Raw genomic sequence first — 72,089 nt, 5'->3', positions numbered from 1 at the left:
ACACACATAGAAGGTAACTTGGATTAACGCTTATGATCCTGGAAATCCCACAGGGACGGAAACTATGCGGGTTTTTCTTTGAAAACGCGGGCGAAGCCGCGGGTGTTAAGCTAGCAGGATATAATATCTAGACATACAATATGTAGTATACAACGACGGCACTAATATACAATATGGTAATAACTAATAATGTTTTAAAACAACGTATTTAAAATAAAATTTATTTATTTTGTATTAATTCAATATTAAATTGAAAATAAAATTGTGTCAGATATTATTGCTTCCTAGTTGATGTCACATATTTATGCTTTTAGTGTGGAATCAACGCAAAATACAGAAATATAAAATTGTGTCAGATATTATTGCCACCTAGTCGGTGTCACATATTTATGCTTTGTGTGAGGAATCGATGCAAAATACAGAAATATGAAATTGTGTCAGATATTATTACTTCCTAGTTGATGTCACATATTTATGCTTTTTGTGAGGAATCGATGCAAAATATATAAATATGAAATTGTGTCAGATATTATTGCTTCCTAGTTGATGTCACATATTTATGCTTTTTGTGAGGAATCGATGCAAAATACAGAAATATGAAATTGTGTCAGATATTATTGCTTCCTAGTTGATGTCACATATTTATGCTTTTTGTGAGGAAACTATGCAAAATATAGAAATATGAAATTGTGTCAGATATTATTGCCACCTAGTTGATGTCACATATTTTTGATTTGTATGAGGAATCTATGCAAAATACAGAAATATGAAATTGTGTCAGATATTATTGCTTCCTAGTTGATGTCACATATTTATGCTTTTTGTGAGGAAACTATGCAAAATATAGAAATATATGAAATTGTGTCAGATATTATTGCCACCTAGTTGATGTCACATATTTTTGATTTGTATGAGGAATCTATGCAAAATACAGAAATATGAAATTGTGTCAGATATTATTGCTTCCTAGTTGATGTCACATATTTATGCTTTTTGTGAGGAAACTATGCAAAATATAGAAATATGAAATTGTGTCAGATATTATTGCCACCTAGTTGATGTCACATATTTTTGATTTGTATGAGAAATCTATGCAAAATACAGAAATATGAAATTGTGTCAGATATTATTGCTTCCTAGTTGATGTCACATATTTTTGATTTGTATGAGGAATCTATGCAAAATACAGAAATATGAAATTGTGTCAGATATTATTGCTTCCTAGTTGATGTCACATATTTATGCTTTTTGTGAGGAAACTATGCAAAATATAGAAATATATGAAATTGTGTCAGATATTATTGCCACCTAGTTGATGTCACATATTTTTGATTTGTATGAGGAATCTATGCAAAATACAGAAATATGAAATTGTGTCAGATATTATTGCTTCCTAGTTGATGTCACATATTTATGCTTTTTGTGAGGAAACTATGCAAAATATAGAAATATATGAAATTGTGTCAGATATTATTGCCACCTAGTTGATGTCACATATTTTTGATTTGTATGAGGAATCTATGCAAAATACAGAAATATGAAATTGTGTCAGATATTATTACTTCCTAGTTGATGTCACATATTTATGCTTTTTGTGAGGAATCGATGCAAAATATATAAATATGAAATTGTGTCAGATATTATTGCTTCCTAGTTGATGTCACATATTTATGCTTTTTGTGAGGAATCGATGCAAAATATATAAATATGAAATTGTGTCAGATATTATTGCTTCCTAGTTGATGTCACATATTTATGCTTTTTGTGAGGAATCGATGCAAAATACAGAAATATGAAATTGTGTCAGATATTATTGCTTCCTAGTTGATGTCACATATTTATGCTTTTTGTGAGGAAACTATGCAAAATATAGAAATATGAAATTGTGTCAGATATTATTGCCACCTAGTTGATGTCACATATTTTTGATTTGTATGAGGAATCTATGCAAAATACAGAAATATGAAATTGTGTCAGATATTATTGCTTCCTAGTTGATGTCACATATTTATGCTTTTTGTGAGGAAACTATGCAAAATATAGAAATATATGAAATTGTGTCAGATATTATTGCCACCTAGTTGATGTCACATATTTTTGATTTGTATGAGGAATCTATGCAAAATACAGAAATATGAAATTGTGTCAGATATTATTGCTTCCTAGTTGATGTCACATATTTATGCTTTTTGTGAGGAAACTATGCAAAATATAGAAATATGAAATTGTGTCAGATATTATTGCCACCTAGTTGATGTCACATATTTTTGATTTGTATGAGAAATCTATGCAAAATACAGAAATATGAAATTGTGTCAGATATTATTGCTTCCTAGTTGATGTCACATATTTATGCCGTGAGAGGTTGTCACAATTATTTGCTGTAAAATTTTCGTCACATAATTTTGATGCCACTTTATTATGCTGCCTACTAATGTCAGATATTTTTGCTGTATACGGGCAGATAGATATTATTGAATTAGTTCTAGTGACAGATATTTTTGCACATCGCCCCCTAGGCATATATTATTGCTCGTGACTGTACTTAAAATATAGGGAAGTACTACTACGACTACGACTCTGGTCTTTCATATATATGTATTTTAATTTTATATTTTATACAAATCGATCTTAATCTAAAAGCGTAACAGCGCTTTTTACGATAAACAGAGCAAACATACTTTCGCATCAGAATACATACCTACAATAGTTATATATATATAGGTACATATTTTAAATTCAAAGATATAAATTAAAATACTACTTTGACCAATGAAAACAATCGCCTAGAATCTAGATCTTTGTGTTCGTATACCTCGCCAAGTCTAATTAATTATTATTTTTACCACGTTGATTAAGGTAATAGAAGTATCCTATTTGAATTAATATTCTAAGAAGTACTATCGCCTAAGTACATGAGAATAGCAGAACGTACAGGATATAGGTAGTATGTTGAGGATGGTTGAGGAAATACGTTTTATGGACGCATGTGAAATAAAAATTCAACCCTGAGGTTGGTATATTAACCTTATCGCTTACGACTTTGACAGTGGATCGATACGGTATCGATAATCAAAAAAATAACATAGTTTTATTTTATTGTAAATTAGCTTTCCGCCCGCGTTTTCAAAGAAAAACCCGCATAGTTCCCGTTCCCGTGGGATTTCCGGGATTAATCCCATCTTATGTGTTAATCCAAGTTACCCTCTATAGGTGTGCTTAATTTCATTGTAATTGGTTCTGTAGTATTTGCGTGAAAGAGTAACAAACACACATATACACACCCTCACAAACTTTCGCATTTATAATATTATAATTATACTAGCGGTCCGCCCCGGCTTCGCCCGTGGTACCTACATGTTTAAACTATCCTATCTCTCAAGTTGGATCGAACTGCACATGGCATGCGCATTTCATTATAATCGGTTAAGTGGTTTAGGAGTCCATTGAGGACAAACATTGTGACACGAGATTTATATATACATAATAGGTAGTAGGATATTCAGGACAGATATTATCATTTCCAAATTTCAGTACACTGTTCTTGGTATGATTAGGTAGGACTAGTAGGAAAGCTAAATTTGATAAATAAAAATAATGTTGATAACAGAATAAAATTTATTTATATTCACAAAACATTATATTATATACATAACATCTTTCTATTATACAATATATACAAAGGTCAAACTTGTTAAAACACTGCCCATTTATATAATATAAACAAAATAATCTTTCCATCAATGCGATTCATAACCTGAAGGTACTAAATAATTCATTACTCTTGTTGCAGTGGGCCAAGTCACTGTTTTCTGCTTAATATCTAGTTTGAAGTTTCTTTCCTTATACATAAGTGCATTTTTCACAACCAATCTATTGAATTCATGTACATGAGGATGGTTTGTATACTCATCTATGGCCATCCACTTGCAATCTTTAACTTCTCTGTGTGATTGTACAATATCTTCTGAAATAGCTTTCATCATCATCAGGATATAAATATCTGAGTTACCATACATCATATTGTGAGAATGCCTGAATGTAATTATTGATTCAAAACTACAGTCCACTCCAGTTTCCTCTTTTACTTCTCGCACACCAGCATCTTTGATGTCTTCTCCTAAAAATATTTATTATTTAATTATTATTTAAGTAGTGTAGGAATTAACTTGGTATCGAAAAATATGATTTTTCTTACAAATATATTTCCTCCATGAGCATAAACTTCAATTACATATTCCCATTTATATTCCACTTTCCAAAAGGGTCATGTGTTTTCTTGATTGTTTATAGTTTATACAGTTGATAAAATAATAAAAAAATTACGTACCTCTTTCTACATAGCCACCTGGCAACTTCCAGTGTGGGTAATTATAATGTTTCTCTGATATTGCCAATAGCTGTTGTTTATCATTTAACACCAAGGCACCCACACCCAGGTTTGTATGGCTTGCTGGTGGTAAATTTGGAGTAGAGTCCAACGGAAGCCACTTATACATCATCACAAAGTCATCTCTAGCATGATGAAAATGAAAACCTCTCTAAGGATACCAAACTTTATAAAAATGAAAATGTAACAAGCACTAAATAAAACATAGCTAATCTTATTTTAAAGAAAAAATTACCTTAGCTAATAGGGGAACATACTCGGAACTCTGGATTCGAATTTTAAACCATATGCACCTTTTCCCCTCTTCATGCCATTGCTTTAGAGAATCTATAACATTATAAGAAGTATAATATGTATATTTAAAACTTATTTTTTTATTGACTCAAATCATTCTAATTATAATTTACCTTCTAATTTAATCAAAAATTCATCATTGCTGTATTTTACATCAACCGTGTCAACTGTTACACCCTTGAATCTATCAGGTTCGGCTTTGAACACATATTTAGTTGAATAGCATGTCTTCATTGAGGATATTAGCCTGCAATTATGTATTATAATAGATGATTTTATATTATGTTTCTTAATTCTAATAATTGACATATGAACAGATGTCGCAACAGAAAATTTTCATTAATAGTTCCAACCTCATATTATTTTTTCTCATCCAAGCATCTTTTACTGTACAAATAAATCTTGTAAACATAGTTATTACAGAAAGTAAACGGTTATCTAATTATACACTATATGTTCATTAGAATAAGCTTAAACTACTTTAGATAAAATCCTGATTATTAAGATGTCATAATAATAAATTCATTTTTATTTTAAATTAATAAAATTATTATATTTCCAGGCACAATTTTATCAAAACCATCAATGACAATGTCATTTGTCAAGATTCAAGTTTATAAATATTTCGTAATTGTCAATTTTGTCGTGTACATTTAAGACAAATTTAATAGCTTATACCAAGGGCGGGACATTCCGGGGCGGATGCCTGACCAACTCGACCAACTCGACCACGAGTGGCTGAGTTGGTCAGGCATCCGCCCCGGAATGGCGCGAAAGGATGCGGGTTCGAGTCCCGCCTCTTTTTCTATTCTTTATAAATTTATATTTATAAATCATTTTAATGCCATAAAACCAAAATATAAATTTCAACAAAATTCATCAACGTAACCGGGCTGTTTTCCAATTACAGAGCATAATGCGACTCAGTGGCGCACAATGCCGAATTATGCTGATGCTTAATTGGAACGTGAAACGCACCAGCAGGTTGCGCCTCAAAGCAATAAACCTATAGAGTTCTCAGAGGAATAAACCTAAACCTAGGTTTATTCCTCTGAGGGTTGCGCTAATTGGCTCGACTATTGACGCCTAAGATTGACGCAATGGGCGACCAGTGCAAACTTAGCACCCCATCTATGGAATTTTGGGTCGAAAATGACCTTGATCGTTAGGTCCCCGTTAGGTCCTTTAAGGTCCACCAATTTTTTCGTTAGGTCCCCTTTAGTTTTTTTTTAAATAATTTTTTAAATTTTAGGTATAAAAAAATTACACTTTAGCACCCCATCCATAGAATTTTGGGTCAAAAATGACCTTAATCTATAGGTCTTCGTTAGGTCCTATAAGGTCCCACAATTTTTTCGTTAGGTCCCCTTTAGTTTTTTTTTAAATATTTTTTTTTTAATTTTGGGTATAAAAAAATTACACTTTAGCACCTCATCCATATCAAAATTGGCGAATTTTATCAAAATCGTATTCTTTACCGTTAGGTCCGTATAGGTCCATCATTGAAATTGTTAAATTATTTATTTTATTAAAATCTATATATTTATAAGAAAGTCGTGTTAGTTACTCCACTTATAACTCAAGAACGGCTGAACCGATTTAGCTGAAAATTGGCAGGGAGGTAGTTTAGAGCCAGGAGAAGGATATAGGATACTAAATATGTACCACGGGCGAAGCCGGGGCACTAGTTATAAAATAATTGAAACCTGCGCATGCGCCTTAGAGCATTAAGACATGCGCACATCATACATAAACAGCGCGAAATTTAAATTGGTATCGTTTCATTTATTAAATCAATAAATAAATCTATACTAGTCACGTCTGGTTCGAAAGATGAGACTGGCTTTTTATTTCGAAAATTTATTTGGCAACACTTAACAGTTAACTGTCATTAAAACCTGAGTTGTTGATGTGTCAAAGCTTGTCAAAGTGATTTTATTTTCTGCGATTTTAGCTTAGGATTTTAGTGATTTCTAATAATTGAAAACTGAGTTGAAAACATGACGAAAACTTTAAACTATGATTAATAAATTTAAAAAGAAACAATTTGAAAGAGATGTAGTTTTCAAGGAAAAACACACAGTGTGACTTGATATTTTGATACTTTTCATCTTGATTGCATTGCACATTATATGATTTGTTTAATATTATTATTATTATTTTGCATGGATGATACCAGTAATCCAGTTATAAACTATTAAAGCAACAATATAAAATTGAACGATCTGTCCGTTCAAAATGTTTAAAGACACAAAATCAGTATCTCAACGAGATTTCTTCTATGACCGAACCATGTTATTCATGTTGAAGAGCAGTACAAAAAAAACAAGATGGAATAACTGCAGAAATGGAAGAGTTAATGATGTCAGAGATAATGATAGTGATTCTTATTCTTTATTCGCGGCTGAACGCGGCTTTTAGATTTAATATGATTATATTGATTAAACAAAATTTAATTGTATTTTATTATGTTTTTTATTACTTTCACTAGCTGTTCTTTTTTTTATCTGTATCAGATAACTGTACCAGATTACATATATATAATATTATATAGATGAAGAGTTTGTAGAGGTTGTTAATCTCTCAAAAAAACAAAGCTCGTAATAATAAATTAAAGTATCAAAACTTTATTTCCAACTATAACCTAAGTTACCATTAGGTTACCTTAATATGATGATTTTTTGAATTTGCCGCCTTTTCCAGTCTTATCTTTCGTTAGCCGGACTATCACCACAGTATCACCATATTTCCTACAGTATGGCGACGAATGTACTTGTGCAGAGAAACGGAGGGGAACTGGCGGGGGGTCGGGCGACGCGGGCCGCTTAATGCAATCACGCTGAGTTTGCATTAACTATCGCGAAAGGACGACGCAGTCGTATTTTTTGTGTAATAATTTTATTATACATAGGTACTTACATATTCTATTATGGCGCGCAAAAACTGTTCCGTTTACGGATGTAAATCTACATTGAAATCCCAGAAGGAAACAATATTTCAGAAAGATTGTATTAATAATTGTATCTGTTGAATTAAAATCAAAGCTATGTATATGTTGTCCTCATTATTTTCTAATCAGATTGTACATCCCAATGCGAATGCATTACTTCTTAAATGGTATAATATACAATTAAGAACATCCAAAAATAAAGTGTCCACGTAAATAATATTTAGCAGTGCAATATCTGTAATTATATATTTATGAACAAATGATTACATCAGATTTAATAATCGCAATTATTTTGAATGTACATATGAATAAATGATTTCATCATAATATTAATAATCACAATTGTTTTATTTCCCATTTGTTGCAACCCTAGCGTATTTTCGTGTGGCAGCGTAAGTACCTACGCTGGCGGCGGCATCGCGCGACATCAAAGGCGTTTCCTTACTGTAGGAAATAATATTGTAATACTGTGCTATCACTATCATTATTATATTATTATACATAGTATAAAACAAAGTCGCTTTCTCTGTCCCTATGTCCCTTTGTACGCTTAAATCTTTGAAACTACGCAACGGATTTTGATGCAGTTTCTTTTAATAGATAGAGTGATTCAAGAGGAAGGTTTATATGTATAATAACATCCATTAAATAGTGGAGAAGTACTGCTATTTTTGAGGTTTCTAATGTGATGTCGTAAAAAATTACCAGCCTTACTTATAAAAACTGACTGATCTGTTGCATAAACACCTCTCAGTTAAATAACTCTCAACTCCTTAAACAATGATTAAAATAATCTTAGGTACTTATAAACCTATCTCAGCAGTCTCTCAACTAAGTTACGTCAATATATGTATTTTTTTCTAGTAACATTATCGAAATAAAACCCGCTATTCACGTAAAACTTGACTAAAAATGTACTTTTTGACAAATATGAATGGTAGACTTTATTTTGTATGACGTTTAACTGACAGGATATTGATAACTTTCAAATTTCAAACATTTGTACAGATTTGAGATTTTTGATAAATTCAAATTCAGTTTTAATTTAAAATGAGTTCAATGATCAATAAACGTTCTCGTTCGACGAATTGGAGTGAGGAGGATAAGGTACGTAATGTACACAAGAAATCTAATAGAATGTACTTATTTCCTTACATGTTTTAATGCTTATTAATAAATATATATTGCTCTTTAGAAAGTGCTTCGAAAATAATTAGTGCTCGAGCGAGCACATATTATATTAGAGAATAAGGATACGTCGACTAATACAAATACAGCAAAAAAACTTGCATGGGAAGATGTTTTGTCTTGGTTATTTTAGTTTTACTTATTCTAACAGTTTCTTGTATTTAATAAATTGTTACAGTGTAATAACATTATTATTGTATTTATATTTCAGTTATAATATCATTTCACTCCATAAAAGGGACTTAAGCCAAATACAAAATCAGTGGAGGAATTTGAAGAAAGCTAAGGCTTCGGAACACAAATTTAGAACGGCAAGAAACATGACAGGCGGGGGACCTCCGCCACCAAGTCCTCCGCCTGAAGATCAAGAGCTTATAGCAGCTCTTCCTAATGAGTTTGTGGTTGATAACAATCCTTTCGATAGCGATGCAACACATGGCCAACAGGTTTATATTTTTTACATTTTCTACTGCTATTATTCCTTAATTTGGAATATCCATTAAGGGATAATAGCGCTATGCATATATAGTTTTTTATTGTGAGATTGAGTAATTATATTTTATATATTTATAGGAAGTTACTAAGGAGTCTGCTGATGATACATTGAAATTGAATGAAAATGATGAAAGCACTTCACATGCATAGGTAATCATATTATATAATAATTTGTATAATATTTTTATCAGTTATGTTATACAAAAATATCAGTATTATAAATAAAATTTATATTATTTTAAAATAATTATTATTTTTTTATTTTTAGCCTGAATTGCCAAATTTCTCCACTGAATTGCCACGTATAAATCCTACACATCATATTTTCAAAGCTAAACCAAAAAAAACGTAAGTATGTAATGTTGAAAATAGAATTTCATGAAATTTCCTGTGCTTATTGTTCAGCTGTGATTTATGTGAAATAATGTTTAATGTTTATGTTATTTTTACAGTGGGAAATCAAATTCCAATTACGAGCATCAATTATTCCTCCTTGCAAAAAAAAGCAGGGAGGAATTAATGAAGCAACAACAAGAGTTGCATCTATTAAGAATAGAGCAAGAGAGGGAGCTTCACCTATTAAGAATAGAACAAGAGAGGGAGCTTCACGAGAAGAAGCTCCAAATACTTGCATTAGAGGAGGAATATTTAAAAAAAATAAATTTTGAAAAATAATAAAATATGGTTTTTATTGATTAAAATAAGTTTCAATATAAATGGCCCTGTTTATATTTTCGTCTTCATCTTCTATATTATCAGGGATAGTTGGATCGATTAATAATTGATTTTCAAGGCCTGAAGGATCTAGAAAAATACAAAATAAAGAATTAAAATATGCTTATTTTTTATGTATTGGCATTATTAAATATACTTTGTTTACATATTAGTTTGCACAAATACCTTGATTTAAAATAGACTCATTAAAGAGTATTGCTAAATTGTGCAAAACTGCACAAGCAACAATAGTGGTCTTGATCACTTGCAGAGACCCTCGCATTGTTTCGTTGAGTATGCGGAATCTTTGCTTCCACACCCCAAAGCAACGCTCTACAGTATTCCTCGTTCGTATGTGACTCAGGTTGTACCTTTCTTCTGCCTGTGTCCTTGGTCTTAATATTGGTGTTAGAAGATGCGAAGTACAAGGATACCCGCTATCTCCAATCAGCTTCCCATGAAATTCATTCTCCTCAAACCTCCGCTTTATTGAGCTTTCTCTATATATGCGGGAATCATGTGTACTTCCTCTCCAGTGACACACAATATCGCAGATTTTAAGGTCAGAGTCACATACTACCTGTAATTATTGTCATCAATATTATTATAAATTAGAAACACATAATAGCACACATAACAATGAAAATTTATTACTTTAAATACACTATGATCAAACTAAAATGTTATTGTACAATGTTCATACTTGAGTGTTAATGGAGTAATGTCCCTTCCTATTAACATAGTACTGTCCAGCCTCTCCACTCACTTTGCGTATCTTAATATGAGTGCAATCTATTGCACCAATGATACGCTTCATCCCGCATATTATGGCCTCAAATTTCCTAATTGCTTTGGCTTCCTCGGTTGAGTTCGACGGCATATTAATATAACGCGAACTTTTAGAAGCTAACGCAATAGCAACATTTCGGGACAAACGGGAAAGTGTCTGTTGACTCATTCTGTGAATGTCAGCACAATCTTCTTGGATCTGTAATGTAATAGATCGTTATACAGGCTTTTCTATTGTATATATCCAAAACTAGAGCACAAGTCACATCTACCTCATGCCGGCCCCAATATCGAATAACTGCCATCACTTGCAGTTCCACTGGAATACCGCCCCCTCGAGTGTCCACGCGAAGGTCATCCCGAATCAAATTAATGATTTGTTGCATGTTATTCTTTCCGAATCTATACCTCGACCGTAGTGTGGCCCTGTGGCCGCTACAAAAATATATTGACACCATAGATTGACACTAATACCAGGTTATTTTAATTCTAGGTTGAAAAGTAGGTTTTTAATAAATAAGCACTCTCAGAACAATAGATTTATTTAATAAATGAAACGATACCATTTTAAATTTCGCGCTGTTTATGTATGATGTGCGCATGCCTTAATGCTCTAAGGCGCATGCGCAGGTTTTTATTATTTTATAATTTTAATAAAATAAATAATTCAACAATTTCAATGATGAGCCCATACGGACCTAACGGTAAAGAATACGATTTTGATAAAATTTGCCAATTTTGCTATGGATGGGGTGCTAAAGTGTAACTTTTTTATACCTAAAATTAAAAAAAAATTATTTAAAAAAAAACTAAAGGGGACCTAATGAAAAAATTGTGGGACCTTATAGGACCTAACGGAGACCTATCGATTGAGGTCATTTTTGACCCAAAATTCTATGGATGGGGTGCTAAAGTGCATTTTTTTTTATACCTAAAATTTAAAAAATTATTTTAAAAAAACTAAAGGGGACCTAACGAAAAAATTGTGGGACCTTAAAGGACCTAACGGGGACCTAACGATCAAGGTCATTTTCGACCCAAAATTCCATTGATGGGGTGCTAAGTTTGCACTGGTCAATGGGCGCCGCGGCCGCAAGCAAGCAAATCACAGTGACAGTATATAAGTGTTTATCTATCTACTATCTATGGCCTCAATTTGACCGTAGCTTTATAATCTGTTGATTGTCGATTGTCAAAAATGCCGTATCATCGTATCTCAATGTCAAATGTCAATTCACATTTCACAATAATTTAACACGATTCACGAGAATATACATGCAATGAATTAATTATCAATGACGTAAAATAAAAATTTTAAAAATATTTAGCGGATGGCGAATAAAATCAATTTTAAATAGTCCAAATTATTTTTAATTTTCTAATTAATAAATAATTTAATATATCAGTCAAAAGAAACAAAGGTCATAAAATAATAGCTGCACCACTTGAACTCGCGTAAAATGCTCAACTATAAAAAATAATATTACTTATCAAGTTCATGATTAAAACTAGAGATTAATGTAGAATAGTTTTTTGTTGCGCCCCACACGCGATTGCCGTTTGTGATTCACGATATAAGACGAAATATTAATTATTAAGTAAACTATGTCGAGTACAGTATTTAATGGTGTTTCGGATAGATACAAAGGTATTACTGTTACTTCACAAGAGGAACCTTGTGAGAAAAATGAATTTAAAGAAAAGCTTTTAGGTGAGTGGATAATAATTATTATAATTATACTATGTATGTAGGTAGTACCATTGTTTAAACTTAAAACCATTACTGTGCAATTTAAAACCATTTTTATAAAACTTATTCATTATTTTAAAGGCCTTAAATAATATATTATCCCAAAGGTCATCAAAAATTGTACACTTTTTACTCTTAAAATTTTAAAAAGAATTTAAGCATTGTGTTACATACTATTACTACATAGTAATAATAGCTCAATGGATTTAGGCTATTCATTACTGAAATGCACATACTAGCATAGGTTCCTTTGTACTTATAGGTAACTGATTGCCTATTCTCCAAAACCCCTTCTACAGCTCTGCAAGTTATTTTCACATAGTAAAGTAAAAAAAGATTGTTGTTAACAGATATGAGCCATAAATATGACTATTTATTGCTTCTAGGTAGCATCCTATATAACCCTGTAGTATGTTGTATGTAGGCATTTTTTTAAATATATTCTTTCTTTTATTTTTTTTTTGCGCTATTTTCCTTATTCTTCTCACATTTCCTTTCTTACCAGGTTGCCTGGCAGAGATTGCTGTGTAGCAATAAGGCCGCCTATTGTGCAAAATTTTTGTATCTCATTAATTTGTACCACATTTCCTACATTGTTTTGTACAATGAAGTGTTATAAATAAATAAATAAACCCTCAATATGTATTTTTATTATTTTACACTTGTTATAAATCAAATTTACTAGAGCAAGGTACCTAGGTATATCTTTAGTTTTGAAAATGTTGTTAAAAAAAATTAAGAGACTACATTTTCAATGGAGATTTTTTAATGAGTATTACTATTGATTAGTTGTTGATATTTATTTGTTTTAGAATCCTTAAAAAAGTGGGTAACTGAAGAAAGAAGATGTATTTGGTTCAAAGTCAATATTAAAGATGCATCTTGGGTTCCAATATTGGCTGATGTAAGTATTGTAATATTATTAAGTACCTATATATGTATATGTTATATTGTAGTTAAAAATATAATTATTTTAATTTAGTATCAATACTATTTATGCATAGCGAGACAGCGTTTAATTTTCAAATTACAACCCTTGATTTTCTTTAGAGTTTATTAAAAGCACTTGCCTACATTATTATTTATTTGTCATACTTTTGAAATATACTTGAATAAGTGTACTGTGTAGTTTAATAATATTTATAAAAAAATTCAGGAAGGGTTCAACTTCCATCATGCTAGAGGTGACTTTGTGATGATGTATAAATGGCTGCCCCTGGATAGACCTGCAAACTTACCTCCTGCTTGTCATACAAACCTCGGAGTGGGAGGGCTTGTGCTGAACAGCAAGAATGAAATGCTTGTAGTGACTGAGAAACATTTTGATTACCCTCATTGGAAGCTGCCTGGAGGCTATGTGGAAAGAGGTAAAGAAAAATCTTTGATTTTTAAAGATACTTGTCTATAATAAATAAAAATACTTGTCTATACTAATATTATAAAGAGGAAAGGTTTGTAATTATGTATGTATGTATGGTTTTCACACATAACCAACTGGACCGATTTTGATGAAATTTGGCACAGACAATCTTTAGACTCTGAAAAAAAACATAGGCTACATTTTATTGCGAAATATGTACCACGGGCGAACCCAGAGCGGACCGCTAGTTTGATATAAAAGAGATATTATTATTTGATTTATATTATGCATTTATTATATGGAAAAAACTCAAACCTAAAAATTTATTTATTTAATTAGACTTCTACCAGAAGCATTTTTGAAATGTCATAATAAACTGTTAACCATTTCCACCAGTTAGGAAAGAATTTTCTACAGAGAAGAGCTGTCAAGTAACTCTATAGTTGCTCTTTTAGATATAGTATATAATAATACTAGCTTTCCACCTGCGGCGTCGCCCACGCAGTCAAAGAAAAACCCGTATTGTTCCCGTTCCTGTGGGATTTCCGGGATAAAACCTATGAATGAATGAATGAATGAATGAATGAATGAAAACGCTTTACTGTACACCATTACAAACAGGAAAAAGACATACATATACAGAAGAGAGACATGCACAAATGGCGGCCTTATGGCTTTAGTAGCCATCTCTTCCAGGCAACCAAACACAAGATAAAAAACATAAAATCATGACATAGGGTGGTGGTAAAGCTGTATTAGATTAATAATTAAAAAACAAAACCTATCCTATGTCCTGGGGTAAAAAGTAGCCTATGTCCTTTCTCGGGTATCAAAATATCTCTATACCAATCTCTCTATACCATTTTTACTTGATTTCTCAGTGTAAAGTTATGATTGTGTAAAAACTATACCTTCCAGCATCATTCTCCTGTATTTTTCACTCTTATCTTCAACTAACAAGTTTTATTTCAAATCACTATTACCATGGAGTCACTTAAGCACACTTTGTCAGAGATGACTGTTAATTTCAACACTAAAATGGCAGAATTTGAAAGGAAGCTACTCAACAATGAAACAACTTCGGGTGAGAACACAACTGATTTTAATTTGTTTCGCACATTTGTAACTTCCTCACTCAAAACGCTACATGCACAAGTGGAGTTATTGCTGAAAATCTCGGACCAGCAGGAAACCCGCTCTCGTCGCAAGATGCTCCTCTTTCATGGTATTGCCGAAGAGAAGAAGGAGAACACCGCTGATCTTGTGGCTAAAGTTATTGTTGAGCACCTTGAACTGCCAGATGTTAATGCAGAGTCATTTAGTCATTGCCACCGCTTGGGCCATTACTCAGCTGATAGAAACAGGCCAATTGTTGTCAAATTTGACCGGGTGCCAGTCCGTGATCGGGTATGGTTCTCCAAGACTGGCCTTAAAAATACGGGAATTACTATTTCCGAATTTCTCACAAAATCTCGGCATGATACATTTATGTTGGCTCGTAAGAAATTTGGAGTTTCTAACTGTTGGACTCAAGAGGGAAATATTATTGTGAGATCTGCCGATGGTGTAAGACACCGGGTCACAAGTTCTGATGAACTCGACGTTATCGTCAGCGATCCAGCAGCTGTGCCTGCAAACACTGTATCCGGTGCTGCCCCAGCGTCTAAGGGTTCGGGTAACACCCGGCCCAAAAGAGTCGGACGAAAGTGAGCCCTTCTTTATAATATGAGTATCCATAATATTTATCTTTGTTGTAATTTTCTTCCTGTTGTAATTGTAATTTATATATTTTCTGTGTCACTTTTTTATCTGTGCGCTCGGCAAGTTAAATTACCCCCGTATTCAATTAATTATATAATTTCTACACTTCACACGTTTTTAGAGGTCACTCTTGTTTTGATTTATTATTGTGTTGACAGTTGACTTGTCGTAATATGTCTAATGTCAAATGTCAGTGAATCAATGTCAACCTCGGAGATGTCAACTTAGTTTGTAATGTTTCAGTACCTACGTTCCGTGTTATGTTTTTGCGTATTTACTTGTTTGTTGAATTTTTATTTTCTATGTAGCTGGCGGGTATAGGAAAAGTTTATATATATTTTTATATTTGATATTATTAATTATTTATATATACATATATTATATACAAATTTCTTTCATATATTAATATTTAATATATAAGCATTACATTTAGTCCACCATTTCGTTTTCGAATGATAGTGACTGTGATTCCTTCGTAAGCGCTCATAGTTGTGATGATAGTTTTCAGAGTCTTGACAGCCCACCTCTTGATATATGTTTGACTTCTACCTTTTCTGATGTTTTAAAAAATTTTAACGTTATCCACATCAACGCACAGAGTATTCCGGCACACTTTACCGATATGCATGCATCATTTAATTCTAACTCCATTCACGCTATCCTTATTTCCGAAACCTGGCTCAAGCCTTGTCTTTCCTCTACCTCTTACTCCTTACCTGGCTTCAATTTGGTACGTAACGACCGTACCGGTCGGGTGGGTGGTGGAGTTGCTATATACTTACGCTCCGACTTACCTTTCACCGTTATCAGCACATCTCCACAACCGCCACCTGCCGACGAGGCCGAACACTTGCTAATTGAAGTCATGATTTCCTGCACTAAACTTCTTTTAGGTGTTTTCTATGTCCCCTCCCTTCTTATTAACTATTTTCCGGCGTTTGAAAAAACGTTAGAGAATTTACGTCCTCTCTATGACCATGTCATTCTTATGGGAGACTTTAACACCTGTCTTCTTAAAAATGACATCCGGAGTGACAAGCTTTCAACAATCGTATCCTCCTGTAACCTCAATATCCTTCCCCTTAATCCTACTCACTTCTCTCCTGGCTGTTGTCCTTCTCTCCTAGATTTGATTATTGTTTCCTCTCCTAATCTTGTCTCTAAGCACGGTCAGTGCACTGCCGATGCCTTTTCTTACCACGACCTTGTCTTCCTTTCTTACCGTGTTCGTCCTCCCAAAAGAAAGCACAAAGTACTGTTACAGCGCAGTTTCCGTGGAATGGACGTTGAGCGTCTGTGTGATGATGCTCAAAAAATCGATTGGTCACCTGTCTCATCTGCCAATTGTATAGACTCCAAAGTTGCAGCCTTTAATTTACTACTTACTAAACTGTACGATACTCATGCGCCAATTAAAGCAGTTAAAATGAAGCATGTTCCAGCTCCTTGGTTGACAGATGAACTTAGATCTATTGTTCACAAAAAAAATCTGGCGAAAGCCAAATTTAAACTGAATAACTCGGACTCCAATCGTGAAAAATATAAAGCAATTCGCAATCGCTGCAATACGATGTGTAGAGATGCACAACGACGCCACATTCACAAATCCGTTGAGAGCGGCAACACTGCAGACACTTGGAAATTTTTAAAAACACTTGGAGTTGGTAAATCTCAGAATATCTCCTTTCCTGTAAATATTAATTTAGATCTTATTAACAAACATTTCTCCTCGTCAAAGTCTACTCTGGACTGTAACACTAAAACTGATACCATTTCTCTTCTTTCTACCATGCAAACTCCTGACTCTCCTCCGTTCATTCTTGTACCTTTCACTGCCAGTGACGTTAAGAAGAATACATTGGCCATCGCTTCGAATGCTCTCGGCTGTGATGGTATAGGCCGTGCTATGATTCTGCCCATTCTTGATATTATCCTTCCCATCCTCACACACATCCTTAATTTCTCCCTATCTTCGAGTTCTTTTCCCCAGATCTGGAAAGATGCATTCATCATTCCACTCCCTAAAAAAAACAATCCATCCAATTTCTCCGATTATCGCCCTATTTCCATCCTACCATTCCTATCTAAAGTTCTTGAAAGGCTAGTGCAACAACAGCTGTGCTCCTTTCTTAACTATAATTCCCTTCTAGATCCTTTACAATCTGGTTTTCGTACGGGCCATAGCACGGTCACTGCTCTTGTCAAAGTTACAGAGGATATTCGTATGGCAATGGACAATAAGCAGCTAACTATCCTTGCTCTCCTCGATTTTTCCAATGCCTTCAACACCGTTGACTTTGATATCCTGTTAGCTTTGCTTAGTTCTCTTAACGTATCTCCTGCGGTGGTTGGTTGGTTTCGTAGTTACTTGCAGGGTCGTCGGCAGCGCGTCCGGGTGGATGAATCCTATTCCTCATGGTGTGATGTTTCTGCTGGCGTCCCTCAAGGCGGCGTGTTGTCACCCCTCCTTTTTAGTATTTTCATTAACTCTATTTCTTCTAAACTTTCCTCTCTCTACCATCTGTACGCAGACGATCTACAAATTTACACCCATTCGTCAATGGAAAATCTTGAAGAAGCGATTACTCGCATCAACACTGACCTTCAATCCATTGTCGACTGGACTCATGCTTATGGTCTCACATTAAATCCTGGAAAGACTCAAGTTATTATTTTAGGCAGTTCTTATTTGCTTTCTAAGATTTCTTTTCCGGATTTAACTCTTATTTCGATCGATGGAGTCCCAGTTCCATATAGTACATCGGTTAAAAACCTTGGTATTTATATCGATCAAACCCTATCCTGGACCGAACACATAAAACAAGTAAGCCGTAAGGTTTTTGGCGTTACGTCATCTTTACGTCGATTGCGCAACTTTTTACCTGTTCCTACGAAAACTGTTTTGGCGCAGTCTTTGTTGCTTTCTATCCTTGATTATGGTGATGCATGCTTTCCAGACCTTAATGAGGAGCTACTTAACAAATTAGAACGACTTCAAAATTTTGCTATCAGATTCATCTTTGGCTTGCGCAAATATGATCATATCTCAGAATATCGCTCGAAACTCAATTGGCTGCCCATCCGACTTCGCCGGAATACTCACATCCTTTCCCTCCTGTACAATATCCTTTTTGATCCTAGATCCCCATCCTACCTTAAAAATAGATTCGTGTTCTTGGGCTCTTCCCATGAACTCGATCTACGCTCCTTGGACAACCTTACGCTTCGCATGCCCGCTCACAAAACTCGTTTTTACGATGCTTCCTTTACCGTGCAAGCTGTAAGGTTGTGGAACTCGCTCCCGTTAAACATCAGGAAAGCTCAATCTATCAGCTCTTTCAAGTACCTGGTCAAACAGCATTATCTTCACAACTAACGTTTAAATGTTTCATACGTTCTTATCTATCTTACTTACTTATATCCTGTTATTTTCTTTATTTTTCTTTATTCGCTATATATTATATAATATATATTATATGTATTAATATTTGTATTTATGTAACTATTTCCTACTTTTATTTGCACTTTTTATAATGCTTCGCTATGCTCCTTCTACTATCCAATTGTTCATTTTCTTCTAACTTTTCCTATATCCTAAGGTTGCCTGGAAGATATCGCTTTTTAGCGATAAGGCCGCCTATTTGTACCGCTCCAGTGTATATTATTGTTTGATTTTGTTATGTTTTGTGTGTGCAAATAAAGTGTTTTTTATTTATTTTTATTTATTTACCAAATTTCATGCAAATTGGTTCAGTAGTTAAGGCGTGATTGAGTAACAGACAGACAGAGTTACTTTCGTATTGATAATATTATTAGTATCACTACATAGTATAAAACAAAGTCGATTTCCCTGTCCCTATGTCCCTATGTCCTTATGTCCCTATGTCCCTTTGTACGCTTAAATCTTTGAAACTACGCAACGGATTTTGATGCGGTTTTTTTTAATAGATAGAGTGATTCAAGAGGAAGGTTTATATGTATAATAACATCCATTAAATAGTGGAGAAGTACTGTTATTTTTGAGGTTTCTAAAGTGATGTCGTAAAAAATTACATTTTTTCCGCTTACATTGCAAACGCAGGCTGAACACATTGAAAAGGTATTATACACATTGAAAAGGTCTATAGAAAAGTCCGCGATGGTATATGTCTATCTCTTATGGATAACCCACAATAACATTTTTTTGTCATTTACTTTTTACGAAAAATAATGGCTAATTTTCGATGCGATTTTAACCAATACAGCATTAATCCTTAACCAATTAAATACCTTGAATACATTGTTCGTTTAATATAGATCTATATGGCCCTTTACACCGTATGATTTAAGTGAATATTTTCGAAGATATTACAGATTTAAAAATAATTTGGAAAATCCAAAAGTGCACGCCTCATAATTTTTTTTTAATAAATATTAATTAATTTTATTATTTTTGTTTATTTAATAACAATTAAACCACATCGAATCAGACCCTGAAAAATGAAAGGGTTCTATTCCTGAGCATACTCAAGCGTAAGAGAAAAAAAAAGACTCGATTAGTAAAGTATTTCGGTCGCTATCGTGTTAACAAGAAAAAGGATCCGCACATACAGACACACGGACGTCCAAGACAGAACTTTTTTAAACTGTTTTTTAACTAGTTTAAATAACAAAAATGACATCAAAAATATCATGAACGTTAAAAATAGTGTTTTTTCTTAATATGTGTGTGTATGTATTATCTTACAAGTGCAATGTATGATACATAAAGACATTTTAAGTTTGAAAAATCATATGTTTTGCGCGAAGTGACAGTAGCTGTACCCACCTCAACGCTTCGCTTATGAGGCGTGCAATTGCGGGACGTAGCGTTTGCGGCGGTACCGGCCGGCCGCCAGGCTATCTATACGAAGTCGGAGCGGGCCGCTATGTTTTTATATACAACGTTCACAGTTTTTCTGTAGTGTATTTATCAGCATTGCACCCGTGCGAAGCCGGGGCGGGTCGCTAGTGGATTATATAAAATTGATAAGATTGTTCTAATACAGATATACTATCACTTATATAACACTACTGCTTAATGAATCTAATTTCTGAATAAGAAGCATATATTATATGCTTTTTATTCAGAAATTATATCATACTAGCTTTCCGCCCGCGTTTTCAAAGAAAAACCCGTTCCCGTAGGATTTCCGGGATAACCTATCCTATCCTATGTCCTTTCTCGGGTATCAAAATATCTCTATACCAAATTTCATGCAAATTGGTTCAGTAGTTAAGGCGTGATTGAGTAACAGACAGACAGACAGAGTTACTTTCGCATTTATAATATTAGTATGGATTATGATATTAAAATTTTCAGGAGAAAATATAAAAGATGCTGCGATCAGAGAAGTTAAGGAGGAGACTAATGTAGATGCAGAGTTTGATTCCATGGTGACACTACGACACACTCATAATGCAATGTTTGGCAACTCGGACATTTATGTTGTAGTAAAGTTAAAAGCTACATCAGACGAAATTACAAAATCAGATCTAGAAATCAAAGCATGTAGGTGGATGGATGTAAACGAATTTCTTAATCATCCTGATGTACATGAATTTAACAGATTCATTGTAAGACAAGCTTTAGATTTAAAAAATAGAAAGATCAAATTTGATCTTCAAATGAACACAGTTAAAATTTCTTCATTTGTACGAGATATAACATGTCTTACAGTGGAAGATATTAAAGAGAGTTAAATGCATGCAATTTAATTAATATGATGCTGTTTTAATTTTAAACACATAAAACAAATAACTGATCAAATCATAATTCATCAAACAGATATAATATTTATTATATAATACTGAACCTACAATTATTTTTATAGTAATAGTTGTATATAGCAATAGTAGAGGAGCATATGGTATTAAATGAGATTTATTATTTTATTATTATTAGAGGTGTGAATATTGCAGACATTTTTTTCTATCTTTTTAGCACACCTTCACAGTAGCACAAATCCTAAAAGCTCATTTATATCTCCTCTTCTAATAAAATTGGTTCTCCTTTCAATGTTTTTGACCTACACATTCCTAGCACAAATTATATTTATGTATGCATAATATTATATCTATAACTTTAAAATTAATTTTATTTCAGTTTATTTATTGTAACAAATATACAGGGTATTATGGTATATATACCTTAATCTGATAAGCACAATTTTTTAAATTGTAATTAATTAATAGGGGACCAGTTCACCAGTGTAAAATGTTAATTTTAAGTATATTTTTGTATGGTATGTAGGAAGCAAAATTTCTTTCAAATATTGCCAGTCACAAGAAAATTCTAGTCTTTACCATCTTGACCGCATACTTCAGAAACTATACACTAAGACTGTTTAATTCTTGTTTTTCTATATAATTTAATGAATCTGTATAAATGCCATCAATAATATTATTGTCCTACAAACTTAAATTACAACTTCATTTATGGTAAATCTAGCATTATGGTTATTGTAATTGTTTTACTTAATAATATGATATTATATATTTTTTATTCTACAAAGGTTTTATTGTTAGTATATTTTTATGTTATGTTAACCACTTCATGTTATATTGCAGTTAGAAGTTTGTATAGCTTTTATGAATTATTGGTAAAAAAATAAAATAAACAAAATATCATTGCCATCTGTTTATTTTCATACAATCCAAGAATGTTATTAATTATTATGCAAAAATAACATTATTTACTTTGTTAATATTTACAACTAAAATACAAATTTGTGTTATAATTTAAAAGTTTTGTTATTTGTTAAAAATAGCAAGGCAAATAAATACATTGCATTTCATGTGTTTTTGGAAATTTAATTTAATTACAGGGACAAACAATCAAGGAATAATTGACCACTGAGCATAATGCTAAAAAGTGAAATGATAATCAAAACTTATTATAAAGGGTCATTTCATATAAAACAGTCAACAAATATACCTTGAAATTTCATTAAAATATCACCTTGATACAAACATTTTAACACCAGTATACTTCATCTATATTACATCTGTCTTCTAAAATTTATCCCTTAATCTATATCTGGAACATTTGCTTTTTGCACCACTTTACTACTTTCGTCATCTGAACTGTCCACATCTCCTAACATAGATTTCAAAAGGCCACCTAACATAGAATTTGGATTTTTATTGCGCTGAGGACGTTCTATTCCAAACCAAATGCGTCCAATGTTATCCAAGTAACCAGAATAATTAGGGTCACGTCTTAAACTGACTGCATACCACTTTCTTAATATTTGAAACTTCATTACATGTTTTCTGAAAAGAAAAAGAACATTATTTGATATGAAATATAAGAATAACAGATAAAAAAAATGTATGCGTGTACTAGAGTACACGTAAGAAGTGAAACTTCTTTATGACCTTAAAAATGTCACGAGTATGGCGTAACGCAAAAATGTCACGCGTACGGCGTAACGCAAAAATGTCACGCGTACGGCGTAACGCAAAAATGTCACGCATACGGCGTAACGCAAAAATGTTACACTAAATTTTTGTCCAACCCCGATAAAGAAGTTTCACTTCAAAAAGATGGCGCGTAACGGAAAAATGTCACGCGTAACGAAAAAATGTTACACTAAATTTTTTCCAACCCCGATAAAGAAGTTTCACTTCAAAAATCATAAATTGGGCTGGAACATATTAATTTATATATATATATATATATATATATATATTTACATGTAAAACATGACATCTTTTAAAACGGTAAAGGTAAACATTGTGACAAAATCAACATGTTGAAGAAACAAATTTTGATATCATTTGTCATCTGCAAACCCGCGCTTGGCAATGTTGTGGATTATGGTCTGTATAAGAGGTCCATGTACCAGCGGTGGGAATTTATGATGGATATTTGGGATTATGATGACAATGTTTAAAATGAGTAATGTTTTTGAAGTGAAACTTCTTTATCGGGGTTGGACAAAAATTTAGTGTAACATTTTTGCGTTACGCCGTACGCGTGACATTTTTGCGTTACGCCATACTCGTGACATTTTTAAGGTCATAAAGAAGTTTCACTTCTTACGTGTGTACTCTAGTACACGCTTACATTTTTTTCTATTACATTACCCAAGAAATTTATATACAGCGTGTATATGTCACCTTATTTTTCCATTTTATCTTATTTGCCTATTTTTAAGGTAAGTTTTTGGAAAGCATCCAGAATATACAAAAGGAAATAGAAATACTCACTCTTCAACAGCTCTCAAGAGAAACCATAAAAAGTTCAAAAGTGGAAGTATATATGGAGGACCTTGGGCATTTATATTAGGATGCGATTTTGTGTATTCATTTAAAGCATCATCTGCCATTTGCTTGTTTCTCAAACACAGTATTTGTAAAACAGCTTGCGCTATAAACATGTCTATTTCTGAGTTCAGTCCTTTTGTTGTGTGAAGTTCTATGAGCATAGTTGCATAAGTTGCACCGTCACTAGAATGTAAAAAGTGTCTATGGGCTGATGTGTACTTCTTTTCCCGCCAGTATACCTGTGCAATTCTCTGAAAAGGTTTGTAATAATTAAACAAAATATAAGAAACAGTTCCAAAGTTTCAAATTACATTAGAAAAACTTATCTAACAAAGATTGTAATTAAAGAGTTAATAATAGTAAAATTGTATGAGGTATGCAATTTAATATAAAACAAGATCTGAAGAATAACAGGGTTACAAAAAACAAACATTGGAGATAGCAGTCCACAGTTCACTACACAAACATAGTTAAAAATAATCTTTTCAATTGAATACGGGATTTTTTTTTATAAAACTACATGTAGAAGTTCTTAATTACGCTTAAATAACCAGACCAACAGAATAGGTTCAATATTTTTATTTAAGGCTCATACCTTATGAAGCAATGGATGACCTATTTTTCCATCATCCATTGACCATTTCACAGCATTAATTAGAAATGTGTCTCTCTCTGGAACACTTGCATTGATCATTTCAAATAATTTAGCTATTTTCTCAATCCATTCTTCTGTGGGCTTGGTTTCTGATTTTGACAAAACATCTAACAAAAGAATACTCAGATCAGCTCCGCTGCCTTGCTGATCGCGTTGTAGCAGTATCAATGCTCCATTATACAGTAATTGTAACAAATCACTATATTTCTTCTGACTTAAATACCTGTGAATTCACGATTTTCATATTAGCCTACAAGATTATGAAATGAGTCACCTTTGATCAATTTTATATTGTTTTTGTACCTAAAATAGAGTGTTCTGTACATTTGGTGTGCTTCATAAAATTTCCCATCATTAACCGACGCTTCTAATTTATCCAGAACTCGTGAAACACCTCTTTCTCCACGAGCAGCCATTATCAATTATTAGTAAGAATTTAAATTATTGTAACATCACAAATATTAATTTACGCCATCAATTATCAATATTCAATACAACCACATGAAACGTAGGTATAATAAACGTCAAATTTATCCAAAAGACGTATGTCACTTGTGTCTTGTGTCACTTTAATGCTAGGCGTCCATTAGAGGCGGATCGGGCCGGGCCGCATCGCAACGGGCCGTCTCTAATGGACGCGCTGTTTGCTCCTGTGTCCACCTGTACGGGGCGCGGCGGACCGCCTAGGCGGATTTTATCTAACAGACGCTCGCCGCTTACATCCGCCTGCCTGCGTCCACTAGACGGGTCGGGGCGGGCCGGGCCGCAGCGCACCGCCGGCAGAAATCCGCCTGCGAAGCGATATCCGCCAATGCGTTGCGGCCCGCCCCGACCCGATCCGTCGCTAATGGACGATGTTTCATACAAAACATAGGCCGGCGTATTTTTGCGTTGCGATGCGGCCCGGCCCGATCCGCCTAGTGGACGCCAGCCATTACATCATTCACTAGCACAGAGCATACCTGATTTTCTAGTTTATGCTTTGTCTTTGGAAACATATTATTTCTCTGGTGCTACTAGATATTATCACATATTATTCTGTGTCTAGTGGAAAAAGGCGCAACCAAAAAATACATCTTGGCAAAAAAGAGTAGGGAAAAAATGAGGGCGACACTCCCCGTTTTCCAATTACAGCACTAGAGCGCATTATGCGGCATAATGCTTAACGTTGAATGTTCCAACTACAGCAACGCTTCGCACAATCGAGCACTAGAAAAAGTAATGCGCGTGAATTGATGCGTGCAATCGATTTATCGTTAGTAATTATTAATTGTTGGAAAAAAATTTAAAGCTTTCGTTTCATTGTAGTTTTTTCGAAATAATCAAAGTTAATTCAAATTGTGTTATAAAAATAAATATAAGTATGGATGAAGGTACAAACATTGAAAAAAATGTTAATGAAAAAATCAAAATCCAAATTACTTAAAATAACCGTAAATATTTTTCAACCAATTATTATTTATACCACTTTTTTAACACATTAATGAGGTTATTGCTAACTCTATGAATATTTTTTTTTCAACACTGAACTTGGCGCAACCTGCTGGTGCGTTTCACGTTCCAATTAAAAAAGTGAAGTCCCATGTCCCCGTAGTGGGGTAGGGGGCAGATGCATTATTCATACATCTGTTTCACTGATCGATTTTTCTTTAGGGACAAGTAGGTGATCAGCCTTCTGTGTCCTGCCAGACCGAGACATTTTTTTTTTCGTCTCCACCGGGAATCGAACCCAGGACCCCTCGGTTCTACGCTCACGCGTCAACCACTGTACCGAGGAGGCGGTCCAATTAAGCATCAGCATAATTCAGCATTGTGCGGCACTGAGTCGCATTATGCTCTGTAATTGGAAAACGGGGCCTATAAAGCGTAAAATTACTGAAAGGAGACATACAAGCAGCTTGAAGCTTGGTGGCCACATAGAACAACTTTTGTAAAATATAATTTAATGAAACGATATTATACTTAACAACTTTGAATTCTTCTTACATGCATTACATCCATATTTTTAAATTACATACCTACTAGTTACTTAATTTCAATTAGTGATGAAGTAAATTTTAGGATGAAATTAATTAAGAATAAAGGCTCAAAATATTTAATGTTCATAATTTAGCACTCGGGTGACCATTAATTTTACACAACAATAGCAGTTAGATTAAACTTAGGAAAAAAATAAGCAATACATAAAATTTAAGTTAGCTACCTGCATCTTTGTTTAAAATAAACTTTAATGTATGTATTTAATGATTTTTATGGTTTTATTATTCATATCTTATGTACCTATAAATACATATTGCATTAAAGCAATAATTCCTATTTTACTAATTAAAAAATCATTGCTTAATCCTCAATAACTATCAGATATCCTTGGAATATTACCTACGTACGTAGTAGCTACGTAGCTAAAGAGGTAATATACCTTTTTTTTTTGTAAGTGGGGAAATCTTGCAATGATACCTACCACACCCTTGTACAACGTAAAACCAAAGAGAATACAAATATGTACTATGCGTAAAATTATACCGACAAACAAGTAGGTAGGTAGGTCACGGTAAAGGTTATAAAAAAATTAGTTAACTATTATATTATAATATATTATAAACTACTTATGTTATTAAATTAATTCCTAACCAAAGGAGTTTACACTGCACTATTAGGCAAGACTAGAATAATTTTAGGAAGTTGGGTTATTTTTGTTTTGATCTATAAAACAAAATATTTTTCAACATCAAATATTTTCCGTGACAACATTTATTAAAAGAAGACATTGTCTTAAGTGCATGGGCTTAATGTGAATAAGATTTACGGTAATAATGCATTTTATAACAGCCTTGCTTGCAAATGTATTATTTATGACATGCGATGGTTATCGATTTAAGCTCTAAAGTATGAGACCTACTATGCTTTTTAAATTACATATTTTTCATTCTAATTTATGTGACACTAATCGAAAAGTGATTTTAGTCGATGAAATTGTATGATTTTACAATAAATGCAATCAAAGTGGCATTTAAATAAAAAAACTGCAGTAACTTATTATAAAACAATTATCGTTATACTATTTTATATTAATCCTTAGTAACATAGGCTATATTTATCCCGGGTCAAACCGAGCCGGGGAGAAGCGGTAAGGTTCCAATGAATAAGAAAGGTAGGTAGGTATCATACAAATATTGACATGATGCAGGCCTGTGACATCCTGTGACCTGTTATAAAATATAAATCCACTACGCAAATAATTAACTAGGTACCTACTGAATGAGAATCACCTAGGTACCCACTTAAATATTTATAAGTCGGAATAGCCATGGAGGTTTATACTACCTCAACCGAAACTCTACCTCAACCGAAACTCTATCACAAACGAAAAGATTGCTTATAAGTAAAATATTCCACAGACAACACGTTTACCTACGTTCATGGAATTAACAAGTGAAACTCAACATTAATAACTAATTGAAACCGAGGGATGAAGTTCGTAACGCCACCCTTGAACTTAGTAGGGACTTTGGCGACGTAGAAGCTAAATGATAACACTTAATTATAGATAGATTCGAATTACAGTTCGCAGTTAGGTAGGTAAGTCATCTATTTTTATTATGGCAGAAGCTATATCTATGCCTGAAATAGTTATCAAAAACTATCACAATCTTCAGCACCAAACAAAATATTTTGATACCTACCATTAATTTTTTTTCGTTGTATTACCAATTTATAGCGCCGATAACATTGTGACAGTGGCAGTAAAATGAAAAATTCAATGAAGGGCGTGGCCAGATAAATAAATAAAATACATCGGAAAATTGTATTTTGTAAATTATTCAAGCATATTCGAAGAAAAACGTAATTTAAGTCAATGTTAATTTCTTCAATAAATATAATTCAACTTGCTCTTGCTAAAATCTTTCTAACTGTTGTTGTTGTGCAGGAATATTGAATAAATTTGTATACGAAAAATAATATTATAATGAATCGAATTTCCAACTTATTAGGCGTCTAGACATGTCTAGTTTTATACATGGAAGTATTTTAACTATCAGGTTACGTTTATATTAATTAAATACAAATCTACCCTAATCACTACATAGTATAAAACAAAGTCGCTTTCTCTGTCCCTATGTCCCTTTGTACGCAACGGATTTTGATGCGGTTTTTTTTAATAGATAGAGTGATTCAAGAGGAAGGCTTATATGTATAATAACATCCATCAAATAGTGGAGAAGTACTGTTATTTTTGAGGTTTCTAATGTAATGTCGTAAAAAATTACATTTTTTCCGCTTACATTGCAAACGCAGGCTGAACCCTACGAGTTTTATCAAAATAATGTACTAAGTATTATACACATTGAAAAGGTCTACAGAAAAGTCCGCGGTGGTATATGTCTATCTCTTATGGATAACCCACAATAACTTTTTTTTGTCATTTACTTTTTACGACAAATAATGGCTAATTTTCGAAGCGATTTTAACCAATACAGCCTTAATCCTTAACCAATTAAATACCTTGAATACATTGTTCATTTAATATAGATCTATATGGCCCTATGATTTAAGTGAATATTTTCGAAGATATTACAGATTTAAAAATTGCGGGACGTAGCGTTTTCGGCGGCACCGGCCGGCAGCCCGGCTATATTATATATTTTATACTTATATATTATGTATTTTATACCCGTGCGAAGCCGCTATGTTTTTATACCTATACAACGTTCACAGTTATTTAGTATCAGCATTGCACCCGTGCGAAGCCGGGGCGGGTCGCTAGTATTTAATATAAATAATTATAGGTATATAACATAAGAAGATTTTCATTACCTACCATTTGATTTAATTACAATCTTTTTACTAGTCAAAATCTAAAAAGTACACATACAACCCATACAAATACACATAAATAGAAAAATACGATCGCTTCATTTTTAAGAGATAATAATAGCCTATTAAAATAAAAATTTCAGTTTTACGTGTAGGTGTAATAAATCAGGGAATAAAAAAAAAGAAACCCCAAGTCTTTCTGTAACAAAAAGTATTGAAATAGATACTAATATAGGTATACCAGTAGGTAAGTATACGTATCCTATCCTATCCTTCCTACTAGTAATATTATCAAATATTATATATGCGAAAGTTTGCGAGGATGGATGTGTATGTTTGTTACGGTTATAGTCACTTTCACGCAAACACTACTGAACCGATTACTATGAAATTTAGCACACATATAGAGGGTAACTTGCATTAACATATAGGATAGGTTTCATCCCGGAAATCCGAGTGGAACGGGAACTATGCGGGTTTTTCTTTGAAAACGTGGGCGAAGCTAGTCATATATAGGTATCTAAGAAACATCTTGCCAAATCAGTCTATAAACACATCATTCATACCATCAATGTTTCTTCAATGAAAAATTCCTGATTATTACATTTTTTTATAGCATTTTTAATAAATTATACAAAATGTTTATAAAGTTATTAAAGACGCGAGCGCGGTATCTGCATTTTATAGTCCGTTAGGGAATTTAGGATCCCATTAAGTTAGATATTCGATATAGGATATAAATAGTTCTGGTAATATTTTATTAGAATGTGTAACTCTTATATGTATTATAATATCGACTAAGACTAGATCATAGATGCGACTTGAACGATTACAAGTGTCGAAATCATAGTCGAAATTCAATTAAATCAAGCGTTTAGTTTATGCTTGTTTAATCTTTAAAGTGTATTGGTACCTATTACATATTTATTACATTCTATATCATTCGATAACTTATTGATATTTCTAGTTACTTCATCTAAAGAATATAAGTAGGTAAGTAAGTGTAGCACTAGGTTATAGGAACACACATAACTACTTCGGAAGTAGCATATAAATCGAAATTCTACGTTGAGAATTGCAGATAATTATAATGGAAACCGCATTGATGCCGCCTGTTGGGTTAACCGAGCTATCTTCGGCCTTCCGTATGACTATAATTACTGCCTCCATGTACCTAGGTACCCATACAGCATATAGATAGTCCAAAATATCAGGATTTGCTAATTAAATGTTGAAAAGTGGAAAATATTCAAGTTTTATTTTATAAGGATCGTAAGAACATAATCCATATTATAATATCTACCTACATAAAAGGGAAGAGAAAGTGATATTTATATATTGTATCTATTTATTTACACTTTACACATAATAGACATAAAGATATACCGAAGGAAATATAACAGATAACAGAAATATGAACAAATGTTTAAAATTAAATATTTTATTTTAAAAGATAAAAACACTGACACACAATAGATGGAAACCACGCGAATCGGAGGTACTTTATATGAAGGTGCGATTTTTCAGAAGCTTTCTGATAACACCTGGCATAGATAGATGGAACTCCAAATCGACTTTGAAGAGAAAATGTCGTTTAAGTTTCAGTAGTTTTATGGTTTAATATGGCTTTATTGTAAGATTCAAAAGGATATTCTGTAAACATTTTTCATTTTAAAGTTATAAAATCAATCAAGCTTTTTGTTATATTTATTTATTCGAAGCCGCAGTATGTTCATCTAGCCATTCAAAATGATGCTTACAAATTCATTGTATTTTGATAAGCATTTCCATATAATATTGGAGAATATTATGAAAAAATACTACAAAACTTGAAGAGATTTCCAGTAATATAAGAAGTACTACGGCGCGCCGCTCGCTTTAAGTGGATTTTTTGTGCTATTGTTTACATCTTATAGAGAGTTATTTGTTAAGATGTTATGACCTAAAAAATAGAAATGAAATGTTTTCACTACAATTTCGATAAATATAGCCTCATAGATTTATATACATAACTAAAGTACATATATCGATACTTTGGATATCATATTTAAAGCTTGCGTTTGTCTCGGCATATTCAACCTAAATAATATATATCTTTTTCTATTTATTTTTAAATATTAAGTACTTATTTATGCATAAAAATAAAAACTGTCAGTTGTTTGCCTGGTGGAGATCATTTATAAGTGACAAGGACCTCTGTTTTTAGTAAATAAATAGCTAGGTTAATACACAGACATAGATAGACTACGCAAGTACCGCGATCTGTATGAAAACCAAGCGTGTCATATTTTTTGTACTGACCTTGACGCGTTATGACGTCACGAGCGCTTTTTAGTGATGGTAATTTCATTTTACGCTAAATCGATTAGGACGCCACTCGCGCGGCGATTCTAGTATCGTCCTATCCCATCGAAGTAAATCGAAAGAAATCAGATCAAACTAGATCTATGTCTAAGAGGTAATTAAATAAATGAATCGTAATCGATTACTAAATCGATTCAAGACAGAAAAATGATAATTACCATAGACAGAGGAATGATAAAATAAATTTATAAACCTTTTAATATTCTAACAAGTAAACTAATGTGTTTTAGCTTTTTCTTACACCGTGTACTACGTACTAGAGAGGCCATCGAAAGAAAGTAATGAAACTGTCAATCAATCAATCTTTATGTCCCGTTGCATCAATCCATTTTTCTTTTATGTTCGGGTTACTTGGAAAACTGAAAAAACAAACATAGTCTAAGCAATAAGGAGTTTTCTTAAAAAACTCCCAAGATGACACTTTAACTAATGGCGTCCATGTCATAATATTTATTTTTAGTACCTTTGTATTAAAATACTTAAAAGTTCTAGGTCAAGTCGTATTAAATGACAAAAAAAATCTATGCCTTTTTTTCTGAAAAATTGCTCCTTCAAATTATCATTTTTCTGTTCGATTATAAAATCGATTAGAATCGAGAACTGTTGCATCAAATGAACATCACTAACCACAAAATTGGACAGAAAAATGAGAACAGAAAAATGAGAAGACGCTATTCATTGCTTGTTATCATACGACTCGATCTTTACCGTGCCAAGTAAAAGCCGCAATGTATTCCGAATCATTTCGTATGATTTGGTATCCGTGTTTGTCACGATCGTTTTCCACAGATATTCTTTATTTGATTTTAAAATAAATAGTGCATATTCTGATTAGAAAATTACTTACCGGTGGAAGGAAACATCTGTGCTAACTCGGCCACTCACAGCTGTGGAGTTTCTACAGTTTATAACGGCGTAATTCGGCATTTTACTTTATTCAGCTTCACGTCTTTCCTTGGCGAACTGCAAGCGCGGACTGAGTGTAGGCCAGCGTCAAGTAAGTTTCATAATCTTAGTTTGGACACGGGAACACTCGCTTAGTCTATCTTGATACATGTCTGTGGGTTAATAAAAAAGTCTATATTTTAGTTTTACATCCAACAGAAACGTTGGTATATACTTCTAAACTTTGAATTCATATGAAATATTAATGAACTCTGTCTATTACCTAGGTTATATAATATATTTGCATTCACGTAAAGTCAGCACAATTTGAAGTTTTATGATAATGTCCATTTTAACCCAGTGGATGGCGGTCGGTTCTTTCAGGGTTCATATTGGCTGCATCAAACTTTAATGTAGAATATAAAAAAAGTACAAATAAATAAAAATAAATAAATCTTCACTAATTTATACATTAGTAAATGTATACCTACATACATATACTTGTCATAAAATGTACGAAAATTGTTGTATTTTATATTGGTACGATACATCATATACAGAGAATGTCGTACTTATAATATTTCACTGCATTCACGCTTGACAATCTCTAATGTATGTTATTCGGAAGATGTGCCAAGGTATTTTTAGTGCAACGATAAATTTTTACCTCTCGCTTAATACACTCAAAAGTGATTGAACCGTCTGATCGCTGCTACTATTTATATTGAAAATGGCTAAAAGATTTGGCATGCTTCCAAAACTTATAGGGTGTAACTTGGTTGACGGGAACCGGTGAATTGACTATAGACCCCGGGCTACTCTTAAGCTTATTCAATTGAAAATAAACTACAAAGTTTAAGCTTGCAAACAAATATTCAAGACGATATTTTAAATTTCATCTCACAACTTTTATTTAAAATAAAACTGACGTCACAAAAACCCGGACACTGCGATATATTTTTAGGTAAAGTATTTCTATGTATCATATTTAAATGCAGTTATGAATGGTAGAATTCCATTCGTGACATTTATTTTTTTATTTAAATTATTTCATTGCACTACACTTTACAATGAAAATGAAGGAAAAACTTGAAAAAATAAACAAAGGTACAATAGACGGCCTTATCGCTTGCCAGCCATCTTTTCCAGGTCACCTCAGGCAAAAGATAAATAAATTATAGTTTAAAAAACTATAAATTTTCTACTTCTTACTTGCTTGCTATTAAAGAGTTTGCTATAAGTTCTTAAAACTTCAATTTATTTTGTTTTAAGAGCATAAAGTAAATAAAGAGCATAATTTTATGAATAATTCAATACAGCAGTTTTTAGGATATATCACATCCTTAAAACTCAAACTATGTAATTATAAGAAATTATTGTAATGCAAATTTTGAAATTGAGGATATAAACATTAACATCTAATTACGTATTTCATTAAAATAATGAAATCAGTCGATAATGGCGTTCCTAACGCCTACTTATGAATACTCGTGTATTTAAAAAAATTGTGTTAGAATAATATTATTTAAGAATAATATAATGATTTCCATTACATATTAAATTTACAAATAGTGCCTACATTCACTAATGCATACCTTTAATTGATACTAAATCTAAACTAAAGTACACTAATAAAACATAGAATTATACGATCATATCCGCCTTCGCAACGTACCTATAATAACATAAAGGGTTTTCATATTACAAAATTAATAAATTGCTGGAGGCTAGCCTATGTTTTATGGGTTTAATTTGAACAGGAAAATCTACTTATAACTAATACTCCTACGATACACCTCTGTATTTTATAACACGATGTCCTCCTTTGCAAGCAAGAGAAGCTTTAAACTGAGATAATAGCAATATAGTACATACCTGATTATATTTTTATAAAGTCCATGAAAAACGTAGTTAGAAAATAGATTAAAATAATTAATATAACAGATGGTAATATATATATATATATATATATATATATATATATATATATATATATATATATATATATATATATATATATATATAATCTATGGTAACTAATTACTTCTTAATTTAAATCAAACACATATATTTTTATCTATGTTTGAATTAATGTGTAATTCATAAAATATTTTAAGATACAATTTCAGGCTGTTTCAAATAACTTATTTTTGGGCAAAGTATTATTGTTATTGTGTTTTCGAATTTAACTTTTAATTATCACAAATTTTCTCCACTTTTGTTCTTGGCCACTGACGTGCAAAACGCTACAGGCTACGGTGCTACGATCCTACGACTCTACGAAGCGCTACTGCTACGATAGTAAGCTTTGTCTGTTTCGTTTTAATTACAGTTTACTTTAGAATGTTTAAGTTAAAAGGCAATGGTTTTATAAATAATTTTTTTACAATCAATGTATCAAAGCATTATGTAGCGGGATATAAGATCCTTATAATTTAATGAAGTAAAGCAAAAATAGCAAGGACTTTAGTCACGTGTATCATTGAAAATTGCTATGAATCTATTTCACGAAATACAAATACAAAATGCATAAACATTTGCTCCATTTGTAATTTAATATTGCATTCAACTTTTAATACCGGCATAAACACGTTCAACATTTTTCACTAAAGATCCATTAGCAGAGCTGTAATCAGAAGTTTGTTAAAAATTTTAATGGAAGGGATACTCAACTCGTTTAATGCACGAGGATGCAGGCAGCGAGGCAGGACGAGCGCAGTCAGTGCGTTGGCGGCCGTGCCGGGAGAGCGTTCCTAGAGCGGGCTGTCGGCTGGCGGATCGGCGCAGGACGAGGGGTGCGCGAGGGTGCAGGTGCACCTGGGCGGCGGTCGGCGCGGCGCCCAGCGGCCCACGTGCCCGGGCCGGCCTCAGTTGCTCGCGAGCCTTTGCCGACGAAGCAACCCCTTCAGCCCGCCCGCGCCACGTCGCCAGCGACAGGTGGCGCCCGGCGCCGACGCCCGTCGCCTGCGCTCTCCGCTCGTCTCGCCCGACAAAATTTATCCACCCGGTTCTAACATGAAACTTTAATATCGGGTTTGTTTAACACTTCGTTCTGCAGTGCTAGCTTGATTTCCTTGAGAGAAGTGTAAATTAAAAGTTGATGAAATGTGGTTAACGGTACACAATTTTATGTTCGTGCGACGAATTGAGGATTGAGACCTTATTTATTTGAAATTGTAAGTAACATACTTAACATGTCCGCTCTAATAAGAATAGCTTGTTTAAAATAAGGAAATTACCACAACGTAACAGCTGCGTGAATCTTTATAAAAGAAGCTATTAACGAACTATAAAAGAGGAATGAGAAACTGTCTGGTTATGAATACATAGAAACAGAATAAAGGCGTGCATCTTTTCCAACGCATTCCTGCTATGCAAACTTTCTCGTAGCGTTCTTTGTATCAACTGTTTGTGCATAAATTAGCTACTTTGTAAAATATAACACAATGGAACACCTATTTTACTCGCTAATTGAATACCTTGAAAAGTTACTTACTAAATATAATTACTCAATATTTTTTCTATATTTATGAAAATATAAATAGTTACATATTTCAATTAGAGCAAAAATTAAATATTTTAATTTAATCGATAATGTGAATTTCCTTCTGTTTAGTTCCACCGAAAGACAGACAGATTCTTACAATTAATATCACTACAGTTCCAACTCAGAATGTTAATTCAAGTGTCATAAAAATAATAATCAATCAAGATTCATGATGTTTGTATAGTCTACACACAAAATACAAATACAAAGCAATAATATTCATTCCACATTTCAATTGTATGGTTTATATAGCATTCTTATACAAATAATATGATTTACATACTGGAATAGCATAAGTCATGTAAATATGTGCTATTAATAAGTTATTCATGACGCCAATGCCTTCCAAGGGAGTAATGAGAAATGAATTGAGATGACTGTTTGCCCTCGCAAATTCTACACGTTATATTGTTTAATTAATCAATACTTAGTAGTACAATTATCCTAAATGACTGACTGAAAACAAACAAAATGAATCGTATCTAACTATGATAGTTCTTTTAGTTATCTTTTAAGAGGAGGTAAATTACATTTGAACATTTCTTATAATATTCATTAAAATATAACTTTCGCCTTAATTATTCGCTTCTTTATTTCCCTGCGCTATTGTGTAGTTTCTGTTGTCACAATAATATCGAAATACTTAGGCAATTTGCTACAGTCAAGTACTGTAATGTAATTAACTTATCAGTGTAATTTATTAAAAAATAAATTCATTTTCATGTTTCTTATTTTTTACCTATACATGAGCCAGACTGAGTGCTCTTAATTAAATATTTGTTTTATGTTACGCTCCTTCAAAGATCAACAGAGCATGATTAGCGAACAAACCCGCAAATAATGTGTCCAGTATAAAACTTTCTAAATTATTATAGAAAAATACGAGGTTCAAATTTAACTGATTTTCCGATTCGATGCCTTAATCAGACATGTTGCTAGATTTATAGAGTTAACTCAATTATAAACGCTTTAACGGTTGTTAGTATCAGCGCAGATGATAACATACTAAATTATCTACTATAGGTACGTACATATATTTTTAAAGAGAACTATGATACGTAGCAGTAATTTATATTTTTGCTACGCTACTAATAATATTCTAAATTTAATTAATATTTTAAATAATTTGAATACTTCATTCAGAATCACATAATTATCGTGATCAACAATGTACAAATATTTATTATTATACCAATATATTTAATGATACAAACTATACTTTAATTCAATATAAAAAGGCTCTTTTGTCGTACTTAAGATGTGTAGCCAATGGCGTTTATGACAGCATTTTAAGATAAAAGTGCAGCTGTATAAGCCTGTGATATATTATGGCCATATATTTGAAATTAATCTTGTACTTACTTTTTGTATTTGACATCTCTGAGAGAATGAGCTGTAGCTTGTTGTCATCGTCGTTAGTTACTCAGAGACATGAAGTCTTAATTTATGATTAGGAGCTCGTTAGCAAGCTCTCGCCGCTACGCTGTTTATTTAAATTTAATTTCCGCTTACTGATTACGCTTGAGTCTTTTATGTAATACTTGATATTACTCTCGGCTCCATACGGATATTTTACTATATATAAGATACTAGCCGCTCCGCGCGGTTTCACCCCCGTAGCTCCTCTCCTGTTGGTCGTAGCGTGATGGTATATAGCCTATAGCCTTCCTCGATAAATGAGCTATCTAACACCGAAAGAATTTTTCAAATCGGACCAGTAGTTCCCGAGATTAGCGCGTTCAAACAAACAAACAAACAAACAAACAAACAAACAAACAAACTCTTCAGCTTTATAATATTAGTATAGATTTAGTCCTGCTTTTAACGTATTAAACTGTTCTTATTTATCAAATAAAGAAAACAATGATACCTAACTACACATATTAATATATCAAAAATGGTCAATGTTCATTTAGAGCAAAATAATTATGATAACTTCCTGATTGATGAAGAAAAATGAAAAATGTATATGTATTATTGCAATGGCAAGATTTGGGTTTGGTTGCATCTGATTGTTGACCACATAAGGCAATCAGTTTCAGATTTATCGCACGCTTGGAATGTTCCCTTAGAAATTTAATTTTAAAATTAGAGATGAATTGTGCAACATTGCAACAATGTGTGGCAAAAGTCCGAACAAGCACTTAGCACCTAATATTCTGTGTCCAGACAGTGTGTAGTTCAAATATATATTTGGCAACATGTGCATTTTATTCAGAACGGGGAACTTAGATAACTTGTACTGACTGTCTCTCAACAGTCAACCCACTGTTTTTATATTTGGACGACTCGAAAGGTTCCTATATTTAATTCACTATAAAAAATGTATACACAACATTTTTGTAAAGCTGCTAGAAATCGGCGTCGACTTCAAAGCAATTTTAAATAAAATTTCTTTAAACTTTTACATTTAGTGCTTGCTTCGACTTTTATGTCGGGTTCTCAAGATCTATTGAAAACGCGATAGAATTTTTATGTTTAATGAGGATTTAACGTCTAATTAGACTTCTCTTTGCATTATTCATTTCAATAAATATTAAGTTGTTATTAACATACTCGTTCTGTATGAAACGTGCAAATGTATTTGAAATATACTTTATAAAATTGAAAAATGTACAATTTATAGGTAAGTTTATTTCTGCTTAAGAAGTCATTTTATTCGTATTAATAAAATCGCAGAATATCTATTGTTGGTTCGTATATTGAATGTGTTTTTCGTGTCTGAGCGTCGATTGTAACAATAAAATGAAAAAATGTCAAATGCGAGCGGCGGCAGTAAAGCCTGTGTGTGATGGCTAAAGTTAAAGTGCAGTTACATAAAGCATTCTATATCAATAATTTTTGCCGAAATAATTTAGACTTTAGTGTAATAGGTAATACTTTAGTGTTTTAGGTTATGAACTAGTAATATTCGAATAAAATAAAGCTATCTACTGTTATATGGTATTATATTGTTTTAAAAGTAACCAAAGTAAAAACTGGAATATTTTTGTTCAGCGCGGTATTGAATAGTATTTATCGAGAAATATGTATAGATATATTTGTTCATTTCTGTTTTTCATTCCTGGGAAACGACCAGAAAATTTATGAATGAATATCGATTTTGTTGAGCAAAAACGAATAGAAATAAAATGTTCATTCTACAAGTGGGATATATGACAGATGGATGTGATTATATCTTGGATTATACAAAATCGTTGGTTTATGACGGAATTCATCATAAAACTGACATAAAATGATACGCCAAACTATAGGTCTACCAGAATCTGATGGCATATTTATATTTAAGAAATAAAAGATTTTCATGTGGCAACTTATTTGACAACTATCAAATTGGTTGTCAAATTATTTGTCTTTTTTGCAGTTGATAAATAATTTTTAGGATTTTGTCTAAAAAATCTTCGAAAATGTCGAAAAAGCCGCTGTGATCACAAGCAAGAGGTGTTGTTTATAATGTGTATAGAAAAATATTTGATGAAGAAGGGTCAAACACATCACAATTTTCAATTTAGAAGATTTTATTGGTAAATTGGACTTACCCGCTTTGATACTTTCAATTAAAAATATTATATTTAGGTAACTATAATATGGTTTGTTGATTGGAATATAATTTTATGAAAACTTATTACAGGAGTTTTCCAATACGGCTATTCGTCAAATCCAAGCTGTCTAAGGGCTGATTTTTCAATGCTTGGATAAAACTTATCCGTCCAATAAAGTATTACACGATAATATTAAAATGTCACATAAACTGTCAAATACGGGCAATTAGAATACGTTTTTAAAATGGTAGTTTTATACATTATTCGACGAATAAGTTTTATCCAAGCATTGAAAAATTGGCCCTAAGTCAATTTTATAATGTGTGTATCTGTTAATACTTACGAAAATAAACATAGTTTTATTTTATTTTTATTTTATTTGATAAAAAATTATAAGCAGTCTAGTTTTCTATCGATATAACATCGATATTTTCACATGGCATAATGATAATGAACATACAAACATAGGTATGTGTAAATAATAATACGTATTACCTGTATAAAAGTAATATGTATATTATACATGTAAGTATGTACCTACATAATATTAAGTGGATATCTCATTATTAAGTACAGTATTGTCCACTTATGTAATGTGACTAATGATATTGAGAACAAACTAAAAAATAAGCAGTATCAAGATCGTTCAGTCCATTTTCAAACAAGGGTTGCACACTCAAAATTTTGATTTCCCTAATTGCCATCAGATTCTGGTTTACCTATAATAATTATTAATTCCAACTTTAACCAACTGTTTTTATGACTGTGATTTCTTATTCAATATATAGACCGATTATTTCTTGTTAGAGAAGAGGTGACCAGTAATCAGTATAGAAAAATCGATCAGTGAAATGTACGTGAAACGCATCCTCTTTCGAAGTAGACATGAAACTTCAAAGCTGATAACTCTATAATAACACTAGCGGCTCGCCCCGGCTTCGCCCGTATGTTTAAACTGTCCTATCTCTCAAGTTGGATCGAACTGCATATGGTGTGCGAATTTTATTATAATCGGTTAAGTGGTTTAGGATTCCATTGAGGACTAACATTGTGACACGAGATTTATATATACATATGTCGTGGCCATATCGTAGAGTTGCTCATTTCTGACTTAAAATAAGACTCTAGACTTAAAATTGCGGGTTTAAAGGTTTTTCATGAAGTGGTTTAGATAAAAATCTTTTTGAATGTTTGTAAAGTTTTCCCAATACTAAAGAGAACACAAGATAATATGCAGATAGAAATGTAGACGTAAGAAAAGACTGCAATTGTCCCGTTGCATTCCTGCTCACTTACGTATGCTGTAAAGTTATTTGACCACGGAAAGGCTTTGTGAACTTAAAAATTATTTACTTATATTGGCAATTTGCCCATCGCGGATGTTCAGCATGCTAGTATATTTGTATTTTAAGTTACCAACATGACGTACAAATTTGGCACTACGTGTTGTAATACGTGCATGGACATGCACATCTGATAGTTTATTATTTTATCAGTACTTTCCAGGTTATTATTTAAATCATCATGAAAAATGTTTTATTATTTTAGAATAAACACAAGAAGTCAACTAAATGATAGAAGTATAGGTACGTAAATAAAAAAGTTATGTTACAATTATAATTTTAATATAAGTTTTTCTTGAAACATTAAATTTGTAATTAAATTCTCTTTACTTCATAAACATTTACTTAGAAAAGGTTTTTATATTCCCCCGAGAAACCAAGGTAATCCAGGATCAAAGCCGCAGGGCGGGAAGTAAATAATAAATAGATTTTCTTGTTACAATATAAATGCGCCGTAGTTTGTAATAAAACCATGTATATTCAGTACTGAAAAGGGAACACTTACCGGGTCACAAGCGTTATAACAGAAAAGCATATTTCTAGACCGAGACAGGCACTGTACACTGTACTGCTGAGTATTTCACTATTTCATTCATCACATATGTCTCAGAAAATTCATTTGGTTCGTACCTTAAAGAACTTTTTTTGTACGTACATTTTCATTTCAGTTTTATTTTTGAGGCTTTAAACGATAATCTATAATTATATTTTCCATTTTTAAAGGAAAATAATTATATTGTGGTGGAGAACTTCACTCCTTTATATGTATAATGAAAATCGGTCAAGAGCGTTTCAATGGCGAGACAATTAAATTTATCGAGGTTCTACTAAAATAATTATATTACGAGGAATAAACATGGCTCTACAAATGCTATATATAATACTTGGTACTAAGGTAATATTTATATTTATTACCTACATGTGCAGGTAAACTTGAGGTAAACGGTATCTAACGCTGCCAATTCCGAATTTGAATTAAGATACCAACGCAATAAGTATGTTAGACTAATTAGCCTAGATTATTTTAGTTATATTCTCTATTTTAATATTTAAATAACGACCTTGACATCCCGTTAACTAGTGAAATCTTTATGCATCTAATATACATCTAAGTGTGCCGCTTAACTTGATGGTTCTATAAAATGCACGTCAAACTTTTTTAATATAAAAAAGTTTAATACAGTGTTGGAATATCGTATGAAAATTATCAAACTTCTGCGGTCTAGTATCTTCTCAAAACCCTTTCTTTGATTTACATAATATTCATCTATAATTATTTGTCTCGCTAAAGTTGTTTAAATGAAAAATGAACATTGCAAGATGTATTGAATTTAGGTGCATGCATATACCTACATATATTATTCAGGATTCGATAAAATGTAGACAGTTTTCAATTAGTTAATATGGTATTTTTATAATTCGTAGATACCGACTCATAATATGCTAGAATATTATGTGCATGCGGCATGCCGTTGATACTTAATCGACCATAAGTTTGCATTGATCTATTTCGATTGAGCATAATATATTCCCAAGGCGATGTAGATACTATGAAATCAATTGTTTGCGGATTTTTTTTAAATATTATCATTAACACTGAGAATTTATAATGATGTGGGATTGAGTTGACAATCGTGAAAATTCTGACCCGTCCTATTTTAAAATAATTTGGAAAATCCAAAAGTGCACGCCTCATAATTTTTTTTAATAAATATTTATTAATTATTATTTTTGTTTATTTAATAACAATTAAACCACATCGAAACCCTGAAAAATGAAAGGGTTCTATTCCTGAGCATACTCAAGCGTAAGAGAAAAAAAAAGACTCGATTAGTAAAGTATTTCGGTCGCTATCGTGTTAACAAGAAAAAGGATCCGCACATACAGACACACGGACGTCCAAGACAGAACTTTTTTAAACTGTTTTTTAACTAGTTTAAATAACAAAAATGACATCAAAAATATCATGAACGTTAAAAATAGTGTTTTTTCTTAATATGTGTGTGTATGTATTATCTTACAAGTGCAATGTATGATACATAAAGACATTTTAAGTTTGAAAAATCAGATGTTTTGCGCGAAGTGACAGTAGTACCCACCTCAACGCTTCGCTTATGAGGCGTGCAATATGATGCGAAAATATCTCACATTTGGGAATACCTACATTTTAAGAGTATAAAACAGATTGAGGGAGTATGGGTTACATTTTAAATTAGCAGCGGCGTACATCGCGGTTGAGATCTATGCAAGTAAATTGTAGAATTTATTGCATTTATTGTAGGTATTCGCAAAATTCTTTCGCTTAAAATATGATATTCATTTCTTACTCCTGCAATTTGATATCAACCTTAATACGCCTTTTATTATACAAAAATACAAATATAGATTTATATAGATTGTTACTGATAAGGTAAACGCAGGTATTAACGACCCCCCTAAGGCAATTTTCAAATCAACCATATTTTTTAAGTATACTGGTTCTTCTAAAGATTTATAGTTTCATTTTATATGCTAGTGTTATGTATAAAAAATGTTTTTATTGAAGCAAATACATTCTAATAAATGATTATCTTGTAAAAAATAATTTACAATGTGACTTAGTCGATTGTTGCAATTACCGACCCATAAAAACGGCTGAGAAGCTATTAACGATTTTTATGCAGCTATTCCCGATCGTATGTGAGAGGAGGCCTTTTTCCAGCAATAGAAGCTAGTAATGATGATGATTACCGATCTTAATAAAATGAAATAAAAATGCGAATATATTCGTATTTTTTTTATTATAGTTATTTTTGACGAAACAAATGAGCTTATTAGTAATTAACTAAATAATTATAAACTTTTAAATTAATCAACAAAATACTATTAATATATGTACATATATTAAATTAAGGATTTCAAACTCTAGGATATTTTCTTATGCTATTTGATTGATTGCTTCGGCGAGTTGTGTTTTATTGTATACTTTTCGCCGCTTTTGTGGCTCCATATTTCTGGAAAAAATATAATTATATGTTTTATGTTAATTTAACCATGAAGAAGCATTTTTAATAGGCACCTATTATGTCATAAAAGTAGTAAAAATATATTTGCACGCTCAACTACATGTTTAAGGATCAATATTATCTGTATCTACAAACATCTTTATTCTACATTCTGCAAATAAAGCAATTTGAATTTGAATTTGTAGATGAGAAACTAAACAATCTATATTCGATCGGTAATAGCTTCCTATAGTTGCTATTGCCGACCCACATGGGTCGGTAATAAAGTATGTAAGTATAAATCTAAATTGTATTACCGACCCATAAAAAAAATGGTTATTTTAATTCATTTGACCATCAGACTATAAATTAGATTATAATTGATTAATGCCATACAAAATATGAACAAATGCATATTGTTTGAACAAAAAAAACAATGATTTACTACTGTAACTATTCCATATCGATCCTCGAAAAATATCATAACTTTGTATAAATTGACAACGCTAAAAGGTAAAAACTAGACAAAAAAGTTTAGTCGCTAATAGATTTTTATGAAGACTAATAGCTTAGATTTAAACTGGTCCATAAATCCACTTGTGTTAGTGTGATACAATAACATAAAAGAAAATTAAAACAAAAAGTTACGTTGCTGCCATTGCCGACTTACGGGTCGTTGATACCTGCCACGGCTTAAACTGGTGAAGCTAACACCGTCCCATTTTAATTTAAAGTTTTATCGTTTCAAATTACTTTTTATCAATAAAATGTTGTAAGAAATGAAAAGTTGACACTTAAATGCATTGACATTTAGTAATATAAATTAAAGTATAGATGTCATTTGTTTGTAAATGTCTTAAAAAGATAAATCACAGCACTTACCCGAAGGAACAACGGAACAGTAGGAAACGTCCTGCGTCCACGCTACCCCGCAGCAACTTACGTATTTTAACTCTTTTTTGCACAGTTATTTACACTAACGTAAAAGTATACGATGCTCAAGTAATACATTCGTGTATAACTTTGCCTACCTATAGCTAGAATAGTTCTAGAAACGTTTAAATTTCGAATTACTTTTATAGGTCGGTAATACCTTCAGATTTTCGATGGGTCGTTGATAGCTGCGTTTACCCTAAGTTATACGAGTATAGTTATACATAAATAACAATAAAATGGTTAGCAAACCATGAGGTTATTCTCTTTGCGTACTATTTTATGCATTCGTAAATAGTATGCATAAAATAAATATATTATAAATAGCATATTTACAATTTAAGAGTAAATGCTACAGTACAAGACAACGCTAGGTTTTAACTTTAAGGTATGTTAATGTTAAAATATTTTAGGAAACAAACTATTTCCAAGTATTTATAAGCTTTTAATTTTTTTTTATTTACTTTGTACAAAACCACAGAAGCGACAAATCGTGTAAAGGCTCATTATAAAATAAATTTAAAAACATGAAATAAATACGGCTTGAAGCGAGCTTGCCTCGCAGTTAATAATATAAATTAATTGTCACGTAAATATGGGGAGAATAATTGAATGACGTCATTTATTTCCGCTCCGCAAATACCTCCAGTCGGAGTACTTAAAATAGCGGAATCGGATATGGTAATTCGAAGCAATTTTGTGATTTATTTTTGTGAAATCGTTTGAGTATGAATCTACGTAAGTCAAGAATTTGAAAGGAAAAGAAAGAAAGGAAATTTTCTATTTATTTTTCTATGATTAATTGATTATATTTAATATTTAATAGCAGGTACAAATCTAATGGATATAATATTATTATTTTATAATATATCATAGAATGAGTTTAGAATTTGATTACAATTAATAGAAAATTGTTAACTCAGTTATTTTTTCATCGTGTAGGTCTTACATATATTTCACGACAACAATTTTATTAACGGTTTCAGGCTTGTTTTGTGTACATAATTTGGAAAATAATTCCTTTGGCGTAAGAATGAGCAAAGTTCAGTCAAGCGCCATGGCAACGCGCCAGACTTCATTATAAAAAACCGTCGGAAAAAATTTAACTGTCTATTGTATTTTTTATTTTCCATTCCCAATAAAGATGTTTAAGTACCTATGATATGTGTCAAATACGAGTTATGAATTAACGCTCAGCTATAAATAGGAAAATAAAAAGAAAAACACGCGAATATTCATGCAATAAATTAAACTTACGCCAATCTTTTCAACTATTACAACAACCTACTCTGGAGAACGATATAAATCATACTTTAATTTTGTACCGCGTGGGAACCAGTCCAGCCTCTAAAAACAGATATCGATCGAATTTTGTTGGAAATGCGCAATTCAAATATTAGACTGTACCATAGTCGGAACTCTGAGTAATGGAATCCTGTCTCTAAAGTCGAGTGAAGTATAAGCTGAAATGTTTTCTGTTTGGGCTTAGTAAATTGAATATAAGTGTAGGGTATAGAATCTTCAGTCAGCATATTTTTTATCGTACTCGTATCGTACTTTTGATTGATGCTGTACGAGCTAATTAAATAATTTATATCATAATTATTAATGCAGAGAATGGTTTACGTTCTACTACTACACCAGTTACTAGACCAAAGCGGTCAATGGCAAGATACAATTATGGGTTAGGCTATATTTCATTCGTAATAATTTATGGCTTCCTGCCATATCCTCCCAATGGTAATGGTTATGTTTACATGTTTAATGTTAGATTTATGTATAGTAACAAGTTTTAGGTATATACCTACCTATATATTTCTATACGGAATCTTAAGTTGTGACTACAGATACCTATACTACTATACCTTCATCATACTATCCAATCTAATAATAACAAGTAATATATTTATTTTAAAAGTGTATTAATTGTGATCAGAGTCTGACCGACCTACCTGCGAAAATAGTTTTTTTTTCTCTTCTTGGTGTTCGGTTTTTTATTAATTACGTTCACGACTAAGACGTCACTTATTACATTGTGTGCTTCAATCAGTAATAAAACAGATTCAATAGAGGAAAGACGTTTCATTTCAACACAAAAACACAGTTTATGCAAAAACGATCCTTATTGCCGCAACATATGGTCGCATTCGTACCGGATTATCTGAGCTACAATCGAAGAACAAAAGAAGCACCCGTGCAATTGATCGCGATAAGACGCTCATTATACAGCGTTATTTGTTACGAAGTTATTATTGAAGGACAACATTTATGATGGCGAATAACAATACGGAACAAATTATACGTGTTTTGGAAAGTACGGCAGAACTCATCAAAAAAACGCAAATTAACATATCTAAGTGTCCTAAACAAAGACTATCTAAAGGATATATACAATCGAGAATTAAACATTTGGAGGACTATTGGCAAACCTTTCAAAGCGCACACTTAGATTTAGTTAAGATAACGCCGCGGGAACAAAAGGCGCTTTTACCATACTTTGTCAACGAAGAATTTTACATTCACGAGGACCTTTATTTATGCATACTCGCTGATTTGAAGGATAAATTATTGAACATGGAATCCACTGCATCAGCCCTGGAGTCCAGCCATGACAGCACCGTGGTACACATCAACGATCGAGTGAGGTTGCCGCGGATTGAGTTACGTCTACGTTCGCCGGGAGCTATGAGGAATGGCCGACATTCAATGATTTATACCTAAGTTTAGTGCACAACAACAGTACGCTGTCCGAGGTACAAAAACTACATCATCTTAAGTCCAGTGTATCGGGCGAGGCAGAAAGTTTATTACGTAATATTAGAATTACCGATGCTAATTATACACAGGCTTGGGAAACATTAAAATTAAGGTACGGAAATAAACGTTTAATTGTTAACTCTTTATTAAAAAGACTTTTTTCTCAGAAAAAATGTATGTCGCAAACTGCTTCACAGTTAAAATCATTATTAGATACTACTAATGAAGTTTTAAATAGTCTTGAAAATTTAAATGTATCCATCGACTCTTGGGATCCGATTATAATATTTCTTGTAGTGCAGAAGTTAGACCCAGAGTCTCATAAAGCGTGGGAGGAATTTGCGTACACAAAAAGTGAAGAGTTACCGAAGTGGTTAGATTTAAAACAGTATTTAGAGTCTAAATTTCGTACATTAGAATTAATTACACCGCCTGTAAGGTCTAATAGAGAACGCGTTTTTCATGTGAGTACGTCCGTAAATAATTCTGTGAAATGTTGTATAATGTGTAATGATAATCATTATCTGTGTAAATGTAAATCTTTTGCAAAACTGAATTGTAATGAACGTGTTGAATATGTAAAAAGTAAGAAATTGTGTTTTAACTGTTTGGCCCCAGGTCATTCGGCATTTAAATGTCGTATACCTTTGTCGTGTCACATATGTAAAAAGCGTCATCATTCTCTTCTACACCGATCAAATATAGGTACAGATTCGTCGGTATCCGAGGTTACTACACAACCGTCGACATCAATGCGGACCGATGTAGATGAGAAGAAGGTGCATACTACAATGACGTCTTTACATAGTCAAGGAGATGGTGAACATAAGGTAAGTCTCTTGGCAACTGCGGTAGTAGTCATTAAAGGTGAAAATGGATACACTACTACTCTTAAGGCATTAATAGATTCAGGGTCACAGGCATGTTTTATTACTCAACGAGTTGCACAAGTCTTAAAGTTACAGCTCAAGCCGGTTAATATGGTAGTTACTGGCATGGAGTCTTTGAAGGTACATGTAAAGAATGAAGTCAAAGTAAATATTTTGTCTCGGTGGGAACCCAAGTTTGAGTTACCAGTACACGCCTACGTGATGTCAAAGTATTTAAAAATAAACTTACCTTCGAGAAATAGTATTAAACATGAGCTTGTACACTTTAACAATTTAAATTTAGCAGATCCAAACTTTTATGAGTCGGGTTGTATGGATCTTTTATTAGGTGTAAATGAATATACAAAAATTCTACAAGAAGGTTTAATCAAGGGTCCCTCAGGTACTATATGTGCTCAAAATACCAACCTGGGCTGGATCATTATGGGTGGAATTAATATGAAAGTTAACACTATACATAAGTCTTTAATGGTTACAAATTTAACTAGTGATTCAAATATTAATGACTTACTTAAAACTATATGGGAGATAGATATTGATACAAATAGAAAGTTAACTAAAGAAGAACAACAATGTGAAAATATATATGAAAGGACACATGAGAGAGATAGTAATGGAAAATATATAGTTACATTACCTTTTAAAACTGAAAAGCTGCTTTCACCAGAAGGAAATACGAGAGAAGTAGCTGTAAGAAGATTGTTGCAATTAGAGAGAAGATTTAAAAGAGATCCAGATCTGAAAAAAGAATACCTGAAGGTTATAGAAGAATACAAAGAATTAAAACACATTGAAGAAGTACCTGAAAAAGAAATAAATAAAAAAGCAGTTTACTTACCCCACCACGCCGTCGTACGCCAAGATAAGGAGACCACGAAGACTCGAGTTGTGTTCGACGCTTCCTGTAAAGGTACTAACAACATATCATTAAATGATGAACTCTTACCTGGTCCAGTATTGCAAGAAGATCTTAGAAACATTATTATGAGGTGGAGAACTCATAAAATCTGTTTCGTATCAGATATTCAGAAAATGTACAGAATGATATGGATGAATAGGAATGATGTGGACTACCAAAGAATAGTCTGGCGAAATGATCCAGCTGAAAATATACAAGATATGAGATTACTTACCGTCACTTTTGGCACAGCATCCGCTCCATACCTAGCTGTAAGAACACTTAAACAACTTGCTGCTGATGAAGGTCATCATTTTCCTGAAGCTGCTAGAATATTAAATGAAGATTTTTACGTAGACGATTGCATGTCTGGTGGTGATAATTTAGAAAAATGTATTCAACTAAGAAAAGATTTGATGGAACTATTGCGAAGAGGAGGTTTTGATCTTAAAAAGTGGTCGTCTAATAGTGCAGAATTTTTACAATCTTTAGAAGCAAATGATAGATCTACAAAGGCGCATTTAGATATTAAATTAGATGGTATTGTCAAGGCATTAGGTGTTCAATGGAATTTGGGAACGGATCGATTCGAGTATAATTATAGTTTAGAATCAATAGATGATAACGTTATAATAACTAAACGCAATATTCTTTCTGATATACAAAAATTATTTGACCCATTGGGATGGATTGCACCTTGCATTGTTTTAGCTAAAATTTTAATGCAGAAGTTATGGCTTGAAAAAGCAAACTGGGATGAGGATCTTAATATTTTTATAAAAGAAGAGTGGAAGAATATTCGCAATGATCTCCAAAATATAAAGGATATTACTATAGATAGATGGCTTGGAACAGTAAATACAAATTTTGATACAATTGAAATTCATGGGTTTTCAGACGCTTCGACATTAGCTTATGCTGCAGTTGTTTACTGTCGTGTTAGAAATGATGATGGAACTTATAGTACAAGTCTAATTGCTGCAAGAACAAGAGTTGCACCACTTAAGACGATATCATTACCTAGACTTGAACTCTGTGGAGCTTTATTACTTTCTCAACTTTTGAAGCAAGTATCACAATCACTGCGTATACCAACATCCAAGGTTTTTGCTTGGACAGATTCATCAATTGTTATTGCTTGGCTATTTGGTGAACCTTTAAGATGGAAAGCTTTCATCGCAAATAGAGTAGTTGAGATAGTTTCTACAGTAAATAAGGAACAATGGTATCATGTTCAATCTCACGATAACCCAGCAGATATAGCTTCGCGAGGAATGCTTGCTATAAATCTTAAAAACTGTGACATTTGGTGGAAAGGTCCCACGTGGTTAAGAAACGATGAACTACAACTAGAGAGACCAGAATTTATACAAACTAATTTAGAAGAAAAGAAGATACCTATTAATACAGTCACACTAGCAAATACTATACAAGATAAAATTTCATTGAAATTTGAAGAATTTGATACATTAAAAGAATTATTGAGAACAATAGCTTATTGTAAGAAATTTTTAAGGTTTAAAAAGAATAAAGAAGACATGAAAATTACAACTGAAGACATAGATGAGGCATTGAATACTTGTATAAAAATAGTACAAAGGGAAGAATTCAAAGAAGAAATGGATTCATTAGAAAAAGGACAACAGGTGAAGAAAAACAGCAAGATTAAGACACTAAATCCCTATTTAGATGAAGATGGAATTATCAAGGTGGGCGGAAGGTTAGGAAATGCAGACATAAGAGAAGACGTTGAACATCCCATAATAATCGGGGAAGCACCTATCACTGTACCGCAACCAAATTTAGAATCTCTTAAATTAACACATTTATCTCGTTGGCAATATTGTCAAAAAATGTTAAATGATTTTTGGTGCCGTTGGCAAACTGAATATTTGACCAGTTTGCAACAGCGAACAAAATGGTTGAAGAAGAATGATGAATTTAAAGTAGGTGATGTTATTTTGATTAAACAACCTAATTTGCCACCTGGCAAATGGGCATTAGGGCGTATCACTGCCAAACACCCGGGGCCAGACGGTTTCACTAGGGTTTATAGTGTAAAAAGCGGTGATAGTATAATTAAAAGAAGTGTATCTAAATTATGTTATCTTCCTATCAATACAGATATCAATTAATCATTTAAAACAAGCGAGTCAATTCATTTCGCATGTAATTGTTCGTTGCTATGGTATATATGTATACGTGTATTTGATTTATTATAAAGTGTAATGTAAAATGTAAAACCTATCTGTATTGTTGTTATGTGTATAGGTACACAAATATTTAATATAAAACTGTCATAAAAAAGTATAAAATTGTGAGTAAGTAAAATTATAACAAAGCCTGCAAAGATTGTGTATTTGATAAAAGTTAAAGTAAAAATTATAGTATTGCAAACAAATGTTCAATGTAATAAGTATATAACATTCATATTTAAGGTATATATTGATTTAAGGTGTTATTTTTAATTCATACAGCATGCCGCTTTATTTGTAACTTAAGTAGAATAATTCGATTGTTATTTGAAAGGACTAGTGTAGTCCTTTGGTGGGCGGTATGTTCGGTTTTTTATTAATTACGTTCACGACTAAGACGTCACTTATTACATTGTGTGCTTCAATCAGTAATAAAACAGATTCAATAGAGGAAAGACGTTTCATTTCAACACAAAAACACAGTTTATGCAAAAACGATCCTTATTGCCGCAACACTTGGTATATAAGATATGAACAATTGTTTGTTCATAATTTAACACACAAAATACTATGGTATTTATATAGTGTATGACTTGACAAAATGCAATTTATTATATTATTCTGTCGATAATTTGCCTCGACTCAAGTTGGTAACTTGCCAAAGCTACCTATTAATAAAAAATGAATTTCATGTTTTAGGCAAATTAGCAACATCTAAAAATCTAGATAGATCGCGCATATATATAAAGAGTTACCTCTTGAGAGTAAGTACATGTCATAAATTGAGGAGAATGGTTAAGAGGTCACAAACGCGTGACAACTATTGTTGCTTCGCGAACTCGCTCCCCTCATTCATCATAATGACGCGGATTTTATCGCACGTTTTGTTCTTATTTCTTCGGAAACAATAACGAATCGTTCTACAATCACACTATAGGTAGTTGTCATTATGTAAATGTTGATAAACGACTGTCTCGGCTTATCTCTAGTCGACGCGTCGCCGCGGTCGTCACGATATCCCATTCATCTGGGATTTCGAAAAGGAATTTGCAAGCTGTAGATAGATTGAAGGTATTATAAGAAACACTTTTATATTACATTTATAGAAATAATAGATTAACAGTGAACAAATTCTTAACATTTAAGAACTTAAAATTTAGCTCTACAAAATTTAACTGTCTATTGTATTTTTTATTTTCCATTCCCAATAAAGATGTTTAAGTACCTATGATATGTGTCAAATTCTATATTATTTTAATATTTCTATATCGTCGACGAAATATATTATTTAATTAGTAATAATTAATAAATAATAAATAATATTAATCAACGATAAGCTATACATAACATAATAAATAGCTTCCATCGTCTTCCATCAATTATTGCAATAATTTTATTTAACTAGATTGATGTGAGAGCGATAAGCTAACTTAAAAGTGAAAAATGCATTAAAAGGTTCAAAGAATCTGACCGATTATTTAAAGTTCAACCGGGGTCATCCTATAATACACATTATATACAAAAGAAACAAAAATTTTCTAGCCATGAGGATGAATTGATATAATATTAGAATTATTATATACCTACGTTATAAATTTAAATGTTTAAAATGAGTTTTTCCAAAGACTACTAGCTAGGATGTGAGGATCACTGAAATTACGCCTGCGTACTCTGCCCATAGCTGCAAGCAAACGGCATTGATTGTTTCCAATGTATCTACCCATATATTGCAAAACTAAGTTGAATATAATTATTTCAGTAACAACGGTTTGAAAAATCCTTTAGGTACACATAAATTATATTTTTTATGAAACAATTTTCTTTCTTCTATGGAAAATATTAGTAGACGCCTGACGCAGGTACCTTTACTTATTCGACAGTAGGTACAAGCGCTGTTTTACCTTGGACTATTATTTTATGTTTTATATTTTATCCAACTAGAATTACAATTACAATACAATTCCTGCTAAAAATCTTTCCTTTTATAACTAATCAATACCATTGCAAACGTTAAGACTTACATTTTATAGAAATAGACAAAATTGTAAAGCGTTATTGTTGGACAATAGTTGGTACAAATCTCGCGTCGTGGCAGCGAGCGAGTGCCTCCTCTCCTGTAGCGACAGCTCACATCTTTTACTCAGGCGAACAAAGTAACGAAGGCTCAGCTAAAATCATCAAATATGTACCACCTGTTACACTTCCCTTTACGGTTTTTGGTTAAGAGCGGTATGTGAACAGGGCTGGAACTCATGTTTTGTTTCGTTGTGTAAACCGAATAATTGTTTTTGTAAGAGCTTTTTGTTACAAATAATGTGTTTTGTATTGAGTGCAAGAGAAATGAATAACATACATTTTTTTATTTCGAATAGTTATTTATACCTATGTAGAAAATATATGAAAAATAGCTGTAAAATATTATGTAGCAAATAAATATATAACGAAATAAAAGCTCTTAATTTCTTCCTTGAATTAAATATAGATGATGTTGACAGCTGACAATGGAACATTACGCAATTAACAAAATGCATGAAATAAAATTGTATTTCATTTCTATAATCCGCTCCATTTTTTGAAAACACGTTAAATTTTTTTCAAATTAAAACAGAAAAGTTCATTCTGGCCACTTTGCATTACAAGCGCATTTGAATAGTCAGATAAAATTTATGCACAATTTTCATTTAAAATAATTATTAATGAAACAGAAACTGCATTATATGTAATTATAATAAACAAAATAAATTGAAATATTTTTTGGAATCATTTGAAGTCTCTATATTTTTGATAATTCATTACAATTTTAGATTAAAATTAAAATTTCAAGCGTACATAAATTCGCATTAGAATGGTACGATACCTAAGGTTTCTATGCTAGAACATCACGTAGATATTTTACAGCAGACGTTATTTTAATCTACTAATTGCAGGTCGTGTTTTACTGAGAATATCAAATACTCTAATGGCATACATTCTCTTTTTACTCCATGCAGGTCGCGTTAATAAGCAAGCAGGTGCGAAGGCATGTGCCGGCGATGACGCAGCGCGCACCGAGCGGCATGCCCTGATGACATGGCATTCAGCCGCTCCGCCCTCCTTGCGTTGGCCACTCTCACAGCACTCGCTGGTAAGGACGCTTCAACTATAAAAATAAGTTTAACTCGGTCTTGCACGAGCTTGAAAATAATAGCAGCTTGTTGGAAGTGACGCACACGACGCAAGTACCTACCAAGAGAGTAGTTGCTGAAGTTGAGTTATTTATCGTCTTTCAAGCTGAATGGGACTCTCTAAAGCTTATGATGTACTAACTAGTAAGAAAACTACTTTTAAACTTCCGACTACATAGTTTGGTATAAATGTACATTGTATAGGTACTTACTTACATGTTTTTCATCTGTAGACACGTGTAGGTACACTATTTAGAGATCACTGTATTCTTAGTTAGTGGTTAGTGAACGAAGCTCTTAATATACGAGATATATCTCGTTAAGTATATATACTTAACAGCTCTAGCTGTGTCAATACCATTAGACTAAGATTTCGAGTGTGTGTATACATTTCAAGTAATTTTGTGACTGTTTATAAGCATAGGCTTTATTCAACAATAAATAATCAGATTCATTTCAGAGAAAATAATTAACGGAACGAAAAATTGCATAAAATTGATAAAAAGGCTGCAATTTACGTATTTTAAGCTATTGCATAGCTTTTATCTCAGACTTTGAGCGTGGCGACCGAATGTAAAATTTCCGTAACGAAAACACCTAACACCCCCCCCTCCAACCGGCACAGCATCAGTGAGATGCTATGCAATAGCTTTACCACGGCAGTCCTCGAGTGCCACACGTATTTTTTTATTAAGTTTCATATCGCTACCCCGTCTACCCCCTATATCCTTAAACATTAATTTTATATAAAAAAAACGAATGAGTGAGGGTGTTTAATACGACTAGTAAAAGTAGAGCAGGCTAAAAAAAGAATCTTGTCAACAAAATATTCCTTTTGAAGTGAAACTTCCTTAGGCACGTTGAGAGTATTTCAATGTTGCGTCATGGCAATACCGTCACGTCATGGAGTAAGGTGATGATTTTGGTTTCTTTGAATCTTGTCAAAGAAGTTTCACTTTTGACATGTGTGCTCGGCACACGCGCTGTTTTTTTATTAAAAAATATCAAATTGATTGTTTGTTGTGTGTAAAAGTGTGTCATATCACTATTTATTTTGAAATTCCTCACAAAATGGAAGGTAAATAATCTGAATAATTTTTATTTCAATACTAGTATTTTACAAATGCTTTAAAACGCTGCGTGCGAATCAATTCACATCAGTCCGCATGAACGCGTCCCGGGCTAGATGAAAATGTTTATAAAAGAAATATTGAAGTCGGGTTCGTTAAAATTTTTAGAACGAAGAAAAATTATGTAGGTTGAATTATGAATATGTTTTTTTTTATCAAACAAAGGTACCTGTATATTTTAAAAATAATTTAATTAAAACACATGGAGATAAATTTGCTATTGAATTATTAAATTCAGCTTACTTTTTGTTCCCCGATAGTGAATATCAAACAACAGTTTGCTGGCATAACCGTTGTTCGTTATATTAAATGAAATATTCCACATGAATGAATGCTCAGACAATCTCTGAAACTAAGCTAAAATCCATTTAAATATCTGCTATGCTTTCATTGCCTAAAATAAGCACACATTTTTTTGTGCATGAAGTGTATAATAGTGTATTGTCTTTCTATACATGAGTATGAATGTTTTTACGTAGAGAATTAAAAGATTCCACATTATCATTTTGTGACTTTAGATTATTTCACCAAAATTTGTATAGATACATTAGATAAAGCATTTAATTTATTAAAAATAACTATTGTTATAATTGAAATATAATTTAAGTATCTAGAATAAACCGCCTCTGTTGTTTAAATTTTTTATTTCAGTCGTGAGAAATATTCGTATTTCTGGGGAGCTGCAGTTGTTTATGTACAAAAATAATTGACGTATTTTGATGTACATGTTGAAAAATACCAAATACATACTTTAAATATTCATAAAAGAGATAATTATTACGATCAAAAACCAAACAGTTAATCCAGTGTTAAAATGAAAACAATGCATATTATTTCAAGCATAGAATTGAAATTGAAGAGTTGACAATAGTGAAATTAACGAACATACTGCGGTTTATAAATTCAGGATATTACCACGGCAGTAATTAATTTATCATGATGAAAACTCGGGAGCATAAAGCCCTATTGGAACATGCAACATCTACTTTCTTTTCCTTTGTATTGTTCTGCAGGGGAAGTCTTAATTGCCACGAATTGTTAATTTAAAAATCCGCCTGAGAGCGTATCGAGTATTACGATGTTGAATAAGGCTCAGTTAATATTCAATCTAAGTTTACTCTTAACGGACTTGAGGTATCGGATATCTCGTACATTATTCATCATAGTTTATTTTTAATTATAGGGCATTGTATTTATTTATAATTATAGCAAATTACGATTACAATTATATTGATTGAAGATACATAATAAAGATTATACTTCCTACTTATTTAGTAGATATTTTTCTCTCATTTTACATTGAAATAGTTAAAAACTGAAAAATATACCTAATCATTATAGAGTGTAGAGTCTTATTTATTTGCATGTATTATAATTTGATTTTCACTAACAATTTTATGAGGTAATAAAGTAAGTAGACCAATGGTCATAGAAAACATTTTATATCAATTTAACTGCACGGTAACGTGTGCCTTAGGTGCATTTACATCAAACGAGCGAATGCTCATTCTAACCCCACTTTGTCAAATTATTTTAGTGTAAACAGGCGTAAAGCATTCTTCGTTGTTCTTAGTGCGTTCAAAAAGATTCTGTGCAATGTTCTAATATTAATCAACACTGAACACGAGTTTTGGTTTACACTAAAGATAAAGTTTTTACTAAAAGATCACGAAAGAATGCTCTTGCTCTAGTTCTAGCTCTTTGTTCGTTTGATGTAAATGCACCGTTAGTCTTCTCGTTGTATAGTACTGGCGTTTTAATAGTATGAGGCCACATCGGCATGATCACTTTACTATTTCGTGTTTTAACCAGGTTTAATGTTACCTTGGATTATATACCGTTAAGTGTAGCTTCGCAAAGAGTGTGGGTGGTCGGTGGGTAACGGCGGTAAAGCAAATGTATAATCAGCGATGTTTACTACGAAACCACAGGGTGGTGTGTGTGCGCGCCGCAAGGCAGCGTGCAGGGCGGTGCGCAGTTGCCCGGGGTCTCTCACTCGACCGCACCGCCCGCCGGCGTCGGCGGCGTCCGCAGGTACGAACCATTGTTTTCACCTAAACTACCTAACTATTTCAATCCAACTGTTGGAGAATGCGTTCTCTATTAGCACATGAATAAGTGAATTCTACTGTGGAACATTATAATTTTCGACAAGTTTCTAGAAATTAGAGCTAGATTTCAGCTATAAGGTTTCGGCGCAGTTGTATATAACACAATTACATATTGGGAACGAAATCATTTACAAACACTACATAACACTACACTACATAGGTAACAATTAGCGGTATCCAAATAGATCTTCTGTAGTGGGAGGGTATTAATAGCCTCATTACGTTTCCTTCGGCGTTCAGTATAAATAGTTAGCTGTTGCCTGTTTCTTCGATGTCTTCGAAATATTCACCAAAAATGTATTGCATAATATTCAGATTATACCTACTAAATCTTGCTGCTAAATCTTCTTTTTTCATTAAAATCTAAATTAAAATATACTTACATTGCAAGATTTTACTTTCCTTTTTCTTAAATGAAAATAATCCATTCAGATATAAAGATCGATAGAACATCTAAGGCTAACTTATACAAAATGCAGGATTGTAACGTGCACTCGTGCGAAGCCACTAGCGGAATGCTAGTCCATCGAAATGCAGCGCAATCATCAATAAATCAGTTCCAAACACCTTTACGTCTTCTTCCATCTCCCATTAGTTATTTAAACAGCCCTTCATTATAATTTCAGAGTCTCAAGATTAGAATTTTTAAGAGATTTCAAGTGGCGATTGACTATGACCTATAAAAGTCTTTGTTACCTGTACACCGCACTCCATATTGTCAATGCATGAAGGTCACTTGTCTCTCTTTATACACATTGTAACTCCGTCCACAAAGCCTTTGTATCGGATCTTTATAGGGGTCAACTAGAACCCACAATAAAACGTCTCTACATAATTTTATTATCCGCTATATTGCATGCCTTACGAAGATCGTATTGAAAATCTTGTGCTCTCGTATACGTGCATAATACCTGACTGTATTTATGTAAAAATGCATTAACACAATAGGTACATATTTGATGAACGTGAACTCGTAAAGGTATTACATTACATTCGAAATGAAGATGTAGATTAGTGATAGATTGGTATTCGTGCTAGATTCGAATATGATCTAGTCAAACAGTGATTTGTAGCCGAAGCACTCTAACATGATAGCACTCCCATCTATTCGTTCTAGTCCTCGTTACTATGTAGACAAGTGTATCGATCTGCACTATCCAATTAAATTGAAACGGCTGTAAAAGTTATTTCATGTAGAAACTCATTTTATGGTAATAACCGAAATTGTTACGTACCTATCTCATGTAAATTAGATGATGTCAAGTTACTGTTTGGTAAAATGTAATAAAATAAATATTCAAACATCTTGTTAATATAGTGAAACTGAGTTATACACATACAAATGTTTTGAAATGAAAAAGTAAATTATTTCCTTATTCATGTGCTAGGTTTACTAAAACTAACATTATAATTGAACGCATACTTCAACATAATCACAGTAGATTAAAATTGAACCTGATAAAATAAATATTTAAATTAATTAAGTGAATAGAAATAAAAAGTTCGTAGAATTCTACTTAAATTTCCTTTCTAAAATAATTTCCGAACCTCTTTTGAGTTCACAGAGTTAACCATGTCACTATAGTGACCTAAAGTATGGTACACAACACCTTTCAGCTAAAATGTAATAACTAATTGTTGTTGTGCTATAATATCTATTGTTGTCGTTGAATATATTGTGTGAGTCATGTTATGTATTTAATGTTGACAACCGCAACAAAACGGCCCCGACGAGATAATGTAAGTAACTTATTATTTAGAAACGTAAACACTGTAACGTTTTGTAATTATTTTCATATTAAAGTGCTATTTAATGTTAATCATCGAATGTAATCGATGATTATGTGTAGGCAGGTAGCAAAACTGCATGAGGACGACATAATTTGCACGTCTCTGGTAGATAATATGTTATGAGTATGTAGGTAGGTATTATTTTGTCATTGAAATAATATTTTTTCCTGTTCAATACTCAAAAATTGGCAGTTATGTAATTAGTGTTACATTGTATATCACTTGAAAGTCATAAAATATTAACACTCGGTTTGCAATTGTTTGAATGAATACGAGAATTTATTTGTTAGGTTAATGTAAAATTATCAACGTGCGAAATTGAATTGTTGAAACTAAATTTAGTGACACTTTCAGTATTACAATATAACAAAAAATATATGACTCCTTTGTGAATGCTATAATTTTTAAAAGCTGTTTGATGTATCCTTTGTATGAGACATTATTGGATCATAAAGAACTGGCCTTAGTTCTCTTCACAGTAGTTAAATTGCATTCGCATGAAACACGTTAAGATAGATAGCTCCGTATGAGAGTAGGTGTAAGTATCCTGCACGATCCGCTAGTACTGGAATATCCTGATGATGGAATGCTAACAATTCAATTTCGCTTTTCAGCTATTGTATTTATTACGACCGATGCCAAAGGTCTGCTAGCTTCGGCCTTAAATATTTTGGCTTTGCTCCAGAGCCTTCAGCGATTTATTGCCTCATTATGGGGTGACGATATCAGTCTCTCCTGCCACTTACAATGCAGATGATAGTTAAATATATCACTGACGGCATTATCGGTGTTTTTTCTTTTTGATAACATAATTTATGGGCATTTAAACCGATTTCAAGTAGGAGAAAGTTCTAAAGTAAAATTAATAAGATAACTTGATACAATATTGATTAAATAAGAACATACAGTTGAATAACAATAGAACTACTCCTCAATAAGAGCATGTCACCGTGATTTGAAGTCGGTTTCATCAAGTGTGTGTATTATACTATTAACATGTTTTCGTGCAGATTCAGTCAGTATTCCAGAGGACGGGGGTATCGAGACTGGCGCACTCGTGGCGACCCCACTCTCATCAATTCATTGTGGCGAAGCAGACAGCCATTGGGCATTCGGAAACAACTTGGTAAAATTTCCATATTATGGAAATAGTGTGTTTTATATTGCTCAAATCACTTCGGCATGGGGAAATTGTCTGGGTTTAGGGATTTCTTTGGATTACACTGCCTTTTTACAAAACTTGTGCACTATATAAGTATAAATCTTTTATTAATATGTAAACTCGATAAAATTATTTCGGCTAAAATTAATATTATTTATATTTTATTTTGAATGATAAATAATAATTACAATTTTTATTTAGCATTAACATTATATCTAGAATGTGCATAAACTTCATAATCTTTAACAAAACAGTTTATATAAGAACAACCTTGTTTCCGTTTTAAAAAATACACGTATAATTGTTCTGGAACTGCAATTATATTTTATGACAAGAGAAAGTATAATTATAATGCAACCGTAGTGACTTCTTTATTTAAATATAAATAGTTGAAAATGAATGTCATCTCATGAGAAAAACGACATCTACCTTTACATAAAACTTTGATATTATAATCCCTACTTCAACCGTTTTTCAACTGAAACTATTTTTTATTGCGTAGGTACTTTTATTTTTACATTTTGCGTCAAAGCTTCTATTATCCTTAAAGATTTGTAAATGAAACAGCTTTAAATGAAAAATTTTCATGCATAGAATTCGCATCAAATATAAAATAGACTTTCGTCCATTCTCATTACTAGTCTTAGCTACTTGATATCAAATATTATTATAATTGTTTAAATAAATATGTATTTATCTGACATCGGGCAGGAAACGCGGAAGTATACATCGTGCTGGCCTTGCTGATCGGCGTGGTGACGGTGGTGGTGGGGTGCTGGCTGTCGGACAACTGCTGGTCGCCCGAGCCAGAGGACATCTTGGCGGGCGGGTGACCCGTCGCGGCGGGCGCGTGCACGCACGTGTAGCGCCCGCCCTCCGCGGCCGACAGGGAGAGTCCCTCGGGCGCGGGCTCGCTGTCCCCAGTGCTGCCACCCCGCGCGCCGCCGCCGGCGCGTGCCCCGGCTTTCTTCCACGCTGCACGCCACCTGTGCAGCGGCGCTTGCCTTCATCTCCCGTGTGACAGACGACAGCCGCCACCCTTCTGACGGGAGGTCCACTCCTGTCGGGTACACGAGAAAGTTAACGGGAACCACATTCCTTTCGCTAACGGCAGAGTGTGTGACTATTGAAACGGAACAATTTTAAATTGAGTGTTGTGCGAATTTAAATCGAATGGAATTTTGTATAGTGCGTTACCCATTTTGGTGAACTAAGAGCTTCGTTAATATTACTACATTTTGTGACTATGTGGAACGATGTATGTTAAATGCAATTCTATACGAGGTTGCGGTATTCTAACTTAACTCTGAGGATCTCATTGTGTCTATCTCGTCGTAGGTCACGCTTCTAGCGGTCGCTCTGATTTTATTACTAGACATAGGTGGTGCAAATGCGTTTTTTCATGTACCACTTTACTGTTGTTTCTAAAAGTATGTGCCTTGAAACGCTTTCCTCTATTTAATGTGTAGTATAGAGCGTGTTTTGAACCCTTTAGATAATCCATCTTTCTGTCGTAATTATTAATCCCGTATAATAAGTGCCATACACATCATAACCGTGCCTTTACCGTTCTATAGACTTTGAGAGGGACGTAATTTACAATAGATTTTAAAATAACCCTTTGCGTTAATGTTATATCCTCCTTGTTTTGTATGTTTTGTCCATCTTTATGTATGATAATCCATGATATAACTATAGAGGAAAGTGCTAGGACCAGTCTTCAAAAAAAAAACGTCAATTGGTTATACTAAAAATTTGAATATTAGAGTTACAACATTTATAAACAACGACACATTTAAAGGAAAATGATCAATTTAAGATTCAATGTAATATTTTGATGATTTTTAAGATACCTACGTAAGACCTATTTATATTAAGTATATACTGATTTGTGATGTCATTTACAAAACCAAAATACTCTATCTGCTTTGTTAGTCTAAACGCTGAGTTTATTAGAATAACCCATCAATTGTCTGCTCTTTTTTTCTTGAGAAGTCATATCATTTTAAAGACAGCAGCGTTTCCTTAACTAAAGACACAATACTTATAATTCCACTTAGCGATGGTTTGCATACATTGTTAAAGAACACAACATGTTATTGTACACAATACCTCGTTGAAAGAAACCCGCAGTTTGTAACTTAAGCGCACTCGACTTGAGCATGGAGCATTTGAAATAGCATAATTTTTCTAAATATTTGTACTGCATTAATTAAATAATATTATTAAAGTATTCCAAGTTGCTTATAAGAATCATATAAATGTGAATATAATACATAATACGTTCAAAAATAGTAGAACAATAATTTAGTGCAGCAATAGATAATGGTAATAAATATCTAATAATCAAATAGAATCATAACATTTTTATAAACAATAAAAATAAGGTCAATCCAGTGGTTTTTGTAGTATGATATATAATTAAGAATTACCTACCATCCATTTAGAAGTCAGCCCTGTTTTAAACTTATGCTTAGAATAAAATAATTGTCATTTGTTTTTGGCGCTCAATTTTTATTCAATGTTTCGGGAGAGAAAACAGCAAATATTTTTACTACTGGATGGAAAACGCCAATTTATGTACCAACGTGTAAACAGTAAACAAATGGACGATAAAATTTGAAGTCGAAATTTTTAATAGGTTTAAACGAGGACCGCTTTGATATTGATAGTATAGTGACGCACCTACGCAATTTTATACATGTTTATTTTCACAGCATTAATAAGTGCCAATCTTAGGCCAATAATTTCGTGTGTGCCAAACTTATACAAACTTTATAGAGATAAGGACATTGACACTTTTATTCAGTTGATGCGATGGAGTGTTAATAATTCATGTTTATAAGGGAATAGAAAAAGTATTAGAAAGAGGGCGCTTTTTTATCACGCTTTGACGCATAAAATAATCAATAAGTCAATAGATATATGTTTTTTTTTTGTGGTGTTTCTCAATGTTAGCCAGAAGGGCTTCTACATTTTAACGCGGACGCGGGAGTGAACTGAAGGTTCACCCTGGTAGCGACTAGCGACATGAGTGGAGGAGGCCGGAAGGGCCCTAATCGGACGGGATAGATATATGTACTAGACTAGTTTTATTTCATTAATTATTAAAAAAATAGGATGACATTGTATTACATATTTTAGTTGGAACAATTCACTTTTTCACACTAGTTACTGTACAATGTACATTGTAAATTTAAATATATCTACTGCAGTTGTACTGCAAAAATTCTATACCTTGACCCTTGTAAGGATTTAGCTTTTGTGTTGTTTAAAAAGTATTGGTCCTACAGAGGATGTGATACGGCGTGGGCGAACGGGTTGATCGCTTTTGTTTATGATCAAGTGGGTCGACCCACGGTACCCAAATCATTTCACTCGATGAGAGGGCCAGTGTACAAAGTATCTACGTTTGAAAGTACATATACACATTTTGTACGGTTGAAAGTATATATATAATTATTTATCTCAAGATTTGATAGAACTAGAAACAATATCGTATCTCCTTGTAATTCTGAGTAAATAGTCGTAACATTTTTGGAAGAAATTAGGTGGTGTATACCTGCCCGCTTATCTATGGAAATTTATCATAGTTATATGAATGAGAAAAGAAGAAAAATTAGATAGAAAAAATCTTTGTAGTCTGTTGTAGTTATATCGTTTCATTATTTGACCTCGATCAACGCAGAAATAAATGTTGGATTTTTTAAGCGTACTCAAACAAACTCTACATTAATATATTAAAATGGATACAATATCTGAAAAGAAGAAAAAAATAATGTCAGTAATAGTTTCACAATTTACATTTCCGCAAAACTGGTAACAATAAATAACCATTTATTATATTACCTTTACCTTTCTTCTACACAAGAATTTCGACACGCTAATGTTTAAGTACAATTATAATGTATGGAACTAATTAACTCATTATTATTATTAATAATATAATGCCTACTTTAATTAATTTAAATTTTGATGTGTTTTGTTCTAGAGTTGATATTATGAATGAGCGACCGAATGCACAATAGTTGTGTAAAATAACGTAGATTCGCAAATCATCCCATTATTGGTTAAAAAATAAAGAGATATTCTAAATTATCTTCTTATCAGATAGAAGGTAGTATTCACACTTGTATATAGGCTAGTTAAACTACATAATATGTATACATTTCATGTCGAGTTGTGTCACGATCGTAATAGAATATTTGCAATAGTTTGTAAGAGAACCGACTGAATAGTCAACATTTTTAAGAAACTTAGAATAAGTTTTATAGACTGTAGACAATGACCTGCAGATTAGGGTTCTGCAATCAGTGTTAAAACGATTAAACATGTGCCTGTAAACCTACGTATGTATATATATTTTTTAATTTTTTTGTAAATTTGAAATCAATCATCTTCGACTATCCGCAGATTTAACGATAGTTGATTATATCCAGTCCTTAATTATTTAAATTAGTCGTTAGATAGAGGACTTCTAAGTATTAAATCACAACGCACTGCAGGTCTTCATATTTCCTATGATTGTCATGTTCAGTGTAGTTTACAATGTCCTTAAGCCAAACATCGTCAATACGCTACATTCTACCTGTCAACTAAAATTCAATACATTTTTAGTCATTTAATACTGTCAAGTGTCTGTTAATATCCTTTGAGGTAATATTTGGGAAAACCACAACCTTATTTACGTTATAATATAGTGCACAGTATTTTTACTATAAACATTATTGTGTCTAGAATTAATTACTGTTATCGTGTAAACATTTGTGATAAAATGTGTGTCAAAATTTTATTTGATTATTGTAAATATGTACGATTTGCGTTTTATTGTCTACTGATGACTGTCGAGTTGGAAGTCAGTATTATTATAAAGGCGATTCGCTTGGCCGATATAGGAATTGAGAAATCTGTAAGCTCAATATACTTAGCAATTGCAATTATATGTTTAATGTAATTATTTGTCACGAGTAAGTAATAAATGTACTACATTTAAAATGTTATTTTTATTTTTCCTAAAATAAATTCCTCATACATTTTCTTTACATATTAAAGAAAACTTTCCCTCAGTATTGAACAAAATCAATAAGCCGACCTAGACGAAAGCCCTACTACCTAATAAAAAAACAAAGAAAGTACAGTGTCGAATAACAATTCGTGAATGTAGAGTCAGTAAATACTAAAAAATCTCAAGCCAATACCAACTGTGTAAATGCCTACTATTCTGTCTCTCCTTTTATTCCTTCTCCATTATTTATTCCTTTAATTTTTTATTCAAATCTCAATTCTGTTTTTTTTAAAAATGCACATTGTTAAAAGATTGTGTCGACACCCGTGTTGCATTTTTAATAAGGCATACCCAATTTAGTACAATGTGAGTTTATAAAAGGTAGGTTTATCCAGGTAATCTCCGATATACTGGCTGCAGCCCAAAGAAATCTCTTTTCCTAATTTAGTTAAACAATGCTAAGGATTAATTTCAAAATAAATTGAAACCATTTTATAGGTTCTTTATAAATGTATGTTGATATTTATGCCTTTACAACCTATTGCACCTAGTGTTGTTTTACGGAGCAGTATTCACAATAAATTTTAAATCAATTTCTTTTTTATATCTCCAATGCTCCTTTCAAAATACATAAAAGTGATGAAATATACCATTAGCGACAAAATTTTAAATCATGATTAATATAGGGTGTACGTGATTAAAGTAATGAAATGAAATTCCTGTACTTTTATAACATTAATAACGCCTACATTATAAAGCAGTTCTTGCCAGGCTAATAATTCCCCGTACACTAAAGACATCATTGAAAGTAATGAACTGCGCGTTGGCGTTTAACCAGTCTGTAGGAGTCCCATAGGGAGGTCGAGACTCGAGGTGCAGAATCACTTTTATAAAAGCGACACAATATTCGCAAAATTTAAATGGAACATTTAGTGACATGAAATGAGATTAATAAAGAAACAAGACTAGTATACTCTTGCATGGTCATTTTGTAATAAATATTTTTAACTTACCTATTAACCGCAGTTTGAAACAAACTAGTAAAAAACACAAATGCTTTGTTACCTAAATATCAAGCTATTTTCGTTGTACATTTAAGATATCATAATATTTTAATAAAAATATGACTTTATAGACAGTTTTGGCCTTTTTATGAAAAAGATGTTGTTCAATGAATTACTACAAGTCTACGCTTCGAGTGCTACGCTGCTACGCAATTGCGTAGACGTTGTTATAGTAAATGTAGAAAAACTTATCTTCTTTTATGTTGTTGCTACTAAATACAGTAACAATTACACTTACACTTAACTTACTATTATATATTAATTCAAATTCAAGTAAAGGTAAAGAGAAGATTTATTTATCAACGGTGTAACCTAACCTCGAGATACGTAGGTATGTAATAAATTATTTTTGAGCATTAAGACTACAGAGTTTCTACAAAGTGTTTATAAGTATAAATATGAATATTGCAAAAAAATTGTAATAAAGTACGAGTATTATAAAGTACCTGTACCTTCGTTATCGAGCCAAAGGTTATTGTGTCAAGGACGCTTATTTATTAAATTCCTTAATTTTTATACTTTTTGGTAGAAAGTAAGATAGCTGTGATGACCTATTTTTTTAATTAAAATAATGGATCTCTACGAAACTTGATTAAATTTAAATTTATTATTAATTAATATTCGTTTAAATAAACGACGATAATCTTCATGAGAACTGATTTTGTAAATTTTTAGCTATTTCGATGAGCGTGCAATTTTCTGTAAAAAGTAAAAGAACATTTTAAAGCCATAATAAGACTCTAGCAGTAAAAACTCTTTTTAAAAAACCTAAATCTATAACTTTTCTTACAGACCAGGAGCAGCTTTTGAGCTTCTCCACAAAAGCAAAAAACATGACTAGATTGAAACCGCTTTACCGAGTTATATCTGAAGCTCAATATTATACTAAATAAAAGAAATCTTGAATGAAAGCGGGACTTTCTGAACATAGACTGCTTGAATGAAAAAATAGGCCGTGATGTGCTCTACAGTTATGGGTGACACAGAAATGCTTTCTCAATTAACAATTTATTTATTTAAGTCAACAAGGGCAATTGAGAATAACATTGAATATAACTGCGAAGACACTGTAGGTAACAGAACATGCGCTGCTTTGTAATAAATATTAATCGTGCTATAAAAAATAGTTTATCGTGATTTATACTGCGACAAGATTCTCTATAGTTCAAAGAGACGACCCTTACAACGTTCTATCGTCTTGCACTTTGCAGCTACTGCAGGCAATTTCGAAAACTGTACATATCGACGATGAATCGAATATTATTATAAATAAAATATTATTATGTATCAAAAAACTTATATTCATCTTCATTCAGTTATACATGTGACATTAATTCAATGAATCATAATATTTTTATTATTTAATGTTAAATGGTATTAAATACAAGCCGAACTTACTTACAATACAATATTTTTCATTGTTAATGAATGTGCACTTGAAAATGTAAACAGATTTTGTTATATTACAAAAAATATATATAAATTAAAACGTTGAAATTCGCAGTCAATTTGTTGAACTGCGAAAATTTGAAAGCATTGAAACAGAAAGATCTAATTGTCGAGCTAAATTAATACAATTGAAAGAATACAGAATACAGTTTAAATCTGTATAGAAATATTAAAGGCAACATTTAAATAGACTTGTTAATTTTTATAAATTCTGAATAGAAACAATCACTACTTAAACTTTTAGCTCGGGGACTCTCCTCTATTAAGCGACATCTCATTATAAGGGCACTGTCCCTCAACGTATAATGAATAGACTGCACTTGCATATGAAGCAATTATTATTAAATGCTACTTCTGTTTAAGAATATACGTTCCCAGGAAATAGTTGTATGAAACGCATAGATTTTCTCATGATGATTTATGTTATTGTGTTTTTCTCTAGCTTATACTTCTGTTATGTTTCTAAGACTAGAGATAAAAAATTGACTTTTCTTATAAATACAATTTAAATTTTCTTGGTAATTTTAATCTGAAATTATTTTTAGCTCTGTACTTTTTGCATTTTTTTATAATATAATAGAGCAAACTTGTAGAATTTATACTCAAAAATAATAATAGTACCTGTGAGAGGAAAAAAGACACCATTGGTGGGTGCAGGAGTGATTCTTATACGTGCTCGAGGTTTTCGAATACCCCCACCTTCATAACAAGGGTTTTTATTGAAATTTGAAATTTTTCAACAGCCAAATATGCCAATCAATAGACCAAAGAGGCAATTTGAAATACATGTATGTACAATACTAGTACACATTCCACAGACAAATACAACTCAAATAGGAATATTAATTAACATGCCAACGTGGAGCTATATTGCTGTATATGATATTCATACATACATTGCCTAGTATCGCATATCGTATTAAAACTGGTGGTTGTGCCGATCGTTGAAAATATAAAATGTTTGATATCGCTTTATACAAATTCATTTAAGTTCCAAATAAATTTAAAATGTAAATTTAGCTCATTTTTCTTGTTGCTTGGGCACTCAGCTTCTAAACCATAAAATTGGGAAAATTCAGTAATTATTAGTGACGAATTAAATTTCTAAAATATTTGATATTTTATAAATTATATAACTATAAATAGTTAAGGTTAAGGGCCATCTAATTTAAAGGTGCAATCTAGGTCAAGCTTGATATAAACTCAATGGCCCATATCTGACGGGACACAGGTTGTTCTTTTTATAGTATATGCCAGGTCATATAGGTAGGTGTTACATTTACACTCGTGACATTCAGCACCTATAAATATTAGAGTGTTTATTCTTGACACCCTATATTTAGTAGGTATAGACATTAGACATTATCATTTCAACTACATTTAGGCACATCTACTATGTATTGTAGGTACTTAATTATGTAAATTTTCTCATTCTTCATTCTAGTCTGGCAAATAAGAACTCATACAAAAAACTCAAAAGTTATAGCAACCCTTTTCCTTATCCTTTCCTTAATTCTCTTCGTCAATCCTTTCTTTCTTTATGCATTTAATATTTATCCATTTAAATTCATCAAACTATTTGTAGCGACGTACGGTCTGCAAATTACCTTATAGCTCTGCAAAAGTTCATGGATGGTGGTAGTGTTTACAATCAGGAGACTAACCCAGTAAAGGAGCTTTTGCAAACGGTGAAAAAAATAGCAACGTTTACACGACAAACATAGGTTGATACGTTTTATACTTTATTATAAACTAGCTTTCCACCCGCGGCTTCGCCCGCGTTTTCAAAGAAAAACCCGCATAGTTCCCGTTCCCGTGGGATTTCCGGGATAAAACCTATCCTATGTGTTATTCTGATGTATAAGATATATTGTGGTAAAGTTTCATTCAAATCCATTCAGTAGTTTATACGTGAAAGAGTTACAAACCTCCATACATCCATACTTACAAACTTTCGCCTTTATAATAGTATTAAGATTCATATAGTACCAGAAGAAGTACATTGTAAAAGCCGTAAATACTTGTACCTACTTATAGCAAACGTAAATGTGCTGTAGTCACGTAGAACGTTTGCTCTACAACTGATAGTGTAGTAATTCTTTCACGACATGAACACACATACTGAAAATATTTTATTTATATACATTTTTACGTAATAGCGTGTTATGTTGGGTTGGAACCGAGAAGCGCTATAAAGCGTATAATGTTATTAGAACAGTAAATGCTTGAACTGGAATTGCAGCCTATTAATGTTTAACTGTGGCTACTAGCTAAGAGATTGCCGACTGTAGTGCAGAGGTCGTTAACCGCCGACAATACTAAAGAAAAAGAATGCAGTTTATATATCACTAGAGAAGAATACCTCAAGAGGCGTACTTTTTATATAAATTTATATTCTATACCGCGTTACTTCATAATACATAATTGAAAAAGCTTTTAACGAAAATTACGGATGTCGTATGCTTTATTAAAATATTTGTAGTCAGTGATATGAAGTAAATTTAATTAATGATAATGACATCATACAATTTTAATAATCAAATAAATCTTAAGGGGATGTTTATGATATTATTGGCACATTTGTACATTAAGAAACAAGAAAGCACTAAAAACTTCCAACGTTAATAACTATAATTTAAAACTCTTCCAACGGCTTCACAACATGAAGATTTGATTAAAAAGAATTTCATTAATGATATTTAAATAACTTTATATATAAATAACAATTTTAAAAGATGCATCCATATTTTATAAACGTTCAAGTCACCTTCATCAGATCTTGACTATTGAAAATTTTAAGTGAGGCGCAGTAGAGCGGAACGTTACATTGCACTTTATATTACCGCATGAATAAAGATTACAGATTTTTTTCACAAAAATTATGCACATTTCCCGAGTTCATTTTTAAAGTTTGTATAAAAAGTTAAAAACATATAACTCATAAAATTAAGGTACATTTTATTTTTTGCATAAAGATTTTAGGAAAACTCTAACTTATGTAACATAACTGGTAAAATACACAATATGAAATGGTTTACATGTACTTATCTACCTATCTATCTCTTTTAGAAGAGGGAATGCTCTTGAGACAATCCGAATGTTACATTACTATAATGTAAACACTTTTTGTATGTATTACCTATGCTTTTTGTTTGTAATTTGTTAACAGCAAAGGTCAAAACAATACTGTACTAATGTACTTAGAAATAAAGTAAGCTTTTACACGTGAAAACGCATGATATATATATTATACATATATTCTATATCTCAAAAGTAGTTACAGTTTGTAAGTAAGAGACGACCCAGGTTACTTAGTAGGTTTATAAAAGATTATCGGAATAGCTCTCTTCAAACCAATCCGATAAGGTTCGACATATACCTATTTTATGTATAACTTACGTTCTCAAAACCTTTTCCTTCCTGTT

General features: G+C 32.3%; 6 protein-coding genes across 6 annotated transcripts; 4 read left to right on the top strand and 2 right to left on the bottom strand.

The window, feature by feature from the left end:
• Positions 1-3,604: 3,604 nt before the first annotated feature.
• On the bottom strand, positions 3,605-5,279 carry LOC149486519 (uncharacterized). The gene is made up of 5 exons (XM_089698146.1): positions 5,038-5,279; positions 4,798-4,931; positions 4,626-4,717; positions 4,331-4,541; positions 3,605-4,120 (listed from the first exon to the last, which is right to left on the bottom strand). Exons 1-5 carry the CDS (start codon positions 5,094-5,096, stop codon positions 3,741-3,743), a joined length of 876 nt encoding a protein of 291 aa, XP_089554272.1. The 5' UTR covers positions 5,097-5,279; the 3' UTR covers positions 3,605-3,740.
• Positions 5,280-12,049: 6,770 nt separating this feature from the next.
• On the top strand, positions 12,050-22,195 carry LOC149486517 (uncharacterized). The gene is made up of 4 exons (XM_089698145.1): positions 12,050-12,531; positions 13,383-13,474; positions 13,727-13,937; positions 21,033-22,195. Exons 1-4 carry the CDS (start codon positions 12,426-12,428, stop codon positions 21,410-21,412), a joined length of 789 nt encoding a protein of 262 aa, XP_089554271.1. The 5' UTR covers positions 12,050-12,425; the 3' UTR covers positions 21,413-22,195.
• LOC149486518 (uncharacterized) lies at positions 14,815-15,769 on the top strand. The gene has a single exon (XM_089698142.1). The coding sequence runs from the start codon at positions 14,915-14,917 to the stop codon at positions 15,638-15,640; it is 726 nt and encodes a 241-aa protein (XP_089554268.1). The 5' UTR covers positions 14,815-14,914; the 3' UTR covers positions 15,641-15,769.
• Positions 22,196-22,334: 139 nt separating the features above from the next.
• LOC149486516 (Golgi to ER traffic protein 4 homolog) lies at positions 22,335-25,169 on the bottom strand. Its single transcript, XM_089698143.1, has 4 exons — positions 24,939-25,169; positions 24,576-24,858; positions 23,924-24,231; positions 22,335-22,984 (listed from the first exon to the last, which is right to left on the bottom strand). Exons 1-4 carry the CDS (start codon positions 25,049-25,051, stop codon positions 22,738-22,740), a joined length of 951 nt encoding a protein of 316 aa, XP_089554269.1. The 5' UTR covers positions 25,052-25,169; the 3' UTR covers positions 22,335-22,737.
• Positions 25,170-47,319: 22,150 nt separating this feature from the next.
• On the top strand, positions 47,320-54,853 carry LOC149486515 (uncharacterized). Its single transcript, XM_089697914.1, has 4 exons — positions 47,320-47,688; positions 47,973-48,213; positions 48,511-51,650; positions 54,779-54,853. Exons 1-4 carry the CDS (start codon positions 47,320-47,322, stop codon positions 54,851-54,853), a joined length of 3,825 nt encoding a protein of 1,274 aa, XP_089554040.1.
• On the top strand, positions 54,786-62,117 carry LOC149486514 (uncharacterized). Its single transcript, XM_089697813.1, has 4 exons — positions 54,786-54,912; positions 58,014-58,116; positions 60,995-61,110; positions 61,858-62,117. The coding sequence occupies exons 1-4, from the start codon at positions 54,858-54,860 to the stop codon at positions 61,977-61,979; spliced, it is 396 nt and encodes a 131-aa protein (XP_089553939.1). The 5' UTR covers positions 54,786-54,857; the 3' UTR covers positions 61,980-62,117.
• The last annotated feature ends 9,972 nt before the right edge of the window (positions 62,118-72,089 follow it).

The sequence above is a fragment of the Colias philodice genome, chromosome 8 (genome assembly GCF_061535455.1).
Source record: "Colias philodice isolate Cphi_HAF_F1 chromosome 8, ilColPhil1 Martin Lab GWU primary, whole genome shotgun sequence".
NCBI classification, from domain to species: domain Eukaryota; kingdom Metazoa; phylum Arthropoda; class Insecta; order Lepidoptera; family Pieridae; genus Colias; species Colias philodice.
The sequence above is the reverse complement of the archived record's forward strand: the minus strand, read 5'-3'. Positions and strand labels throughout refer to the sequence as shown.

Excerpts from the sequence above, each read along its gene's own strand:
- LOC149486518 (XM_089698142.1), top strand. The coding sequence starts at position 14,915 with ATGGAGTCACTTAAGCACACTTTGTCAGAGATGACTGTTAATTTCAAC.
- LOC149486517 (XM_089698145.1), top strand. The coding sequence starts at position 12,426 with ATGTCGAGTACAGTATTTAATGGTGTTTCGGATAGATACAAAGGTATT. Across the intron at positions 12,532-13,382 it reads ATTTAAAGAAAAGCTTTTAG|AATCCTTAAAAAAGTGGGTA; the intron begins GTGAGTGGATAA and ends TATTTGTTTTAG. Across the intron at positions 13,938-21,032 it reads TGGAGGCTATGTGGAAAGAG|GAGAAAATATAAAAGATGCT; the intron begins GTAAAGAAAAAT and ends TAAAATTTTCAG.
- LOC149486514 (XM_089697813.1), top strand. The coding sequence starts at position 54,858 with ATGGCATTCAGCCGCTCCGCCCTCCTTGCGTTGGCCACTCTCACAGCA. Across the intron at positions 58,117-60,994 it reads GGCGTCGGCGGCGTCCGCAG|ATTCAGTCAGTATTCCAGAG; the intron begins GTACGAACCATT and ends GTTTTCGTGCAG. Across the intron at positions 61,111-61,857 it reads GGGCATTCGGAAACAACTTG|GAAACGCGGAAGTATACATC; the intron begins GTAAAATTTCCA and ends GACATCGGGCAG.
- LOC149486516 (XM_089698143.1), bottom strand. The coding sequence starts at position 25,051 with ATGGCTGCTCGTGGAGAAAGAGGTGTTTCACGAGTTCTGGATAAATTA. Across the intron at positions 24,859-24,938 it reads TACAGAACACTCTATTTTAG|GTATTTAAGTCAGAAGAAAT; the intron begins GTACAAAAACAA and ends GTGAATTCACAG. Across the intron at positions 24,232-24,575 it reads GTCATCCATTGCTTCATAAG|AGAATTGCACAGGTATACTG; the intron begins GTATGAGCCTTA and ends AAACCTTTTCAG.
- LOC149486519 (XM_089698146.1), bottom strand. The coding sequence starts at position 5,096 with ATGTTTACAAGATTTATTTGTACAGTAAAAGATGCTTGGATGAGAAAA. Across the intron at positions 4,718-4,797 it reads ATTTTTGATTAAATTAGAAG|ATTCTCTAAAGCAATGGCAT; the intron begins GTAAATTATAAT and ends ATAATGTTATAG. Across the intron at positions 4,542-4,625 it reads ATGTTCCCCTATTAGCTAAG|AGAGGTTTTCATTTTCATCA; the intron begins GTAATTTTTTCT and ends TGGTATCCTTAG.
- LOC149486515 (XM_089697914.1), top strand. The coding sequence starts at position 47,320 with ATGGCGAATAACAATACGGAACAAATTATACGTGTTTTGGAAAGTACG. Across the intron at positions 48,214-48,510 it reads GTATTTAGAGTCTAAATTTC|GTACAGATTCGTCGGTATCC; the intron begins GTACATTAGAAT and ends GATCAAATATAG. Across the intron at positions 51,651-54,778 it reads GTTTCACTAGGGTTTATAGT|GTCGCGTTAATAAGCAAGCA; the intron begins GTAAAAAGCGGT and ends TACTCCATGCAG.